Below are 72089 nucleotides of genomic sequence, written 5' to 3'. Positions count from 1 at the left end.
GAGACCAATGCAGAAGGTGGGTGATTTCTGCATTTCCACCTGAGGTACCTGGTTCATCTCATTGGGACTGGTTAGACAGTGGGTATAGCCAATGAAGGGCAAGCAGAAGCAGGGTGGGGCGTTGCCTCATCCGGGAAGTGCAAAGGGCCGGGACCTCCCTCCCTAGCCAAGGGAAGCCATGAGGGACTGTGCTATCTGGCCCAGATGCTTTTCCCATGGTTTTTGCAACCTGCAGACCAGGAGATCCCCTCGTGTGCCTATACCACCAGGGTCCTAGATTTCAAGCACAAAATTGGGCAGCTATTTGAGTAGACACTGAGCTAGCTGCAGCAGTTTTTTTTTTGTACCCCAGTGATGCCTGGAACCCTGGTGAGACAGAACTGTTCACTCCACTGGAAAGAGGGCTGAAGCCAGGGAGCCAAGTGGTCTCACTTACAGGTCCCACTCCCATGGAGCCCAGCAAGCTAAGAACCACTAGCTTGACATTTTTGCTGCCAGCACAGCAGTCTGAAGTCGACCTGGGATGATCAAGCTTGGTGGTGGGAGGTGTGTCCACCATTACTGAGGCTTGAGTAGGCAGTTTTCCCCTGACAGTGTTGAGGAAGCTGGGAAGTTTGGATTGGGCAGATCTCACTGCAGTGCGACAAAGTGGCTGTGGCCAGACTGCCTCCCTAGATTCCTCCTCACTGGCAGGGCATCTCTGAAAGAAAGGCAGTAGCACCAGTCAGGGGTTTATAGATAAAACTCCCATCCCCCTGGGACAGGGCACCTGGGGGAAAGGGCAGCTGTGGGCACAGCTTCAGCAGGCTTAAACATTCCTGCCTGCTGGCTCTGAAGAGAGCAGCAAATCTCCCAGCACAGCACTAGAGCTCTGCTAAGGGACAGACTGCCTCCTCAAGTGGGTCCTGATCCCCATGCCTCCTGACTGGGAGAACTCCCAACAGGGGTTGACAGACACCTCATACAGGAGAGCTCTGGCTGGCATCAGGTGGGTGCCCCTCTGGGACAAAGCTTCCAGAGGAAGGAGCAGGCAGCAATCTTTGCTATTCTGGGGCCTCCACTGGTAATACCCAGGTAAACGGGGTCTAGAGTGGAGCTCCAGCAAACTCCAGCAGACCTGCAGAAGAGGGGCCTGACAGAAGAAAAACTAACAAACAGAAAGCAGTAACATCAACATCAACAAAAAGGACACCCACACAAAATCCCTATCCAAAGGTCACCAGCATCAAAGACCAAAGGTAGATAAATTCATGAAGATGAGGCAAAACCAGCACAAAAATGCTGAAAATTCAAAAACCAGAATGCCTTTTCTCCTCCAAATGATCACAACTCCTCTCCAGCAAGAGCCCAAAACTGGACAGAGAATGAGTTTGACAAATTGACAGAAGTAGGCTTCAGAAGGTGGGTAATTACGAATCCTCTGAGCTAACGAAGCATATTCTAACCCAATGCAAGGAAGCTAAGAACCTTGATAAAAGGTTACAGGAACTGCTAACTAGAATAACCAGTTTAGAGAAAAACATAAATGACCTAATGGAGCTGAAAAACACAGCACAAGAACTTCGTGAAGCATACACAAGTATCAATGGCCAAATTGATCAAGTGGAAGAAAGGATATCAGAGATTGAAGATCAGCTTAATGAAATAAGGCACAAAGACAAGATTAGAGAAAAAAGAATGAAAAGGAACAAACAAAGCCGCCAAGAATATGGGACTATGTGAAAAGACCAAACCTATGATTGACTGGCGTCCCTGAAAGTGATGGGGAGAATGGAACCAAGTTGGAAACACACTTCAGGATAGTATTCAGGAGAACTTCCCCAACCTAGCAAGACAAGCCAACATTCAAATTCAGGAAATATAGAGAACACCACTAAGATACTCCTCGAGAAGAGCAACCCGAAGACACATAATTTTCAGATTCTCCAAGGTTGAAATGAAGGAAAAAATGTTAAAGGCAGCCAGAGAGAAAGGTCAGGTTACCTACAAAGGGAAGCTCATCAGACCAACAGCAGATCTCTCCGCAGAACCCCTACAAGCCAGAAGCCCCTACAAGCCCACTCGGAGGGCGGGGGGGCAATATTCAAAATTCTTAAAGAAAAGAATTTTCAACCCAGAATTTCATATCCAGCCGAACTAAGCTTCATAAGCGAAGGAGAAATAAAATCCTTTCCAGACAAGCAAATGCTGAGGGATTTTGTTACCACTAGGCCTGCCTTACAAGAGCTCCTGAAGGAAACACTAAATATGGAAAGGAAAAACTGGTACCAGCCACTGTAAAAACATACCAAATTGTAAAGACCATCAACACTATGAATCAACTGCATCAACTAATGTGCAAAATAAACAACTAGCATCATGATGACAGGATCAAATTCACACATAACAATATTAGCCTTAAATGTAAATGGGCTGAATGCCCCAATTACAAGACACAGACTGGCAAATTAGAAAAAGAGTCAAGACCCATAGGTGTGCTGTATTCAGGAGATCCATCCCTTGTGCAAAGACACACGTAGGCTCAAAATAAAGGAATGGAGGAATATTTACCAAGCAAATGAAAAGCAAAAAAAAAAAAAGCAGGGGCTGCAATCCTAGTCTAATAACACAGGCTTTAAACCAACAAAGATCCAAAAAACAAAGAAGGGCATTACATAATGGTAAAGGGATCAATGCACAAGTAGAGCTAACTATCCTAAATATACATATGCACCCAATAAAGGAGCACCCAGATTCATAAAGCAAGATCTTAGAGACCTGTAAAGAGACTTAGACTCCCACACAATAATAGTGAAAGACTTTAACACCCCACTGTCAATACTAGATGGATCAATGAGATAGAAAATTAACAAGGATATTCAGGACTTGAACTCAGCTCTGGACCAAGTGGACCTAATAGACATCTATAGAACTCTCCACCCCAAATCAACAGAATACACATTCCTCTCAGTACCACACAGCACTTATTCTAAAAATCAACCACATAACTGGAAGTAAAACACTCCTCAGCAAATGCAAAAGAATGGAAATCATAACAAACTGTCTCTCAGACCACAGTGCAATCAAATTAGAACTCAGGATTAAGAAACTCACTCAAAACCACACAACTACATGGAAACTGAACAACCTGCTCCTGAATGACTACTAGGTAAATAACGAAATTAAGGCAGAAATAAGTAAGTTATTTGAAACCAATGAGAACAAAGAGCACACCAGAATCTCTGGGACATGGCTAAAGCAGTGTTAAGAGGGAAATTTATAGCACTAAATGCCCACATCAGAAAGTGGGAAAAATCTAACATCAAAACCGTAACATCACAATTAAAAGAACTAGAGAAGCAAGAGCAAACAAATTCAAAAGCTAGCAGAAGACAAGAAATAACTAGGATCAGAGGAGAACTGAAGGAGATAGAGACATAAAAACCCTCCAAAAAAAATCAGTGAATCCAGGAGCTAGTTTTTTCAAAAGACTGACAAAATAAATAGACCACTAGCCAGACTAATAAAGAAGAAAAGAGAGAAGAATCAAATAGACACAATAAAAAATGATAAAGGGGATATCACCATTGATCCCACAGAAATACAAACTACCATCAGAGAATACTATAAACATCTCTACACACACACACACACACACACACACACACAAAACCCCTAGAAAATCTAGAAGAAATGGGTACATTCCTAGACACATACACCCTCCCAAGTCTAAACCAGGAAGCAGTTGAATCCCTGAATAGACCAATAACAACTTCTGAAATTGAGGCAGTCATAGCCTACCAACCAAAAAAAAGCCCAGGACCAGATGGAGTCACAGCTGAATTCTACCAGAATTACAAAGAAGAGCTGGTACCATTACTTCTGGAAGGATTCCAAACAAAAGAAAAGAGGGACTCCTCCCTAATTCATTTTATGTGGCCAGCATCATCCTGATACCAAAACCTGCCAGAGACACAACAAAAAAAGAAAATTTCAGGCCAATATCCCTAATGAACATCGATGTGAAAATCCTCAATAAAATACTGGCAAACCAAATCCAGCAGCACATCAAAAAGCTGATCCACCATGATCAAGTTGGCTTCATCCCTGTGATGCAAGGCTGGTTCAACATATGCAAATCAATAAATGTAATCCATCACATAAACAAAACAAATGACAAAAACTGCATGATTATCTCAATAGATGCAGAAAAGAACTTCAATAAAATTCAACATCTCTTAATGATAAAAGCTCTCAATAAACTAGGTATTCAGGGAAAGTATCTCAAATTAATAAAAGCAGTTTATGACAAATCCTTAGCCAATATCATACTGAATGGGCAAAAGCTGGAAGCATTCCCTTTGAAAACCAGCACAAGACAAGGATGCCCTCTCTCACCACTCCTATTCAACATAGTATTGGAATTTCTTGCTAGAGCAATCAGGCAAGAGAAAGAAATAAAGGGTATTCAAATAGTAAGAGAGGAAGTCAAATCGTCTCTGTTTGCAGACGACATGATTGTATATTTAGAAAACTCCATCGTCTCAGTCCCAAAACTCCTTAAGCTGATAAGCAACTTCAGCAAAGTCTCAGGATACAAAATCAATGTGCAAAAATCACAAGCATTCCTATACACCAATAATAGAGAGCCAAATCATGAGTGAACTCCCATTCACAACTGCTACAAAGAGAATAAAATACCTAGGAATACAACTTACAAGGGATGAGAAGGACCTTTTCAAGGAGAACTATAAACCACTGCTCAAGAAAATAAGAGAGGACACAAACAAAGGGAAAAAGAAATTTCATGCTCATGGATAGAAAGAATCAATATCATGAAAATGGCCATATTGCCCAAAGTAATTTATAGATTCAATGCTATTCCCATCAAAATACCACTGATTTTCTTCACAGAATTAGAAAAAGCTACTTTAAATTTCATATGGAACCCAAAACAAGCCTGTATAGCCAAGACAATCCTAAGGAAAAAGAACAAAGCTGGAGGCATCACACGACCTGACTTCAAACTATACTATAAGGCTACAGTAACCAAAACAGCATGATACTGGTACCAAAACAGATACATAGACCAATGGAACAGAACAGAGGCCTCAGAAATAACACCACACATCTACAACCATCTGATCTTTGACAAACCTGATGAAAACAAGCAATGAGGAAAGGATTCCCTTTTAATAAATAGTGCTGGGAAAACTGGCTAGCCATATGCAAAAAACTGAAACTGGACCCCTTCCTTACACCTTATACAAAAATTAACTGAAGATGGATTAAAGACTTAAATGTAAGACCTAAAACCATAAAAACTCTGGAAGAAAACCTAGGCAATATGCTTCAGGACATAGGCATGGGAAAAGACTTCATGTCTAAAACACCAAAAGCAATGGCAACAAAAGCTAAAATTGGCAAATGGGATCTAATGAAACTAAAGAGCTTCTGCACAGCAAAAGAAACTACCATCAGAGTGAACAGGCAACCTACAGAATGGGAGAAAATTTTTGCAATCTATCCATCTGACAAAGGTCTAAGATCCAGAATCTTCAAGGAACTTAAACAAATTTACAAGAAAAAAACAAACAACCCCATCAAAAAGTGGGTGAAGGACATGAACAAACACTTCTCAAAAGAAGATATCTATGCAGCCACCAAACATATGAAAAAAAGCTCATCATCACTGGTCATGAGAGAAATGCAAATCAAAACCACAATGAGATACCATCTCACACCAGTTAGAATGGTGATCATTAAAAAGTCAGGAAACAACAGATGCTGGAGAGGATGTGGAGAAATAGGAATGCTTTTATACTGTTCGTGGGAGTGTAAATTAGTTCAGCCATTGTGGAAGACAGTGTGGCAATTCCTCAAGGATCTAGAACCAGAAATACCATTTGACCCAGCAATCCCATTACTGGGTATATATCCAAAGGATTATAAATCATTCTACTATAAAGACACATGCACATGTATGTTTATTGCAGCACTGTTTACAACAGCAAAGACTTGGAACCAACCCAAATGCCCATCAATGATAGACTGGATGAAGAAAATGTGGCACATGTATGCCACAGAGTACTATGCAGCCATAACAAAGAATGAGTTCATGTCCTTTGCAGGGACATGGATGAAGCTGGAAAACATCGTTCTCAGCAAACTAACAAAGGGACAGAAAACCAAACACCACATGTTCTCACTCTTAAGTGGGAGTTGAACAATGAGAACACATGGACACAGGGAAGGGAATATCACATACCAGTGCCTGTTGGGGGTAGGGGGCTAGGGGAGGGAGAGCATTATGACAAATACCTAATGCATGCGGGGCTTAATACCTAGATGACGGTTGATGGGTGCAACAAACCACCATGGCACATGTATACCTATGTAACAAACCTGCACATTCTGCACATGTATCCCAGAACTTAAAGTAAAAAAAAAAGAAAAGAAAAGAAAGAATCGCTTGAATCCAGGAGGCAGAGGCTGCAGTGAGCCGAGATTGCACCACTGTACTCCAGCCTGGGTGACAGAGCAAGACTCCGTCTCAAAAAAATAGAATGTGAGTTTCTATCAGCAGAAGCAGAGGAAGTGGAGGAGTTGCAGTCATGCGTGGGGCTTTATTTTGGAGTGGCAGTCACTGTAATTAGCATCAACTCACTATAGATACATGGCCCAAATGTATGAAGAGAGCCTGGATTCTATATGTAGCCCCCCTATACGGGAGGTGTCGATTTCCGAGGTGTCAGTTACCCACTGTCAATCAACCACAGTTCAAAAATAGGTAAGTACAGTACAATAAGATATATTGAGAGGAAGAGTGAAACCACATTCACGTGACTTTTATTACAATATATTCTCATAATTGCTCTCTTTTATTACTATTTATTGTTGTTAATCTCTTACTATGCCTAATTATGAATTAAACTTTATCATGGGTATGTATGTATAAGAAAAAACCAAAGTATATAATATGTGTGTATATATGTGTGTATGTGTGTATATATGTATATATATGTATGGTTTGGTACTATCCGTGGTTTCAGACATCCACTGGGGGTCTTGGTACCTATCCCCCTACAGATAAGGGGACTACTGTACACAGGTAAGTTGGTGAATAAAGTTCATCTCCGGAACCCCATGTTATTTAAAATCCTTAAAGGTCATTCATCAAATGCCACTAAAATCAGGCCTCCACTCCCTTCCTCCCCCTCTCATTGATGAAAAACCAAGTGGAACCCTGTTTCTTCTCTTCCCCCAGCATTTTGCTCTCCACCCTGCCTGTCAGAATCCTGATCACTCCCATTATCTTCACCTCCGTTCAAGAGGGAAGAAGAACTTAAACTGCTCCCCAAAGAATCAACTCCAATGCCACTAAGACTTCAGTGAGCGTCAGAGTCACCCGGAGGTCTTGCTAAAACACCGGTTCTTGGGTCCCATCCCCACAGAGTCTGAGTAAGTAGGTACAGGGTGAGTGCAGCCCATGCACAAATAATGCTGGTGCTGTTGGTCTAGGGACCACACTTTGAGTAGCACTGATACCATCCACGCCTCAAAACCCATGTTTGCATAGTTATCTCGAAACATCAGTGGTTTTAGCCCAGGGGTGATTTTGCCCCCTAGGAGATACTTGGCAATGTCTGGAGACATTTTTGATTGCCACTAATTGGAGAGGTGGGAGTGAGTCCTACTGGGACGTAGGAAGCAGAAGCTAGGGATGCTGCTAAATATCTTATAATGCACAACACAGCCCCCAAAAGAAAAAATTATCTGACTCAAGATATCAATAGTGCAGAAACCTTACTTTAGTTCCTAGGGTCACGAGATGGTAACCCATGGGCCAAAGATGAACTTTGCAAGTGGTAACGTTTGTCCTCTACCTCGTTCTAATAGGCCAAACCAAAGAGCAGATTGTAGCACAATCAGCTTAACATCTGTCTGTTGTCTTATACAATGCTTAGTTATTGTATTATAAGTGTGGCCCCTGGAGGCATCTGAGTTTGCAACCTTCCGATCTCATCTAACCTCTTTATTTTATAGATGAGGAAGGAGCTATGATATGGGCCAAAAGATTTGCCTAAGGTTTAATAGGGAAACCAGATCTAGAATCTAAGCCTGTGACAGTGATCACAATGTCAGTTTGAATCAATATACACACACAGGTACCCTCTAGTACAGTCAGGTGTAGCTATATAATTCATTCATTTATTTATTCTTTCAGCATTAATTCCCCTGTATACAGTGTTCTTATTTGCATACACAAGATCACATAGTTATACACATAAATCAAAGGTTCTCATGTATTACCTAACAATAGCATTGGACACACGACATATTTGGCCCGTGATTTATTTAGCATCCCCTCCAAATGTTTAAAGATAGAGATGTTCCAGCAACAAGTTCTATTTTTGAAATACCAAATTGAAGCCTGGAACTTGTTATGAGACCGGATGGCTCTTTCAGCTAGCGATGCAGAGTGAAAACAGCTGGCCCTTTAAATTATGTGCACTGTGGCCAAACCATTTCTCTACCCTTCAAAGATGCTTTGCACTGTCTGGGATATTTTTTATCCTCATCACTTTAGCATTTAAAAACTTGTTTTTTAAAAAAGTAGGGGCCGGGCGCGGTGGCTCAAGCCTGTAATCCCAGCACTTTGGGAGGCTGAGACGGGCGGATCACGAGGTCAGGAGATGGAGACCTGGCTAACACAGTGAAACCCCGTCTCTACTAAAAAATACAGAAAACTAGCCGGGCGAGGTGGCGGGCGCCTGTAGTCCCAGCTACTCAGGAGGCTGAGGCAGGAGAATGGCGTAAACCCGGAGGCGGAGCTTGCAGTGAGCTGAGATCCGGCCACTGCACTCCAGCCTGGGCGACAGAGCGAGACTCTGTCTCAAAAAATAAATAAATAAATAAATAAAAATAAAAATAAAATAAAAATTAAAAAGTAGGAAGGATAGCATTAGGAGAAACACCTAACGTAGGTGACAGGTTGATGGGTGCAGCAAACCACCATGGCACGTGTATACCTATGTAACAAAACTGCACGTTCTGCATATGTACCCCAGAACTTAAAGTATAATTAAAAAAAGAAAGAAAGAAAAACAATAAGACCACAAAACAAAAAACAATCAAAATATTAAAGAGCAAAGAAAAAAATACTAAATTACACTTGAGTACTGCGTCTAGATCAGGGACTGCCCGACTATGGCCGCAGGCCATGTTCAGCCCACTGCCCATTTTTATAAATAAAGTTTTATTGGAACACAGCCATGCCCATGCATGTACATATTTTCCACAGTTACTTTCATAGAATTGAGTAGTGTGACAGAGACCTGACTGGCAAAGCCTGAAGTATTTACTGTCTGGTCCTTTGCAGGGAAATTTTGCTGACCCTGCTCTTGATTATGTATTAGGTTGTACCATATGAAATTGCCACCACTTGGCAATTTTGACCTACACTTTCATAAATTCATTCTAAAAAGCAAAGGATAGTGATTCCACTAAAAAAATTGCATTTCTTTTCTTGCAGGTTAAAATTTGTAGTGGCTCTTATGGCTCAAAACAGAATTTCACAGTAGCTACGCTTATCTGTAAAATCACTTTCTCGTATACAAAAAAATAAAAAGATTTTTAAAAACTCCTTTCCTTTTCACAGGAAATGGACAAAGACTAGACTGGCTTACTGGTCCTGAAACAGAAATTTCTATTGAAAGATCTTGCAGCTCTCTGTGGACATAGATCCACCCTGCTCCATCTATAACATCTCTCTCAACTGCAGTTATTCATTCACGAGAACTTTTTATTAGTTCCTTCTGCACATTCCATCTTCTGCAGACACAAATGTTTATGCTTCACTTAAGAGGTGGCATGAATATGTTTGTATAATGTGGGTCATTGCAGGTCATTGCTAATATAATAGAGTAAACCTCTGCTCAGCTGGCCTCAAGTTACACCACACCCATAGCTGTCAATTTCTATCTTCCTCTAGACATACACAACATGGTGAGAGGGAAAAAGCCTAGGGGTGGGACTTAAGCCAACCTACTTTGGATTTCTGGCACTACCTCTTACCAGCCGAGTGAACTTGGGCGAGTTTTGTAGCTTTGATGAGCCTCACTTTCCTTAGCTATAAAATGGGGACGATGCCTACTTTGTGGAGATTTGAGAGGATTAATAATTGTTTGAGCAAAGTGCCTGACAATTAGTAAATTAGTAAATAAATATTAAGTTGAATCATATGGAACTGCCAATAAATGGCAATAACTAGTCATTTTACCTAAAGTTGTTAGCCCTGGGATTGTTACCATGATTGTGTGTGCATAGGCTGAGCCCTGGTACCTAGGGTGCAAAGTTTAAGGGGGGTCTTCATTCTCAGGTGCCAACTCCATACTTGCATGACTCTGAGAGCAAATATTTCCTTAAATTTTGTTTCCAAGGCACCTCTCTTGGTTCTTCTCAGTCCCAGACCTGTTGCCAGGTTCCCCTTATCCAGCTGAGAAATTCCTCCTCTCCTCTCAGGTGCCTGGTGCCTCTGTTTAATCTGAAAACCGTCTCTTGGATGACCCTTTAATAACTACGGGATAAATGACTCATAACACTACACGCTCCTAAAGATGCTTGCTTTAAAAGAGGATTAAAATCTTAATTAAAAAAGCACTAAAGCAGGATTTCAGGCATGACTAGTAGAACAGAATATCGCGGGGGTCAGCAACCTCTGGGGACCCTGAAAACTGTATCAGTGGCAGGCAACGTCTCATGTCACTCTGCATGTGTAAGCACATAAACGTGGAGCCGCGGGGAAACTGATGCACTGGGGACTTGAATTTTGAAGAATGGCTAATTAGTCAGACGAGAAGGGAAGACATTTTCGCATGATTGAAAGCACATCCCAAAGGATTTTCCTCACCGTTTCCTTTTTTTCTTCTTCTTCAAAAATGACTTGGTGTAACTGACTCATGTGGTAGCCAGCCTCCAAGATTGCCCCCGTGGTGGTTAATATCAGGTGTCCACTGGACTGGATTGAGGGATACCTAAATGGCTGGTGAAGCGTTGTTTCCGAGTGTGTTTGTGAAGGTGTTTCCAGAGGAGATTGATGCATGAGTCAGTAGACTGTGAGAGGAAGACCCACCTTCAATGCAAGGTGCGGGGCCCTGCTAGCACAAAGCAGGTGGAAGAAGGGGGATACTCCACTGGCTCTTGCTTCCTCTCTCTCTTCCTTCTGGAGCAGGATGCCATTTTTTCTTCTTGCCCTTGGACATCAGACTCCAGGTTCTTTGCCTTTTGGACTCTGGGACTTGCCCCAGGAGCCTCCTGGGGCCTCTCAGACCTTCAGCCTCAGAGTCGGGGCTACACTGTTGGCTTCCCTGGCTCTGAGGCTTTCAGACTTGGACTGAGCCACACTACTAGGCTTCTCTTGTTCTCCAGCTTGCAGACGGTCTATCATGGAACTTCACCTTTGTGATCATATGAACCAATTCGCCCTAATCAACCCCTTTTCATATATATATAACTTGTTCTGTCCCCCTAGAGAACAATGACTAATACGGCTTCCAAGGATTCTCCCCTCATGGTAGTTGTGCTCATGTGTAGTGCCACATTGAATCAGGGCTGGTCTGTGTGACCAATGGATATGGCGGAGGTGAGGGTATATGACTTCCTAGTCTAACACACAAAGGGAATTGTGCCTATTGCTTTGCTCTCTTAGATTTCTTACTCTTAGGGAAGCCAACCACTATGTCATGAGGACACTTAAGCAGCCCTGTGAAGAGAACCACATAGGAAAGGAATTGAGGCCTCCTACCAGACAGCACCAACTTATAAGCCATGTGAGTGCACTATCTTGGAAGTAGATCTATCAGCCCCAGTCAAGTCTTTAGATGACTATAGCCCCCGCTGACATCTGACAATCACCTGAGAGATCACAAGCCAGAACTAGCCCAATCAAACTGTTCCCCAATTCCCGACCTATAGAAAATGTAAGAGAGAATATGTTTATTGTTACGCTATTGTTTTAAGCAACCTGTTACACAGCAACACAACTAGAATTCGGAAAAAGAAATCTTAAAATCAGCATGAAAAAGACAACACAATAGAGAAATGGGCAAAAGACCTAAAGAGACACTTTACAGAATAATAATAATAACCAAATGGCCAATAAGCTCAATGAAAGTTGCTCAACTTCATTAACTATTAGGGAAATGAATAAAAACATCAATGAGATGCCACTGCACACCCACCTGAATGTCTGTAATAAGAAAGATGAAAAATACCACTTAGAAAAGATGTGGAGAAAATGGAACTCTCACATACCACAGTGGAGTATATCACTTGAGCAAACTACTTTTGAAAACGGTGTGTAGAAAACAGTCTACTAAACCTGCCCCAGTAGTGCCCCTGCACTCTTAGATACGGACCTAACAATATTTGTACATATAGCCATGCCCTGCATTATGATGTTTTGGTCAGTGACAGGACACATATACAACAGTGATCTCATAAGATTATAATACCATATTTTTACTGTACATTTTCTATGTTTAAATATGTTTAGATACACAAGTACTTACCACTGTGTTACAATTGCCTACAGCATTCAGTACAGGAATATGCTGTGCAGGTTTGTAGCCTAGGAGCAACAGGTTCTAGCATATGGCCTAGGTGTATAGTAGGGTGTACCATCTAGGTTTGTGTCAGTCTGCTCTGTGATGTTCTCACAGCGATGAAATTGCCTAACAATGCATTTCTCAGAACATATCCCTATCATTAAGTGACACATGACTGTATATTTTCTAAAAGACATGGATTAGAGTTTTTATAGCAGAACTATTCATAATAGTAAAAAAAACTGGAAACTACCTAATGTCCGTTGCAATAGAATGGATAAATACAGTATTTACACAGTGGAGCACTATACGGAAATAGCATTGAATGAGTTCCAACTCATTTCAACTGTGCAACAGGGATGTGTCTCACAGACATAATGTTGGACTTCTGAGGGGCTGGTGATGATCTTTCTGTATTTTGAAATCTGACTGCTTGTTACATGGGTGTGTTCAGTTTGTGCAAATCTGCTTATGTGTAAAAAAAAAGATTTTGAAAATGTCTACTTTCTGTGATGTGTTGAGAGGGCAAAAAAACATCCCAGGTCAGATCATGACATCTGTAGTTTTAATGTTCAAGTTCAAGATGAAGTCATGTGTGGACGTCTATTCCTCTAACTCAGTAGTAATCAAATTATAGTCTGCAGGCAAAATTCAGCCAGCTGTCTCTTCTTGTAAATAAAGTTTTATTGGGGCACAGCCACACCCATTTGTTTATGCATTATCTATGATTGCTTTCTCCCCTTTCTCCCGACACTAGCAGAGTTCAATAGTGAAATAGTTTGTGTGGTCCCCAAACCCATCTGCTCTGATTGATTGAGAAGCTTCTGATGTTGTTGCATTACTTCTTTGTCCTCTTCACTCCTTGTCCCCTCTTGCCCTAGCTCAGGCCTGTATATCAAGGCCTTTTCCAAATACAGACAAGCTCTGTGACTTTCTGAATAAAGGACAAATTGGGCCAGTGCCATGCTCACCACTGCCCCGCCTTTGTCATATGTCTGATTATTGGGACACAACCCAGGTGCTCCCATGATGTGCACCATGAAATGGAATGATCAGATTGTTCGTTTGGCTCATTTCTAACCTGCTTCTGAAGATAAGATTGAATTTGACAACAACAGCAGCTCAGGTCTTGCAGAACACCTGCACACACTCAAGCTATTTAAGTGGAAAGAGATCTGTAAGTGTAAGTGCATAGTTTTTGGAAAAGAACATCTAGACAGACTCGTTTTGATTATTAACTTCAGCTCTTCTCCAGTACATGATCACAGATGGGCTCTCGATTCCCATGGCTCTGTTTTTAGCTAAGAGTATGTGACACATGCCAGGTGTTTGGCAATTACATCTTGTTGAACGTGGTCACTCATGTGGAAATACAAAATCACTCACTGTTTGAATCAAGAAAATTGTCACTGCCAAACATGTTTCAGATATTTTTTTTCCTGAAGTGTTTTCTCCCTGCCCATTTATAACCAGCTGTCTTTAAGGCATTGTTTTTCCTTAAGAAAGGACTTATTAAAATGAAAGAAAATAACTTTGGCAGGGATTGTTCAATAGTTAAACTCTAAGTTTCAAGTGAAAACTTTGGCTTTGTTTTCTGCATTCTTTCAAGGCTTTGCTCTGTGACCCTGGGCTTGTTTAGCTTATCTGGTCTTTCATCTGTAAAAAAAAAAAAAAAAAGTTTAAGTTTATATTCACTCATTCCTCAAGTGATCTAGTGAATGATTGTTGTCCATGAACTTTTGAGATACCTTGCTGAAAGAGATGATGGAATTTCAAAATTAACCCCCGTGACAAGAAAAGCCAGTACATTTCCACTGCCAGTACTTTGTGATAAAGAGTGATATATGTCCATACATGCTCCCGACTTGCAGAGTATTTTGGAGTGACACAATCATTGTATAATTTTATGCATCTTTAGCTAAAGGGAATGAGAAGGAATCTGGCTAAAGAGAAGAATTTTCTATGGGGAAGGAGAAATTGTACAGAAATTCAAAAGGAAAGACTTTAAAAACTTATTTGTTAATTTTTTTTTTTTTTTTTGCTTGTGTTGGTTGAAATTTCAATTAAGTCACCAGAAACACATATTGAATACATGTTACATTCAAGGCACTATTGTGGATACAAAGACATTTTAGAAATCCTCTTTGTGAAATACAAAAAGTTTTTTGGAGTAAAAAATCACAAGTTCAAATCCTGGCTACACCTTTTACTGGATGTGTTACCTTGGAGAGCTTACTTAATTTATCTGAGCCTTAATGTTCTCATCCAAAACTGGAGGGAATCATTATACACCCATCCCTTACTGTTGGAGTGAGGAGGACGAAATGAAGCAAAGTATATAAAATGCTCAATAGAGTGCCTGGAAAGGAGCCAGTAGTAAATACTAGCCATGTGATTGTGGTTGTCATATTATAAAGTATTTCACAATCGAATCTGCTTTTGTTAAGAAAAACTTTCCAAAACTTAGATCCTAGAAAGATTACAGTGTGCCCTTTCCGTGTCATACTAGAACATTTTCTTCATGCCCACCTAAGGTCCAGCTAATGTAGGCAACTTTGATTTCTTATTTACTTGATTAAACCCAAGACTTTATAAATTAGATGACAACATGTAAAAAATTGATAAACTGAAAGAGATGGGAAGGAGATTTTGTTAGGTAGAGATGAAGATGATTTCTTTCCATTAGAAAAGTATTATGGGTTTTTTTCCCCCATCTGACATTAAGCATTTTTGTCTCTAGCTTGGACATCTTGTTTCAGCATTCTTTCAGAGACTATAAATGCTTAAGGAACAAGCATTCTCCTTTGGACCAGCTATAGCATCCTGCTGGCTCCTTCATTTGTGAGTTAAATAAATCTTCAAAATATGTTCATTTATTGTATGTATAACTATGCTTTTAATTTCTTGAAAATTATAATTTGATAGTTTATAGCCTCATCTTTTCCCTCTCCTCTTTGAACTTATTAGGAGAGAATAATATTTGAATCTTCCAGGATGCTCACTGAAAGAGCTGAAATTGTCTTGGTATTAGAGGGTTAGGATCTTTCATACAAAAGAGCTATAGTTAAGACATAAAAAAAAAAATCATCGTACCTCAGTGCCCAACACACAGTAGATTAAATGTGCTCATCCACAATCAGCACAGACTCCAGTCCTTACACCACATGAACATACCCTTGCAATTTTTTTTTTTTTTTTTTTTTTGAGACGGAGTCTGGCTCTGTCGCCCAGGCTGGAGTGCAGTGGCCGGATCTCGGCTCACTGCAAGCTCCACCTCCCGGGCTTACGCCATTCTCCTGCCTCAGCCTCCCGAGTAGCTGGGACTACAGGCGCCCGCCACCTTGCCCAGCTAGTTTTTTGTATTTTTTAGTAGAGACGGGGTTTCACCGTGTTAGCCAGGATGGTCTCGATCTCCTGACCTCGTGATCCGCCCGTCTCGGCCTCCCAAAGTGCTGGGATTACAGGCTTGAGCCACCGCGCCCGGCCACCCTTACAATTTTGAATCCTGAGTGTGTCTACTGTGGACAGCATATAGTTAGATCTTGTTTTCTTTATCCAGTCTGAAAATCGCTGTCTTTTGATTGGATTGTCTAATCTATTTACATTTACAGTTATTGATACCGTTGGATTTATGTCTGCCATTTTGTTTTGTTTGCTTTCTACATGTCTCAGGTATTTTTTGTTCCTGTCTTCCTTCTTTACAATTCTCTTTTGTAGTAAGTAGATATTTTCTAGTGTATCTTTTTAATTCCTTTAATTACATTTTAACTTTTTAAAGTTTTTTTTTTTTAGTGGTTGCTCTACAGCTTACAATATACATCTTAATTTATTATAATTCACTCCTAATATTTTAACCTAATTCTGGCAAGATATTAAAACTTTATTCCTATATAGCTCCATTCCCTACCCCTATTTTGTGCTATTACTGCTATATATGCCATGTCTGTATATGTTAGAAACCTAAAAATACATTGTTATAATTATTGCTTCACATAATCTTATGTCTTTTAAAGCGGCTGAGAGAAGAAAGGAGAGCAAGTATATATTTACAGAGTTTGTTATATATTAACCTTCGTATTTATTACTTCCGGTTCTCGTCACTTCTTGTGGATTGGAGTTAGCATCTGATGTCATTTTCTTATACCATATCCTCACAATTTAACTTCTTCTTTAGAAGTAGACTTTATAATTTTTATGAGATGTGATGAGAAGTCTTAGACTATTTCTTGTGTGTGTGTGTGGGGGGGTGGTTCTAGAGAAATATCCATGCCTTACCTAATTCAGTTTAAGACTCTTGTCAATAAGTTTTAATCTTACATCCAAAATAAGAACAAGATATTCTTATTTTGGATGTTAGCTCTTCCACATACAGAAGGACAAATACAAATATTTCATTATTAATCCCTCCCTGAATCATTTCTTCCTTAGAAATACTTTTAAAACATGAAGAAATCAGAGGTTTTTTTTTTTTTTTATTGACATTAATTTATTTAACAAACTTCAAGGGTTTTGGTAATCTAATGGAATAGCCTTTGACTCTTTGACCTAAAATGTTTTCCTGGGAAAAGACAACTTTGGGCTGGGCACGGTGGCTCACACCTGTAATCCCAGCACTTTGGGAGGCTGAGGTGGGTGGATCATGAGGTCAGGAGTTCGAGACCAGCCTGGCACACATGGTGAAACCCTGTCTCTACTAAAAAATACAAAAAAATTAGCTGGGCATGGTGGCATGCACCTGTTATCCCAGCTACTTGTGAGGCCGAGGCAGGAAAATCGCTTGAAACCAGGAATTGGAGGTTGCAGTGAGCAGAGATCGTGCCATTGCACTCCAGCCTGGGTGACAGAGTGAGACTCCATCTTGGAAAAAAAAAAAAAGACAACTTTGTTTTTTGGTGGGAGTGGCTTTTGCTTTCGGTTTTCTTTTCTCCTTCAGTTTTTGGGAATTCTGATAAACAACTGCACTGTTCATGACCACACTATGCATTTTATTTTTTAAAAGTCTAGCTCTGGTGACTAATTGCTCAGTTCTCCAAGAGAAGAAGGCCTGAGCTTTCACCTCTAGCAATGTTTACAGTCAGATAATGAGGTGAAGGCAGGGAGAAGAGATCTCTTCTTTGGGTGGCAAAATGGGAAATAATCCTAGTGTTTCTTCTCTTCACAAAGAGACCACACTGAACCAATTGTTTAGTAGTGCTTCCCAAACTTCAAGGCGCATATTAATTACCTGGAGCTTAGTTGAAATGCAGATTCTGATTCCAAAGGTGGAGGGTGCAGCCCAGTGCTCTGCAATTCTAACAAGCTTCTGTGTGCTGCAGATGTTGCCAGTGACTGGGGAACCAGACTTTACGTAGCAAGGGTTAACGCACTCATTCTCAAACTTCCTGTGCATTACAATCGCCCGGGGGATTTTTAAAAATTACTGATTCCTGGGGCCCATGCCCAGAGCTTCTGATTTAATAGACTGTGGTTGTCATAGTAATGTGCAGGCAGGCTGGAGAGTTACTGAGAATTACAAGTTAAAAGTGCAAGAGACTATGATCAAGCCAGGAATATCATAGCTCAGTCTATGCATCACCAGAACCCAGGTTCTGTGTCAGAGTTTGAGTGTCTTCATGGCCAGAATGTCCTGAATATGGCTACCAGATAAATCAGATTTCTCTTTTTTACATTGTAAACCAAAAATAAAATTCTAAGCCCCCAACTAACTGAATGGACCTCCCTTTCGGCCAGGGGAATTCCAAAGTAAACCTGAAAAACTAGTTTCAGGCCATGATGGGAAGTGGGAGGGTCGGATGTGCCACATGATACCCTCCTCCCTTTGGAGTTTAGGCACAACTGACCAGCATTAACATTAAAATGGAGCTCTTAAGACTGACAAAGCAGACTCTTCGTAGCAAATAAGAAACTAAATTCCAACTTGACTCTAGTATAGCATCACATTGACAAATAGCAGGCTGTGAAAGAAATCAAAGTATTTTATCCCAAAATATATTTCTTTGACATATTTTGAAATGGCCCTGCAAAGCTGCCTCTTGTGAGGAAAATATACTTTCTGTAGCGAATCCCCTTCTCTTTCCAGGTCTTTTCCTGATCCAGGAACTTAAATAACTAAGACTATAGCACTTTTTTAGGTTTGGTAAGAGACATTTACCATCTAATTTGTCTGAAGCCTGCTACCTGGAGGCTTCATCTGCATAATAAGAACCTTGGTCTCTACAACCCTTTACCTTAACCCAGATGCTCCTTTCTACTGATACTGGGTCTTTAGATAACAACTTAACTCTTTCAACCAATTTGCAATTAGAAAACCTATGAATCCATCTATGACCTGAAAGCCCCCAGCTTCCAGTTGTCCCGTCTTTCTAGACTGAACTAATGTACACCTTACATATATCAATTGATGTCTTTCTGTAATGTCTGTCCCCCTAAAATGTATAAAATCAAGCTGTAACCCAACTACCTTGGGCACAGGTTCTCAGGACCTCTTGAGACTGTGCCTTGGGCCTTGGTCACTCATATTTGGCTCAGAATAAATCTCTTCAAATTTTACAGAGTTTGACTCTTTTGTCAACATCATTGATCCATATTCAGTACAACTTTAATACAACTAATAAAGGAGGAAATCACTCCTCATATTGTCTTATGCCCAATTTCTGCCTCCAAAGAAAGAAAAAGTAAAAACTAAAAGGCAGAAATGAAATCCACAAGCAGACAGCCCGGCGCCACACCCTGGGCCTGGTAGTTAAAGATCGACTCCTGAACTAATCAGTTATGTTATCTATAGATTACAGACATTGTATAGAAATGCACTGTGAAAATCCCTATCCTGTTTTGTTCTGATCTAATTACCAGTGCATGCACCCCCCCGTCACGTACCCCCGCTTGCTCAATCAATCACGACCCTCTCACACGCACCCCCTTAGAGTTATGAGCCCTTAAAAGGGACAGGAATTGCTTACTCAGAGAGCTCGGCTCTTGAGACAAGAGTCTTGACGATGCCCCCCTTCCTTCTTTAACTCAGTGTCTGAGGAGTTTTGTCTGCGGCTCGTCCTGCTACACTACAATTACATCTCTATATAGTTGTAGCATACCAAGATAGCCATCTGCTAAGGTGCAGGCAATAAAGGAATGCAAGTAGAATATTTAGAAACAATTGAGATACTGACGGACAATGGCCATATCATATACAAATGGACAATGGTCTGATCATATATGACAACAGAATCCTGACCCACAATCTCTGCCAAGAATGGTCAGGACTTGGTCAGGAACTGCCAGCCTCCCTAGTTTTTGCCTCCACTTTCAACTCAGGACCAACCAGAGAAAGGCAAATATGCTCCCCAAATCAATCACGTAAGATGCCCCATTTCTAATTACCCCACCTCCAGCTTCCCCATGCCGGCAACCTCTAATCAGAGCATACTCGGAGCCTTTTTTATCCTACCATAAATCTTTCCTACTCCTCTGCCCACCTTGGAGTCTCTGCAGGTGATGGTGGCTGACTCCCTTGCTCTGAATAAAGAGCTTCTGTTTGTTTTCTTTTGGGTGGCCTTTGTTTATTTCCACACAACAATGAAACCAAGAGTCAGTTTGCTTTTCATTATCACCATCCACCAGAATTTCTGAAAAATTACAGAGATACAATGCTCTGCCTAGGTAAGGGTGGACTGCTCCCATCACCTTGACCCACTTGGTAATGTCACCACTTTGTAACACTTTTTCAGCTAGCTCTTACAACACAGCTTGATATCCAGGCTGCCCTGGAACTCCACACAGTTTTTCTCTTTCTGAATCTGCTGCTCCTTGTGACCCCTATCTCCATACCCAGGGGCTTTCCTCCACTTCTAGAGACCTTCCTTCAGCTTCCGTTCAAACTGTTCAAGGTCACGTTGCTTCTAGGAGGTCACAACCTCTAACTCCTCTCCTTTCCTTGTCCCAGCACTTTCCCCCACCCTGAGCTTGGCTCTGAACCTCAGTTTTTCACTTTGGTTTCTATTGTTCTATTTCCTGCAAATTGGTCCCTAGCCCGTTACAAATTAACATTTATAGAATTGCATAATTAACATGAGATAAATCAAGAGGCTCTTATCTATGAAAAAATGAGCATGTGCATTCTCCATGTGTTATTCAGTCAAAATGCAGTTGATAAAGTGCTTCCCAAAGTAGTTTATCATATTATGACAAGGCACATTAAACCTAGAGGTATAGTCGGTTTAAAAAGAAAAAAAAAAAAAAGCCACTATATTTGTTGGTTAGTTTTGCCTCAGTCCCCCTCTCCTACTCCATCTACCCCAACTCCAAAATGCATCGCAATTCTCTGAATTTCTGGTATGTGTTGAAAACTACTTGCCAGCACATTCTTCTGACCATCTTCATAATGGATGGAAATAGAACAGGGAAGGATTAATAAGAAAAGTGCTAAGAAAAATTATCCAGAACTTGGAAATAAGGCCAGGAGAGTTCAGGATATCCTTTCAATGTCATAATATTATGCTGGTTTATAAGCACACCCCAGGGCCTTCCATAGGAAGATACCTTTGAATAACTTGCTATATACCATTTGTTAAAGATCCCAGACTTTGTGAAGTGACTTGTTAAGTTATATAACGTCTGGTAGAGATGCAAATCATTTTCCCAAGATTATAGTTTTATCGCCCTGTAGGACATTAAGCAGTTTTATATCCAACCTAGCAATCTCATTCAAACACTCTTCTTTTTTAATACCTATAAATTTCCAATGTTCTTTGAAATACCTTTATTGTCTCATTGGTTCCATCATTAATTAATTGAATTAAACCTTTGACCTGAGCCGTGATTTTAACTTTTTGAAAATGATACTTTGGAAAGAGTCATGAACAGTCGACATGGGAGCCAGTCATGGCAGATGTGATGAACGAAAAAGAGAGGCCAGATTTATCAATGTAGCTATTCTAATCCTTTCACAGATTCCTGCTTCTAGTTATTTTTTGTAACACATACTATTAACTTCCCTTTAGGAACCATAGCCTCAGAAAAGCTTTTCCACAACATTAATTACCAGAGGAATCTGGAAAGGTACATAACATCTGTGGCCTCTAACCTGTGTGGTAATGGGCTGGTGGGAGTCTTGGGGATTACAAGAGTAACTGGCACACAATGGAAGCAGCCCTCCCATCCTCATCCCATGGGGAACCCACGGGACAGAGGACTGAACCGGCCCACCATTTCCCAGAGCCAAACTAGGAAAGAAAACTGGTTTTTCCAAAATGATAATCAAGCAGCATTGTTGTATGGGGTAAATACCCGAGATTCATTGTCTCACGGTCATGGAAAACTAGAATACGGATACACAAGGAGTGAGCTTAAGAAAAGAAGTTTAACAGGTGAAAGAAAGAGAAGAGCTCTCTCCTGCAGAGAGAGGGGTCCTGAATGGGTTTCTGCTTCTGAGGTGAAATGTAGTGTTTTGTTTTGTTTTGTTTTTTTGAGATGGAGTCTCACTCTGTCGCCCAGGCTGGAGTGTAGTGGCGCAATCTCCGCTCAGTGCAAGCTCCACCGCCTCCCGGGTTAACGCCATTCTCCTGCCTCAGCCTCCCTAGAAGCTGGGACTACAGGCGCCCGCCACCACGCCTGACTAATTTTTTTGTGAAATGTAGTGTGTTTTATAGATGAACTTGAGAAGGTGGTGTCTGATTTACATAGGGGACGAAAGATTGGTCGGACCAGGTGTGCCATTTGCATAAGACACGAAAAACTGGTTAGGACTAGGTGTGCCATTTGCATAGGGCACGAAAAGCTGGCCACCCACACCCTGATCTTTCTATTACGCAGATGGGTCCTCTACCTGTCTGGCGCCATGTTGCCTGTTCCTTTACTGTACACATGGTGACAAAGAAAAGGGAAGATGGAGCCTCCATGTTGAACATACCTGGCCCCCAGGTAGCCCTTTTCTTTTGGCACCACTGCTGGCATTCACCTGTGCAAGCTTCCACCTTGCTTATCTATGTCTGCAGCTCGATTTTTCAGGCTGCTCTTTGTTCAAAGAGAATAATTTCTTGGGCTGCTTTTTGTTAGAAGGAAAGCCTTGCCGAGGACTCTTTTACCCTATCTGCCTAAATAATTTATTTCTACCTCCTGCATCAATAAGGCAGCTTAACTTGTGCCTAAAAGTCAATCACAAAGACCCATGTTGGAGCAGTAGCTATTTCATAACAACCTGGAAAAGCCCAAACACCCTGCAAGTTCTAATATCAAACCAAGGAGAAACCTTAGCCTCCATGAGGGAGAGAAGTACTTGTCTGTGAAATTTGTTGGCAATAAAATATTTAAACAGCTAGGTCCCTTGATATAGTTCTGACATTGGGGTGTGTATGTGTGTGTTTACAAAGGAATCTTTTTGTTTTTCCTGCTCAAAAAAGGAAGAAAGATCTTTTCTTGTTTTTATTTTAAAAGAAGCCATTAGGTCCTACAAGGTCAGCCGGCCTGCTTGTTTTCTGGTTTCTTATCTCACAAAACTTGTCATTAACTATGTGTTTTCAATCACCTAGTGTGTATTTAAGTGGCTTTTTCTGATTAAAAGGTGTTTCATTTTTTGAAGATATTATAAGGCACGTTCATCTCTTTATTGTAGTATAGGCATTCATGCTGCTGTTTGCACTGTGGTCTACTATTTTATGTGCTATTTTGTATTTATCTGGCTCTGAAGCGTGGAGTCTATCAACAAAATACGTACTGGGTAAGTGTAGTCTGAAATGTTGATCTAAAGCATTCATATCTCAAACCTTATGGAGGTTTATTTAGTTAGGCATAGCTTGAAATACTAAGGTGACTGAGTGAGAACATAAATGAAAATCTTATTTTTAAAAAGTCTCCTTAACTAAAAATACCTAGAGTCGTTCCATATTTTGACAACTCTTTAACAAAGCTGTTTGGCAGTTATTAGCTAGAAATGCAAAGGGGTGAGCCAGTTGCCTCGAATGATGCCCTTTTAATTATTGGATGAACTTTCTTAAATATTGAAAACAACCTAAGGTTGTGTACATTTAGTTTTGCTTCAGTCTAAGAATTTATCTATCCCTGAGTAATCTAGAAAGCAGATCTGAGGGATCGAGCAGGTGCAGGGTTTTGCTATTACAGTTCTGTAAGACCAAACAATACTTCCTTCTGTGCTTTCACCCTGAAAAAGATATCCTGAACAGGGGTCTCCCAATGCTTGAGGTCAGTCTCCAGATCAGAGCTGTGTTCTCTGGACACTCACTTGTTTTCTGAACCAGTGAGAGGTGAACAGTCTCTGTTGTCCCCTTGCTTTTCCTGGCTCCCCTTCCTCCCACATACCTTTGCTATTTGTCCGGAAACACAGGCAGGAATATAAATAACTTAAATATACAGTGTTTTCCTTAAGTGGCTGGTTATTTTGCAATAGATTGTTCGAGAAAATCTCCCCGAAAAATTGCTGCTTCCTTTTGGTGGTGTTAGCTCAGGCTTTCCCCTTGTGTTTTCCAGAAAATTCCATGTTCAAGAAGCTGAACTTTCGTGCTCCACATAAAAGCTTCGGGGTATGCTTAACCTTCTGCCTCTTCTGAACTGCGTCTGACATTCGAATGTTCCCTGTCCTGCTACAGGAAGATCTTCACTTACTGCTTCTAATTGGATTTGTAAGGATGAACTTGTCTATTTTCCCCTTTAGTCCTACCATGAGGCTAAGATGAATGGCCCCTCATAAATTGCTGGCCTGGTCATTTATCTGCAACACCTGCATGTTATTATCCCATAATAACACAGATAATGAAACTGAGTGGTATAAAACCAGCATCCAGTGGGGAGGCTCATTAAAAGAACGGCTTTGTTACATGGCACCCCTGTTAGTGGCAGTCTTTTCTTCTGGCATGGCCCTCCTTTTTCGTAAACCTGGGGCCTTTTAGGCGGGACCTGGCTTTTTTTTTTTTTCCCTGCCCCGAGGTATAGAAGGAGGAGTTGGCCTTCTCCCAGTCTACTCAGTCTCTAGACTGTGCTGTCCAATATGGTGGACATAAGCTGCATGTGGCTTTGAAATACATTTGAAATGTGGCTAGTCCAAATTGAGATGAACAGTAAGTGCAAAATTCATACCAAATTCTAAAGTCTTCATACAGAAAGGTAAAAGAATATCAAATACCTTGATATTTTTCATATTGATTATACTGAAATGATAATATTTTACATATTATCACTTGAACATCGACGGGGTTAGGGGCACCAACTGCTGCACAGTAGAAAATTCAAGTATAACTTTTGATTCCCCAAAAACTTTGCTAATAGCATACTGTTGATCAGAAGCTTTACCAATAACATAAACAGTCAATTAAAACGTATTTTGTGGCCGGGCTCGGTGGCACACGCCTGTAATCCCAGCACTTTGGGAGGCCGAGGAGGGCAGATCACGAGGTCAGGAGATCGAGACCATCCTGGCTAACACGGTGAACCCCGTCTCTACGAAAAATGCAAAAAATTAGCAGGGCGTGGTGGCGGGTGCCTGTAGTCCCAGCTACTCGGAAGGCTGAGGCAGGAGAATGGCGTGAACCCGGAGGCGGAGCTTGCAGTGAGCCAAGATCGTGCCACTGCACTCCAGCCTGGGTGACAGAGTGAGACTCCATCTCAAAAAAAAAAAAAAAAATTTTGTACGTTATATACTGCATTCTTACAATAAAGTAAGCTAGAGAAAGAAAAATGTTATTAAGAAAATCATAAGAGAACATACATTTCCTATTCATTAAGTGGTAATGGATCATCATAAAGGTCTTCATCTTCATCGTCTTCATGTTGAGTAGACTGGGGAAGAGGAGGGGTGGGTCTTGCTGTCTCAGGGGTGGCAAAGGTGGAAGAAAATCTACATATAAGTGGACCCACACAAGTCAAACTTGTGTTGCTTAAGGGTCAACTGCATTAGGTGAAATAAAATACATTATTAAAATTAACTCCACCAATTTTTTTTATTTTTTTTATTTTTTTTTGAGACAGAGTCTCGCTCTGTCACCCAGGCTGGAGTGCAGTGGTGTGATCTGGGCTCACTGCAAGCTCCGCCTCCCGGGTTCATGCCATTCTCCTGCCTCAGCCTCCCGAGAAGCTGGGACTACAGGTGCCCGCCACCACGCCCAGCTAATTTTTTGTATTTTTCGTAGAGACGGGGTTTCACCGTGTTAGCCAGGATGGTCTCGATCTCCTGACCTCGTGATCCACCCGCCTCGGCCTCCCAAAGTGCTAGGATTACAGGCGTGAGCCATTTTTTACTATTTTTTAAAATGTGGTCACTAGAAATTTAAAATTCCATTTGGCTTGTATTTGTGGCTCATATTCTGTTGCCATTGGGTACTGCCATGCTGGACAATCGTCCACCATCTTCACCCAACAGCTGTCCACCTTTGCAGACCACACCATTCTATTGTGTTAGCCTCTTTCCACCTATATGGGCTCCCCAGAAACTCCTTAGTTGTCCTCAAAGTTGGGCTTACCGTTTTCCTCCACCCAACTCCAAACTATCAACCAAGACAACTTTAACATGTATTGAAATCAAACCAATAAGCATTAATGAGTTGCTTACTGGCTCTGGATTTATATTTTTTATGAGTAAAAACTAGATTGCAAAGAACATATAGTTTATTAAGGGAGAAAGGACTACAAGCAAATAATTATAATAAAGTGAGAAAAGTTCTAGAATACACAGTATGTATAAAGTACTACTACTGGACTCAAGAAAAGCAAGATTGATTCTGCCTGTGATTATCAGAGGAAGTGAGATGCTGCAGGTGAGGGAGCTCATGGAGGTGGAAAGTGCCCGTTAGATGACAGAGCTGCAGGAGACCATAGGAGGCAAGGCTGCAGAGGTGTTGTGGGACCATATGATGGCTCTGGTGGGTGCCCAGGGGGCCGGGCTGCATAGGACCAGATGATGCTATGTAGATAAGGATGCACAGATGATGGAGCTGCATGGAGCTGTGGGAGATAAGGCTGCTGTCCTGCCAACCTCAGAAGCATAAGAGGAGAGTTTTGGTGGTAAAGCTGGAGCAGGGTAGGGCGCAGAAGTTGTTACGGGAGGAGGATAGGGTGCTTAGTGGTCTCAGCTGTCAAGCTGCGTTGGTCCCCATCCTGTGCACACACTTCTTTTTGTGCATACCTGCTAGGAACTACCAGAAGGAAGGAGCTGGAGAATGTGCCAATGTGTCACTCAGCTTCTGCAAAGATGTGCAGATCTGCTCTCTAACAGGAGAGCTGCTTTTGCACTGAAAAGTTTAGCAGAAACGATGACCTAGTTCACCTGCCTCAAAGCTGGCTGACTTGCCCAGGCAATAGGCTGGATGTTTATTAAAAGTGAAAACTCACTCTCCAATAAATGCCTTACTTGTCAGAACCTTCTCTCTACCTCTCCATGACACGGAATCCAGGGTAATGAGCAGTTACAGAATGCATGCACTTTTTTGCTCTTGAAACCCAAAGACAGAACGGAGGAGGATCCCCTCCGCCTTAGCGTGTTACAGATCATTTTCTGGTGCAGCCAGGATGGGATATTGGAGAGCAGTCAGTCAGCTCCATAGCTGTGTGCCCGGAACTGACACACACCCCCGTCTCTGCCTTCATGGTCACACATGGAGAGGGCACACATGATGTGGGGTGGAGGGTGCTGGGAGAGAGAAATGCCTTACTCCAAAAAAAGCCAATGTTGAGATTAGGTTTATTTTACTAGAAAAAAAAAAAAAAAATGGAGGGCAGAGTCTGTCTACCAAGCCAGAACCAGAGTGTTGATTCTCTGGAAGATTGTTGGCTTCATGGGATTACCTGCGGAACTAAAAAACAAACAAGCAAAAAGCCACATCCCCAGAGATTATAATTTAATTGGTGTGAAGCTTTTTTGTTTTGTTTTTGAGCGCTCCCTAGGTGCTTCCAATATGCAGCCAAGGTTGAAAAACCACTGGCTAGATTTTGAAAGTCCATCTTTTTGTTTGTTTGAGATGGCGTCTCACTCTGTGGCCTAGGCTGGAATGCATTGGTGTGATCTTGGTTCACTGCAACCTCCGCCTCCTGAGTTCAAGCGATTCTCATGCCTCAGCCTCCCAAGTAGCTGGGACTACAGGCGTGTACCACCACGCCTGGCTAATTTTTGTATTTTTAGTAGAGATGGGGCTTCATTATGTTGGTCAGGCTATGCTCAAACTCCTGAACTCAGGTGAGCCGCCCAGCTTGGCCTCCGAAAGTGCTGGGATTACAGCATGAGCCACTGCTCCCCAGCTTTTTTTTTTTTTTTTTTTTTTTTTTTCAGCTTACTGATTACCACTGACTTTCACTTAAATTGGGAGGAGGTAAAATTGAGGTCATTGATTCAGGGTTTGGGAACTGCATGGGCAAGTACAAAGTAGCTGAGAAAGTCTAGGCTGTGTCCAGGGGTGAGAAATCAGGGCTACAGCCTGAAACCTCACAGCATTAGCCCTGAAAGGGCAAGAAGAAGCAACTGCAGATCTTATCTTTCTCTAAGGCCTGTGATTCTCAAATAGAATCACTTGGAGGGCTTGTTAAGCCACAGATTGTGGGGTCCCATCCACCCCCTCACTTTCCAGATTCAGTGATGGGGTGGAGGCAGAAAATGTGCATTTCTAACATGCTCCCAGGTGATGCCAGTGTTGCTAGCCCCAGAAATACAAGGGAGAACAGAATTACTTAAAATGAAAATGCAGCAAAAAGCCCCAGGCATTTTTCCTGAGCACCTACTATGTACCTGGTACCACAATGTACCTGGGGATACAGAGGAGGAGCCACAGTTCCTGCTGTCCATAGCTTGGCAGTGTCTTGATGCAGAGACCTATAGACAAACATTTCCATTTTGTTAGGTTCTATGGAGGAGACTTCCAGTTTCCTCTCCGAGATGTGGGAGTAGAAATAGCATGGCTCTAGGCCGAGGGCAGTGGCTCACACCTGTAATCCCAGCACTTTGGGAGGCCGAGGCAGACGGATCACCTGAGGTCAGGAGTTCGAGAACAGCTTTGCCAACATGGTAAAACTCTGTGTCTTCTAAAAATTTAAAAATTAGCTGGGCACGGTCGTGCACACCTGTAATCCCGGTTACTTGGGAGGCTGAGGCACGAGAATCACTTGAACCTGGGAGGTGGAGGTTGTAGTGATCTGAGATATCATACCACTACACTCCAGCCTGGGCAACAGAGCAAGACTTCATCTCAAAAAAAAAAAAAAAAAAAAGGAATAGCATGGCTCCCACCCTTATAACATCAAAAAGCCAGATGGTCTGGGCTTAAAATGATTTAAAAAAGAAAAAAAAAAAGCCAGACAAACTGCAAGTTCAAACCTTTCTTGAATCCATCAGAAAGCTGAGGTCACAGGGCAAACAACTAATCCAACATCAAAGGACAGACAGACAGTGGCAGGGGCAGATGAGACCTGAGCCCTTGCTTACCTGAGTCGAATGCAGCTGGACGTGAGTAAGAAGAATTCACTAGAATTTTTTTAGGTTGTTTTAAAAATCATTTTTTGAAGTCTCATGTGGGTTTTGAGCCACAGTTTGAAATTCATTTTGAAACAAGACTCCCAGCTGTGCCACCTCTAGCTTCCCCACAATGACAGCTGGGCCATAGCAGAGGAGTGAGGGAGGAATATGGAAAGAACCCAAAACTTCTATTGTATCAAGATCCTTCAAGCCAGGAATGAAAGTGGATGAGTTTGTACTGTTGGGGAAAGCCCTTGGCGGCTCTGAACCTTAGTGTTTTGGGTACCCAAAGGGCAGCAGGAGGAAACTCAGTCAACAGCACCCACACTAACTGCCGCAAATGGTATTTCTTCCCACAAGAAGTCTGAAGTCCAAGGATTGAGCCAACCACAAGGATCAATAAGAATTCACTTTGCTAGCAATTTCTACCACTGATGGGCTTGTCCCTTTGTAGATCTGGAGACACCCCCAGAGCTCTTCTCCCCGACAGTGTTTCCATTCTAGGGCCATCCTAGGCACAGCCTCCCAATAAACTCACCCTAAGTTTCCTTGTAATAAAATAAGCCAAGTGAAGGCAGGCAAAATCTTTAATTGCCAATAGTTGGGCAACTCCTGTAACCTTTTCTGCACATAAAAGTTATAGCCCTGTAGGTTTGAGATAAAACTGGATTGTTATTGGAAGATCTGAGATCTGGAAATAGTTTTGCTGGACTTTCTGAAGTCTTTAATCCCATAAATATATATCATTTTTCTTTTATGTGGACTTTTGGATAACATAAAAGAATTTAATGGAAAAAATGTTCATCTTCCAGGAAAACATTAATAACTAAGATTTCCTTCTTAATGAGAGGCCAACAGGGGTCAGGCTAACTAGAGAAGAGAAAGATAATTCCTCATATATTTTATGTTCCTTATTCTTTATACCTTATTTTTCATAGCTCTTATGAGCCCTGAACCATATGAGTCTGTGAACCATACTGACTGGGAAAATACTCAACTTGGTCCTTCCCCTCAGAATTGGTGTGGATTATTTTTAATTACTGTGAATCCAGATTTACTTCCAGACCATCCCCTCTTTACCATTGCCCACAAACCAGGAACTCAAGGAGAGATGTAGCTGAATAAGAAATGTTCTTTTATCTTAAACAATTTTATAAGAAAAAAACAAGCAACTCCATCAAAAAGTGGGCAAAGGATATGAACAGATGCTTCTCAAAAGACGACATTTATGGAGCCAACAGACATATGAAAAAATGCTCATCATCACTGGTCATTGGAGAAATGCAAATCAAAACCACAATGAGATACCATTTCATGCCAGTTAGAATACTGATCATTAAAAAGTCAGGAAACAACAGATGCTGGAGAGGATGTGGAGAAATAGGAATGCTTTCACATTGTTGGTGGAAGTGTAAATTAGTTCAACCATTGTGGAAGACAGTGTGGCGATTCCTCAAGGATCTAGAACTAGAAATACCATTTGACCCAGCAATCCCATTACTGGGTATATACCCAAAGGATATGAATCATGCTACTATAAAGATACATGTGTGTGTATGTTTATTGCACCACTATTCACAATAGCAAAGACTTGGAACCAACCCAAATGTCCATCAATAATAGACTGGATAAATAAAATGTAGCACATACACACCATGGAATACTATGCAGCCATAAAAAAGATGAGTTCATGTCCTTTGCAGGGACATGGATGAAGTTGGAAACCATCGTTCTCAGCAAAATATCATAAGGACAGAAAACCAAACACTGCACGTTCTTACTCATAAGTGGGAGTTGAACAGTGAGAACGCATGGACACAGGGAGGGGAACATCATACACCAGGGCCTGCTGGGGGGTGGTGGGCTGGGGGAGGGATAGCATTAGGAGAAATACCTAATGTAAATGAAGAGTTGATGGGTGCAGCAAACCAACATGGCACATGTATACCTATGTAACAAACCTGCACGTTGTGCACATGTACCCTAGAACTTAAAGTATAATTAAAAAGATTAAAAACCACTAGCAAAAAAAAAAAAAAAAAAATGTTGTTTGTTTGGTTATCAACATAAAATAAACTTTCTAGATTTTCCAAAAATTTAATCAGATATCTCAAATTTCCCCGAAGTCCTGTTTGTTGGTGAATCCTTGGTATTTCTTTGAATCGTTCACTTTCAGTAATCCCCTCAAGCTAATTTTATCGTTCAGAGAAGAATCAAATCGAGTTTCCAAATATTCAGAGTTGTGAGTCTAATTTTATCCCCAAACTGAAATATTAGCTAGTTGTCCCATAGATTGCCCCTGGTCTCACCAACCTTGTTTTGGATCTGCTGAGGAAGTCTCACATCTAGAATCTTTAAAATGAAGTTTTGATCCTGATTCCCAGTTCCATATTCTGGTCTCTATATAAATTTCCCACCACATTAATTGATAGTTAATTATAGGACTCTCTTGGAACTGGCCAACTTCTCCCCATCACTAATTGACTCAGGCCCAAATTGGATGTCCTGGACTGGCACTGGACGCAAGATGCCCCTTTGTGTCTACTCTCATCTGAACCCTAGAGCTGAAGCTTGACCATTCTGAATTGGTATGCAAGACTGGAGTCCACTGAAATGGGGCTGGGTGAGAGCATCTGGATTAAAATCCCCCCACATTTTTCCTGGCAGTTGTGTTACCATTTAGGTTGAAGGAGGCAATCTTTGTGAGTGGAAATCCTCCAATACACTCATGATTTCACCAAAGACAAGTGTGACATATACTTCCATTCACTTGAACATTCACATGGATTTTCTAGAAATTTCTAAATACTACCAGAATTAAACACTTCATGTCCTAGGAGAATAAATACAAAATAATCTGGGGTTTCACTTTCCATGATTTCAGTTACTCATGTTCAACCAAGGTTGGAAAATAAGTATGAGTATAGTATAATAAGATATTTTGAGGCTGGGCACAGTGGCTCACGCCTGTAACCCCAGAACTTTGGGAGGCCAAGGTGGGCTGATCATTTGAGATCAGGAGTTGGAGATCAGCCTGGCCAACATAGTGAAAACCCGTCTCGACTAAAAATACATAAACTAGCCAGGAGTGGTGGCCCACACCTGTAGTCCCAGCTACTTGGGAGACCGAAGCAGGAGAATTGTTTGAACCCAGGAGGCAGAGGTTGCACTCAGCCAAGGTCACACCACTGCACCACTGCACTCCAGCCTGGGTGACAGAGTGAGACTCCATCTCAAAAGAAAAAAAAAAAAAAAGATATTTTGAAAGAGAGAGACACCACATTTATTTAACTTTATTACAGTACATTATAATTGTTCTATTTTATTTTTAGGTATTGTTCATCTCTTACCATGCTTAATTTATAAATTACACTTTATCATAGGTATGTATGTGTAGGAAAACACAGTTCATATAGGGTTCGGTGTTATCCAGGGTTTCAGGCATCTACTGGGGGTCTTGCAATGTATCCCCCATGGATAAAGGGGGACTACTCTATATCTACACACACATACTCACACAAATAGGTCACAGAAGAGTTTCACTGCATGGGAAAGGGATTATGCTGGTGAAATACTAAGCCAAGTATCGGTGTCCATTTGCTCATTCTCATTAGGATTAAACTGAAAGCTGTTTATCTGCTGCTAGTTGCACAGGGATATATCTTGGCTTTACTCTCCAAATGGATTCTTGGTACAGTTTCATTGTTAGGGATATGAGATCCAAGACAAAAACAAAAACAAAAAAAAAAAAAACACCATTGTGCTTAAGGAGTATACAAGAATTATGATTCCTAGATCTTTATCTACCTTGATGTTTTGAAAACTTGCTTTAAGAGAAATAACATGGGCCTGGAGTAGAAGGACAGGAAGGAAGGGGAAGCTGAGAGAACAGCCAGGAAGCTGGGACTAACAGCTGTTCTATTTTTCTGAACAGGGGGAATAAAATTAGACAAGAGTTACAAACGCATGAGTGTAAAATAACAGCATGTCTAAGCAGGGCAGGGGTGTGGTGAGTCCTTATTGCTTGTGGGTAAAGGACAATTAAAATTTAGTTTATGAAAAGTTCATCAAGATGAATAAAGTTAAAGTACTCAGTGTGGTATTCATCTGTCTCTAACACAGGCTTTTCCTGCTATAGATGCGTGAAGGGCGTGCTGAGATTCGACTAGCTCACCACCTCAGTGGATTTCTACTATACTTACAGATTAAATACCAATTTCTTTACATTTCTGCCTTTCAACATTAAACCAAGGTGTGCCTAATGACGACAACAGCTTTCAACCAAAGGTCACAAGGACAGCTTCACAGGACTGAGTGACGTATCCACCTGGATTTATCTTTATACAAACGTCTTCATTTATGCCTTCTTTCTCTGTTCTTTCTCCAAACCAACCACTGTAAACTACACAACATGGCTCTCCGCTTATTCATTTCTTAAATTTTTGTTTATTTATTATACAGAGATGGGAGTCTCACTATGTTACCCAGGCTGATCTCAAACTCCTGGCCTCAAGCAATCCTCCTGCCTCAGCCTCCCAAAGTGCTGGGATTACAGGCATGAGCCACCATGCCCAGTCCATGGCTCTCTGTTTATACCTCAGTTTTAAAAATCAGAGTAAATGGTCATTTTGGGCATTTGTTTTTCTGATAAAAGCTTCATAAATGTGCACACTCTTTTGCGTCTGCCTGCTCTCCCCACAGGCCTGTTGCTGCCCAAACCAGTGTGAAGAGTATGACTTAATGGAGAAAACTACTGCTAAAAAGAGTCCATTAGCCGATTGGATGAATTTCTTGGACTGCATTAAAATCAGTTCAATCATTTAACACAATTATTAAGTGCATAATATATAGTGGACCATTTTAGGCATGGAACACAGCACAGCAAATAAAACAGACACAAATCCTTGCCCTTGTGGAATTTAGACCCTAGTGGTGACATAGAAAAAAAAAAAAAATGAATAAGGGAAGAGGGTTGGGAATGCCCAGGGTGGTGGTGGTGGAGCAGCTTTATATCGGTTGATCCAGGGATGTAATGTTTGTGGAGATGTTTGAGCAAAGAAGGAGAAGAAGGGAACCAAGCAGATGTTTGGGAGAGAACATTCCACGAAGGTGAAATAACAAATGTGAAGGTCATGGAGTGAGACTACCCTGCTGATGGCAAGGCTACACTGATACCAGGGTGGCTACAGGGAGCAAGGGAGGAGGGGAAGTATAGCTTGGAATTATAATTAAACATTTTTTAAAAAGCCTTCTTTCTCAGCCTGATTCCTACTAGGATAATATTTCTGATTTTTCCTTCTCATTTTAGACAAGATAAATGATTTGAGGTATGTTATTACCAGAAATCATTAAAAATAATAATAAGGCCATGCTCTCTGATATAGTTTCAATTATTACATTATTATCATATATGAACATATTCAGACTAAAGAAAAGATTATCATAGTCATGATAGTCACCACTATGACCACTAATGATACAGTTACATCACAGTTTACATAATCTCATTTGACCTTGTGATAATGCCTGGATAAGGGCTGCTTTCCCTTTCTGCAGATAAGGAAAATTGTCCAATGCATTATGTGACTTGTCCAAAATTGCTCAGCTAGTAAATGCTGGAGGAGGGGTATGGACTAGAATTCCAGTATTATTTTTGCTAAATTACATGACTTTCAGTGCCAACACCTGCTCAGAACATCTCTACTCTCTATAATTTCCCCCTTTAAGAGAGAAAAGACCTGTAACTAAGAAAGATTGGTTTACCTAATAAGGAAAAAGTAAAATGAGCAATGACATTTATTATAAAATTGTATATCATACTAAAAATGAGATACCTAAAATCTCAATAATAGAAAGCACAACCTAAAAGCTCAATAATAAGAGACAGATAAGTGTGGAATACTTACAGATGTGTGGAACACTATCATTCTATAATAATAGAGTAAGAGCCACTCAGAGATGTCTACAACCTAATTTCCAGATTCTGTGTATATGTTACTTGGCAGGGAAAAGGGGAAGTAAGGTTGCAGATGGAATTCGGTTGCTAATCAGGGAGATTATTGAGTGGACCTATATTAGACCGTTCTCACATTGCTATAAAGAAACACCTGAGCCGGGCGCGGTGGCTCAAGCCTGTAATCCCAGCACTTTGGGAGGCCGAGACGGGCGGATCACGAGGTCAGGAGATCGAGACCATCCTGGCTAATACGGTGAAACCCCGTCTCTACTAAAAAATACAAAAAACTAGCCGGGCGACGAGGCGGGCGCCTGTAGTCCCAGTTACTCAGGAGGCTGAGGCAGGAGAATGGCATAAACCCGGGAGGCGGAGCTTGCAGTGAGCTGAGATCCGGCCACTGCACTCCAGCCTGGGCGGCAGAGCAAGACTCCGTCTCAGAAAAAAAAAAAAAAAAAAGAAACACCTGAGACAAAGTCATTTATTTATTTATTTATTTATCATTATTATTATTATTTTAGATGGAGTCTCGCTCTGTCGCCCAGGCTGGAGTGCAGTGGTGTGATCTTGGCTCACTGCAACCTCCTCCTCCCAGGTTCAAGGGATTCTCCTGCCTCAGTGTCCTGAGTAGCTGGGACTATAGGCACATGCCACCACACCCAGCTAATTTTAGTATTTTTATTAGAGACGGGATTTCACCATGTTGGCCAGGCTGGTCTCAAACTCTTAATCTAAAGTTATCCTCTTGCCTTGGCCTCCCAAAGTGCTGGGATTACAGGTGTGAGCTACCTCAACCGGCCGAGACCAAGTCATTTATAAGAAAAGAGATCTCGCTGGCTTATGGTTCTGCAGGCGCTACAGGAAGCCTGGTGGAGGAGGCCTCAGGAGGCTTTGACTGGTGGTGGAAGGCAAAGTGGGAGCAGGCACTTCACATGACAAGAGCAGGAGAGAAAGATGGGAGAGGTGCCACACACTTTTAAATGACCAGATCTCATGAGAACTCACAAACGCAAGGACAACACCAAGAGAGATGGTGCTAAACCATTCATGAGATATCCACCCCATGACCCAATCACCTCCCACGAGGCCCCACCTCTAACACTGGGGATTACATTTCAATGTGAGATTTGGGCGGGACACACATCCAAACTATATATTTTAAGGCCCAGGGGCCCTTAAAAGTGAAAGAGGAAGATGTGACTATGGGAGAAAGGCACAGAGAGATGCAATGTTGTTGACTTCAAAGATGTATGAAGGGGCCCCGAGTCAAGGAATGCAGGAGGCCTCTAGCAGCTATAAAGGACAAGGGAACGATTCTCCCCTGGGCCACCAGAAAGGAGTACAGCCCTGTTGACACCTTGATTTCAGCTCAGTGAGACCCCATGCCGGAATGCTGACCTCTATAATTGTCAGATAATAAATTTGTGTTGTTTTTCAGCTGCTGTGTTTGTGGTAATTTGTTACAGCAGCAATAGGAAACTAATACAATAAGCCAAAATGAACTACATACTTGAGGCTCGGTCATGTAAATATTTAAATGATACTGTGATATCTACGGAATAACGCGGAAAATATTTAGGTTCTATATTTAAAAAGCAATATACAGACATGTATATACAGTGTGGTTAGAACTAGGTTTGATAAACAAAGAAACAGAAATCTTAGCTGAGTGAATATAAAATCTGGGAGAAAAGCCAGAAAAATGTGAACCGTGAGTAATGTGAGGGGTGGAATGATGCTGATTCATTTTTCTTTTCTTTCAACTTTTATGAATTTTTCAAATTTCCTTTAATGGGCCTGCATAGAGAAAACACTAAAATTAAGTTTCAACTTGATCTGAGAAAGTAAAAATCCTATTTAGAGAGCTGCAGTGATATATACTGCCAGAGAGGACACCATCAGTCATGACTTCTGTGGTAAAATAGCAGTATTCTTCATTTTATCTAGGTAGCCAGATGGAGAAACAGTTACCATTTTAGCAACTGGTACTAACATTCCTATGTTGGGAGAGACCTATCTTAGATGAAAAGCTGAAAAGGAGCTTTGTGAAGTTCACTAGGAGAAGGAAGTCCCCAGGCTCAGTGCTCAGCGCTCAGATTTCACTTTAAGGAAGGGAGAGGGAGGAGGAATGGGACTGAGGCTGCTTAGGGCTGGAGTCAGGAGAGGGCTGGAGTCAGGAGAGGCTGCTTAGGGCTGGAGTCAGGAGAGGCTGCTTAGGGCTGGAGTCAGGAGAGGGTAGAGAAGGAAGTCCCCAGGCTCAGTATACCAGTACTCAGATTTCACTTCAAGGAAGGGAGAGGGAGGAGCAATGGGCCTGAGGCTGCTTAGAGTTGGGAGTCAGGAAAGGGTAGAGAAGTGGCAGCTGGGGCTGGAAGAAAACTTTCGAAGGAAAACACAAACGTATAGCACATTTTCAAAGGAATTCAGTGTGTGGTAGATGCGACGCCTCCCTGTTACTCCCGATCTTCACTCAAACTGTAACTTGTCCATGTTTGATTTGATTTCACAGGGGAAACTGAGAAAGGCGGTGAGATTTGCATCAAGGTCAACCCGGTTGAAAATTGGGCTAGCCGGTGTGGATGGGGAGAGTATGAGATGTAAAATCACGTCTTGTGGTGTGCCTACCATGTGTCTTCAACTTTGCTGGGTGATCACTGCCTGTTCAACATCCCCCATTCCTAGGGTACCTCCTAACCCAAGTGTAATGTGTGGCCCATTGCAAATTAACATGTGTTTGCAAAGCTATTTCACTACCTTGAGTTGCATTTCATACACAAGAAGCCAGCCCTTGGATTCCCTGGGATTTGGGCCAGTTTGTTGCAAAGCAACCACTCAACTCTGCTCCCCTGAGAACTCATGGGGGCTCCTCACTGCTGATGTTCCCCAGGGACTGAGAAGCTACTTGCTCTCCAGTGTGAGATGGTTTTAGAGGTAGGGGCCTAAAGGTATTCAAAGGAGTCATGGTGCTTGCGCTGCCCTTAAAAGCCCAGAAGATGCTGGGAAGTGGTGTTTGTTAGAGGACCCATTGGGGATTCTATATCCTCCATGGGGTCCTTGAGAGTCAAAGGAACTTCACTCCACCAGACATCCCAGAAACAGAGCTCCTGAGGTGACCATGACTGAAAATGAGGAATGTTCCCTAGAGACCCTCTGGGCCAAATCCCGCCATTGCTCACAGGGGCCTCTCCGCAGCTGCAATAGCTTCTTTGGTTTTCTCTAGTTCTGTCTTGAGGGTTCAATGAACCAGAGCTCCCTTGGGGTCAGGTGATATTCCAGAGGCCTAATGTCTGCCTCTGTGGGTGGCAAAACTCACTACCAAAAATGTGGGGGAGTAGTAATGATGTAAGCGTGTGTGTGTGTGTGTGTGTGTTTATGCCTGTGCCTATATCAAGGGGGAGAGGGAAGGAAGCAGAGATTCCAGATTTTGTAGGCTTGAAGGTTATATGATTTTGAGGGTCCTCTTCAAGAAAAAAATACTACATTACAAATTCAAAATTAGGTACAAAAATACAAATATGTATTTTACAATGAGAAAAAAAAACAACAAATTACAACTATTAAAAAAGCTGGCAAATAACCCAAAGCATCACAAAATCTAGAACATAGCATATTAATTCCCTAACACATCTCTATACTATTTTTCCTACATTTTTTAGCTAAATCTTCCTTGATAACCTCTTCAAATGACAGTGATTTTTTTTTTTTGTAACAGGAATAGATTCATTCTTTCCTCTATCTAGCATGACTGATGAAATGTTTTAAAAAATTATCAATAGTTTAGAAGTTGGCTTTCCGGCTGGGCACAGTGGCTCATGCCTGTAATCCCAACACTTTGGGAGGCCAAGGTGGGCGGGTCACCTGAAGTCAGGAGTTCGACACCAGCCTGGCCAACATGGCAAAACCCTGTCTCTACTAAAAATAGAAAAATTAGCTGGGCGTGGTGCTGTGAACCTGTAATCCCAGCTACTCGGGAGGCTGAGGCAGGAGAATCGCTTAAACCCAGGAGGCAGAGGTTGCAGTGAGTGGAGATCACACCATTGCACTCCAGCCTGGGCAACAAAAGTGAAACTCTGTCTCAAAAAAAAAAAAAAAGAAAGAAAGAAAAGAAATTGGTTTTCAACTTCCTAATTCATTTTTGGCCATGTGGTAAATTTGTAGAATTTGTTGTCGAATTTGGAGAACCTATCAAGTTTTTTTCATGTATAAGCTGTCAGATTTCAAGGTATTTTAAATTTCCTTACACGATGACTAATCACAATCTTTGAACTAATGACACTCATTACAGAATTTGTCATTGATGTCCTTGTTTAGTGGTGTATTATGATTTTTATGTTAATCATTGTCAATATTAGTATTTCTTGTCAAATTGGCAAGAAATTTAATCTTCTTCAAATAAATTTATAAATTTATTTATTTTTATAGTTGGATTAGTAAGCAATCCAAGAATCTCTATTCAAAATTTATTTCTTCCTCTCCAAATATGATTGATTTTGTTATGGTCTAAAAGAATCTTTCAATTACAATTTATTTCTCCATGTCAGAATAATTTCTCATGATATCATTAAAAAATAGACATATATTACTGTATATAATTTATAACTGTACTGAGTTTATAATTGGATATGTTGAGTATCACAGTCTATTCCTGATGGGAAAGAACTTCTATTTTGACTTGAGGTCATTGAGAACTAAATCTTCTGCTTACAATTCCATATAGCTCATGCTTGGGAGACGTTTTTCACAAAGTAGCTTTTGGCTGTCTATGTTTCAAATCTTGTTTCTCTTCTACCACCCCATACTGCTAGTGCTGCTAGGCACAATGACACACATTACAATTTATGGCCTCTGGCCCTACGCCTTTTCCTTGTGATTCCAAGTGAGACATCACAGTGGATGGTAGAGGTGTTCCTGAAAGCCATTCCTACATCAGGATGGCTGGTAATAACTTAAATATGAAATACAAATATATCCCAGTAAACCCAAACTGTTCTTAACTCAACTTCACCTTAGGCATATTTCAAAAATGCCATGGCCATCTTCAATGCCACTCAGTACAAGGAAGGGAAGTCATAGTGGGAAGAGACAGTAGTCTTACCTAATTGTGGGTGAGACTGATTAGTTTTGCAAATGTTATAAAAACATATGACCATGTGAACACGTTGCCTTAGAAGGGCCCAGTATACCATGGAGTATTTATGCTTCCTGATCAATCCACTTCAGGGGCAAGAGTTGGTACTGGATGATATACTACTAGAACCTTCTCTATTGCTAACTCCACCTATTTTTTTTTAAGACAGGGTCTCATTTTGTCACCCAGGCTGGAGTGCAGTGGCATGATCCTGGCTCACTGCAGCCTCGACCTCCTGGGCTCAAACGATCCTCCCACTTTAGCCTCCCAAGTAGCTGGGACCACAGGCACATGCCACCATGCCTGACTAGCTCATTTTTATTTCTTGTAGAGACAGGCTCTCTCTATGTTGCCCTGTTGCCCAGGCTAGTCTCAAACTTCTGGGCTCAAGCGACTCTCCTGCCTCAGCCTCCCAAAGTGCTGGGATTACAGGCTTGAGCCACTGCACCCAGCCCAGAAACAACTATTTAGCAGAGTTTTTCTCCCCCTACCAAATAAAGCAAGAGTTTTGCTTTTCGGGTTGACAAAGAACTTATTTGACTACTTCACTAAAGCTAATACTTTGCCAGGAATATAAGAGAAGTTAAGGGAATATAATTATTTCTACACTATTACGATGATAAAAGTTTCAACTTACTATGAGAACAAGAGTTCAAATAAAGTATTTTTTAGAAAGCCACCAGAAGGTGGTTTAAAAAGGCTTTATTCTCTTGAATAACAATGCTTGCCAGTTTGAATAAGATTAGCTTTTCTTTTAAAATATAATCTTAAACGCTTTTATAATTGATTTATTAATCATTTTTATATCTTTCATCAGTGGTCTGAAAAATCTTAATAAAAGACTCTGTTGACGTTAGTAGATCCATCTCAACAACCGTAAAGACTCTTTGTGTAAACACATACTGGGAAAAAAAATCTGAGTCCTGGTTTTTGGCCACTTGTTTCCGGTCCGTGTGTGTGTGTGCGTGTGTGTGTGTGTGTGTGTGCCTTTCTCTTACATACAACCCAACCAGACACTTTCTTTTCAAAATATTATGATCATCACTATGTCTGTTGCACCAGGGGAATTTTCAGTATTCTAAAAATAACTTCAATTCTATGGAGTCAGAGTGTTTTTAGTTACAGATGCCCAAACAGTAGGGTTTCACATCAGATCCATCTTAAAATACCATAAAAGACATAGAGAATAATGGAAGCATGAAAAATGATTTGGAAATTAGGATAAATAAATCTGATTAAAATTAACTTTTATAAAGGCCACAGGATAAAATACTGGTGTTAATGACTAATCTGAGAGGCTTGAGAGAAACCTAATTTTTTTTCTTTTCCTTGTCTTCTATTTGCCTTGCTTCCTGCTGCCTTTTTCTCTGTAATATTTTGGCATCAGCTTGAACTGGTTTGAGCCCCGTGCTTCTATCAGCCTTCATGAAAAATCCTAAGCCTAGGAGTAGGAAGCTAGGTAGGCTTTAGGCAAAAGGCACGACTAAAGCAAGTTTTTCCCTTCTTGTTTTCTTTCTGGGTCACCTGCTTTTGATTTAAAATTTTTGTATAACTGGATTAAAATTTTTCCTCTTTCTCGTACCTATATTGTGATAGATACAAGCAATTTGTTTTATTCCTGTCTTCAACCATGGGAAATGAATTGTTTGAACCTGCTTATAAAAGGATGCTTATAAAAGGCACAATGAAGACTACTTACTGAATTCTAATAACTGCACAATCCTTACGAAAAACTTGGTGGTAAGAATGAATATTCATGAGACCACCTAAGGAATGTAAAATCCATTGCTTACTATGGATATTCAGGGACTCCAGGTTAGGGGGTGCATTGAAACTGAACGTGTTAATTAGTCATTGCTGTTTAACAAACGATTTCCAATTCTCAGGAGCTTATAGTCATGTTTCCACGCACAGGTCTATGGGTCAGCTGTAGTTTGGCTGAAATCATCCAGGATTAGGAGAGCTTGCCTCCAGGCTGCACATTGGTTTTAGGCCCACTTCATGTGTGTCCTCATTCTCTCTGGACCAGCAGCTACTCAGGGTATATTCTCCCCATGGGGAATCACAGGTGCATAAGATGTCATGCCCAATCACACACATGTGCCTCTTCAGCTTTAAAGTTCCAGTCAGCTTTGCAGAGTTTCCACTGGCTAAGCCCAAAGTCAAGGGGTGGGGACACACACTGTACTATTGCAACGCTAGGTGACACGGCAAAGGGAGGGAGAGAAGAATTAATAACAATAATCCATCTGCCACACTGACCAAATGATTGATTTCCTCATTAGTAAAATGAAACAAAACACACACACATACACACACACACACACACACACACACACGCTATCTCCGAGAGCTGTAAGGGTTAAAGAACTTAGAACAGTGCTTGGCACGCACAAAAATTAATATAGTTACTATTATTGCAGTTGTCACCATTGTTGTTGTTTTTATTGTTTTGCTTCTGTCTTTGCCACAGCTGTTTTAAAGCTTAGAGACAAAGTTTCTGCCCTCTTCTAGCAAGCACGTAGGGAAATGGTTTGCACACCAAATTTACCCCCATGCTTTGTCTTACTTTCTAATGTTATTTCTCCTTCTTTGATTCTTTCCTAAATTAATTTTTGCATCCTGTTAATTGAATACACTGATGTAAGCAGTCTGTAAATTTTTCCCTGTATTATTAGTTGTAGTATGGTGAATAAATAAACAAATGAGCACTATTGGCTTGTTGCTTTTCTTTTTTATTTTATTTTTGAGACAGGGTCTTGCTCTGTTACCCGGGCTGGAGTGCAGTGGTACAATCACAGCTCACTGCAGCTTTGACCTCCCTGGCTCAAGCAATCCTACCATCTTAGCCTCCTGTGTAGCTGGGACCACAGGCATGTGCTACCACATCCAGCCAATTTTTAAAAAATTGTTTGTAGAGACGGGGTTTCACCGTATTGCCCAGGCTGGTCTCAAACTCCTGGGCTCAAGTGATTCTCCTGCCTCAGCCTCCCAAAGTGCCGGGATTACAGGCATGAGCCACTGCTTCCGGCCTCTTTTTTTCTCTAAACCTTGACTTCCCATGTGTTTGCCATCTCTGTCAATGCTGCACTAGCCCTTCTTCTGTATCTACACTAGGCAAAATCGACTTTGTTGCTCTTGTTATCACCAAACATCAGGTTATAAGTTTCTTTGTTTATTGCCTACTCCCCCTGCTCTCAACTATATTTTTTACATGTCTCTTTTGTCATTGACAAGTATAAAATAGGCATGCAATAAATATTTGAATGAAGGAATAAATAAATAAATCAGTGTGTTTGTCATTACTTCTACATGCATTCTAGCCTAGATTTTCTGTCATGGTGTAGATAGTAACTACAGGCGTGGATTGGCTGTAGGATCCCCTTTCTTTCCACAGCCTCTAGAGTCTAGTTCTGCTCCTTCCATTGCATTGAAACTGGGTTTGGTAAGGTCATTGAATACTGTCCTATTTGCAATCCAATGGTCTTTTCTCTGACATAACCACTTTGTAAGGTATGCCAGGGTCAATCACTGTTTTCTTCTTAAAATCTTTCCTTCTGTAGCTTTTGCGACTCCAGCTTGTCACCTCTCTGGGCAGTAGTCCTTTACCTGCAGGTTAATTCACATCAGGGACACAAGAAATCAGATTCTCCCTGGGATAGAGCCACATGTCCTCTGATGATTCCTAGGGGCATTGCAAGCCGAACTTATTAAAAATTGAATTTACTTCTTCACCCTTTACCCCCAAACCCTCACTGGCTTCCTTATGCTGGTTAACTGTGACGAGAGCCACTTCATTTTTAAGCTGTCCATCTTTTTATCATTCTTGATTCTTTATCCATGTCCCTCCCCACCCTTCTCTCAACTATAATCAGTCCCTAAAATATTGATTTTGTGTTTGTTTGTTTTCTCAAAGCATCCTCTTTCCTTCTCTCAGAAAATTGTCTTGGTCCAGGACCTCCAGATTCTTGACTTAACTACTTCAAGAACTTTCTAAGACGTCTCTCAGCCTCCAGCCTCTTCCCACTTTCAACTTACTTTTCACCCTACTGCATGATAATTCTTCTAAAATGCAGATTGGTAGCTTTCCTTTGCCTTCATGGTGAAGTCCAAACCTTTTGGCATGGCATGCAAAACACTGCCTTTCTCTCCTCTTCCATTACCTCCAACCTCCCCATGCATATTTTGCTAAACTTGAGCTACTTAGTATTCTTGCAATGACCAGAGCATTCTCTTCTCTTCTCTCCTTTCTTCTCTCCTCTCCTTTCCTTCTCTTCTTCTCTTTCTTTCTCTCAACTTTTTATATAGTAATCCTTAAGAATGCCCACTTCTCTTCCTTTGCCCTCTGGGATAATTTCTGCCCTTTCTCCAAGGCTCACTTCTAGAATTCCCTCCACTGGGAAAGTCCTCTATCCTACTGCCTTTACTTACTTCCTGCTATTCAGTGTTCTTCCTTGGTGTTTCTATCACACCTTATAAGTAACTTCCAGTTCCTTTCAGGTTTAGTAATGATTATTAATTTCTCCACTAGATTGTGAGATTCTTTAGAGTAGAAACTTTTTACATTATATCTATATTCATAGTAAATAAGTCTTAGCACATAGAAAACAGTAAAAAAAAAGTGTGGGATTGAGATAAATTGAATTGAGTTAATTAAAAACAGTATTCATTCCAACTCTCAACTCTGGGGCGTTACGTCAGTTTTTAGTTCATCAGAAACGGTCATTTCTTTGTTTAAATGGAAATTTAACAAAACAGTGTCTAGTTGATGTTGACCTGAATCAGAATATCAAAAGTGTTTTTTTTTTACGGGCATTTTGACTTGTGGTTGTAAGCTGGCAACAAAATTCGTTTCAGTATGTTTAATGACATCTGAGTATGAAAACCACACGGTCATCTGGCATGGGGACAATTGGGGCTAGGGTAGACGCAGTTATACAAATGAGACCCTGATTTGTTCTCTTCTTCTCTCATCTTTTTTACTTCCATTGTCATAGGAGTTCTTTGTTCCTACCAGATTGAAATAGGAATGCTACTTTTTTTTTTTTTTTTTTAAGTGGATGTTGTTAATATAGCTCTGGGGAAAAAACAGTGTCACAAAAAGCACTGGAAATGATCTCACCAACCAACCATCCATATGACCTGTATTCTGGGCTATGTTCCAGTAATGGAAATAAGTTTGCTTTGTTCCGGATGCATTTCCTCACCCAGGATCCTTTGTCAGCTCTCCTTCCCCATACATCCCACAGTGGTTATTACAGACTTATTGTTCTGGTGCCACTGCACCTCCAGAGTCACCCAGTGGCCAAGGGCACTGGCTTCAGGAGAAGTATAAACTCAGGTTTGCACGCAGTTGCTGCTCAACTCTCTAGTTGTCGATGAATGACTGAACCTCGGTCCTCAGTTTTCTCATTTATGAGATGTGGATAATAACACTGACTCCACTGGGGTAGGTGAAGCCAATCATATGAAGTTCTTCATCCAGCCAGTACCCTGCACATAGTAATTCTGTGCCATCTATTTCCATTTTATATATAAAAGTCATATAGTTTCAACCAGATGGTTAGCTCCCCAGATCCACTTACAAAATATTACTTTCAGAAAGTTATTTTTATAGTTGAATATTTCATTTATAAACTGACTTCATCCTGAGGAATTATTCTTGTTATCTGCCACCTAGAACCCCCTTCTTAGTCTCCTAAGGCAGCTGTAACGAAGTACCACAGACTAGGTGGCTTAGAACAACACAAATTTATTCTCTCACAGTTCTCGAGGACAGACATCTGAAGTCAAGGTGTCCTCAGAGCCATGCTCCCTCTAATACTCTGGGTAGAATCCGTTTGTGCCTCTACCTAGCATCTAGCGGTAGCCATTAATTGTTGGCATTTATTGGTTTGCAGCCCTATCACTCCAGTCTCTGCCTCTGCCTTCACATGGCCATCTCCTCCCTGTGTGTCCCTGTCTTCACATGGCATTTTCTTCTTTTTGTGGGGGACACCAATCATACCAGGTTAGGGCTTACTCTAATGACTTCATCTTAATCTGATTACATCTATAGAGACACTATTTCCAAATAAAGTCACTATCACAGGTTATAACTTCAGTGCTTTTAGATTATCTTCTTGAAGACACAATTCAACCCAAAAAACCATTTAATGAAGAACTTTCTATCCCCAGCTATAGGAAGGGGTAATGGGAGATGAGCTTCAGGGACTATTCAGGTATAGAGTCCAGCCCTATCACCCAAGGTCAAGCTCCTTCCTGAGGTGACCCACATTCAATGACAGATTAATGCAGGGATATAGAGGCCTGGCCATCTCTCCAACCTAGAGTAACTTTGAAGGGCCCTTCCAACTCCAAAGCCCTGTGGCGTCAGTGGAGGCTGTTATTGTGCTTGGGTTGAGGTTGACTTCTCTCTCTGCCTAGTCCTGCTTCTGTCCCTAAACATTCACAGGTGTTGATCCCAACAAATGTCCTCATAATAATCTCTAGCTCAAAGTCTACTTCCTGGAGAGACAACCTGTGGTAGTACTTGAAAGGAGAGCGTGCCTCCAGCAACATTTTATTCACTAGGGTTGCTACTTCCTGGACACATAGTAAACAATCAATAAATCCTAACTGGACTTATTGGGTCACATTTATCTGAGTAATTGGGCAGAACTGAGTGTGCAATTTATTTGATAGTTGCCTGAGACATGAATGAATCCCCATGTAGATTGAATCCATGATGCATCACACATTCAAATGGACCACACACCATTTAGCCTAAGCTCCTTGTCACAACCACCAACCAAACATTCTCTGTAGTCTTATGTGGCATGACAGTCAGATGCTCTCCATACCTGATAATAAGATAATCGCTCAGCATGAATTCAATGTAACTCGCCATAGAAATAGCCAACCTAAGGCAATGGTTTGGAAACTGATGACTAAGGAGTTGAGAAATACATGTATTTCAATTCAGGGACCAGGTGCAGGGTCAGGAAAACATGGTGGTCCAAACACATTGAAAGTAACTTGCTCCAGGCAGGTTTTTTTTTTTTTTAATTAATTAATTTATTTTTTATTATACTTTAAGTTCTAGGGTACATGTGCATAACGTGCAGGTTTGTTACATATGTATACTTGTACCATGTTGGTATGCTGTACCCATCAACTCGTCAGCACCCATCAATTCGTCGGGGCCTATCATGGGGAGGGGGGAGGGGGGAGGGATTGCATTGGGAGTTATACCTGATATACAGGCAGGTATTTTTTATAACGGAGCTTAGCAAAAGGGAGCCGAAAGGGAAAGAAAGTCATTATGTCTTTAACACTAACTAGTAGGGGCAGGTATCTTTGGGCCCTTGGCAAACTCATTCCTGTAGAGAAAGTGGAAACATCAATGGCACTGGTTATTAGTTCCAGGTGACTCTCCTTGCTTTTCCTTCTTGCACTTCCAGGGAGTACATTGTGGTAACAGCTGACATGAGGACTGTGATCTACTTGGCAGGAGTAGTTCTCAGTGTTAAATGAAAAAGTTGAGATTCTGCTGTATGTACCAGTCTACTGTATGTTTGGTTCGCTTGGGTCATCCCCGAGAAAGTACTCAATTATGGGTGACCTAACCTAGTTAGACAGTACTTTGGAACATGACTAGGGATATATAATCACTTGATCTAGAAGCCAGCTTGTCTCTTCAGCTGATATCTCTGCCTCCCCACTTGCTGTAACTATATTTTGTTTTTATGGTCTACTGAAAATGAGCCAGAAAACCCAAGTGAACTGATCTTAACTACATTAAGAAATATTTATATGTATCATTTATTCATTGAACAAACAATTGAGAGTCTACTATGTGCCAGGAACTGTCATGTCCAAGGAGGTTGATATGGGTTGAATTGTGTCCCCCCAAAATTTATATGTTGAAGTTCTTACCCCTGCTACCTCAGAATGTGACCTTATTTGGAAACAGGGTCATTGCAGATGTCATTTGTTAAGATGACGTCCTACTGGAGTAGAGTGGGCCCCTAATCCAGTATGACTGGTATCCTTATAACTTGATCTCTGACTTCTGGCCTTCAGAACTGTGAGCTAATAAATTTCTGTTGTTTAAGCCACCCAGATTGTGGTAACTTATTATGTAGCCCTAGCAAACCAATACAGGGATTCAATAGTGTTTACATTTGAAACCACTCCTGCCTTCATAAAGCTTACAGTCTTCATATATGTATGTGTTTGTGTGAGTGTGCCCAAATGTTCCAGGCAAGACCACTTGGAGATAGATGTGGTCAATCTCCTATTCTATGTGAAACCCAGTATCCTTGTGGACATTTCTGCAAGTTCCTGGGAACTCAAGTGCTCTAGGCCACTTCTGGCCCTACATTCTTGCTTCATCACAACTCCTGTCTCCCCATCTATGGCTGATCTCTTATCTCTGCTTTTCTCATCCAACCCAGGCACTGTTTTTTTTGTTTTTTGTTTTTTCCTTCCAGGTCTTCTCACACACGGCTAATGTGTATATAGATGACTTCTCTGAAAGTTTGGAAAGATTAGAAAAAGGGATATTGTGATCATGTAAATTACTTAAAATTGAGGTAAAACATGCCATCTTCCTAAATATTTTAAGAGCTTCCCTGCACTGGGCAGTTTCTCTTGGGGGAATGGTTTCCACAAGCCCGACTTGGCTGCCATTTTGACCTGACATTTTCTCCCTCTTCACCTTCTTCTGTTCTTTTCCAGCCCCGAATTTGCTGGTCAACTTTTATGTTACAAAATTTAGCTTTTTCTTTGTTTTTAAGTATTCTTATAGATAATGACTCATTTTTCTACCATATGAAAATGCTGGTATTTGATCATCTTTGACCTACAAAAATAATAATTTCATTTTAATTAATCCAAGATTTTTCTAAACAATGACAGCTTTCTTTCTGACAGCTGCTAAAATAATAATATATCTGAAGATATATGTATTTTTACTATATTTTCTATGCATGTGCATGGATATATCTTATATCCATGCACATGCATAGAAAATATAGTAAAAAGAAAGAAAGGCCATTAGCCCCAGAGGAATGGAAAAGGGTTTTCTTTCTTTTGCACGTTTCTTTATACTTTTCTATATTTTTCCACATTCTACAATGAACATACATTGCTTTTTATTATCAGAAAAAGTGTTCCTGCTGGGCGTAGTGGTTCACACCTGTAATCCCAGCACTTTGGGAGGCCAAGATGAATGGATCACCTGAGGTCAGGAGTTTGAGAACAGCCTAGCCAATGCTGTGAAACTTGTCTCTACTGAAAACACAAAAATTAGCTGAATGTGGTGGCGGGCACCTGTAATCCCAGCTCCTCAGGAGGCTGAGGCAGGAGAATTGCTTGAACTGGGAAGGTGGAAGTTGCAGTGAGCTGAGATTGCACCACTACACTCCAGCCTGGTGACAGAGTGATACTGTCTCAAGAAAAAAAAAAAAAAGGAAAAGTGTTCCCTTTTAAAGTAGTGCCTGTACAACAATGACACCAATACAACTAAGATATTTGTAAGTTGAGCTCTTCCAGTAGACTTTCCACACTGTTTGATGGATGTAACAGAACTAGAGAAAAGTCAGTGTGGCAGAAATTGTCATAGCAGTGGGAAATCATCATATTTTTAAGAATGAACATTTATTAATATGGACTTTGAATTTTAGTTTTAAAGTTGTCTGATTTAAAATCTTAATTTTTTTCCTGATTATAAGAGCCATACATGTAGTTCTTAAGTTAGTTAAAACTGCACACACGTAAAAGGTCAAAATTGGATGTCCCTCCCCCGATAATTCCCATCCCCATAACTTAAAGTAAAGCCTTCCCCATAATATAAGTTGTGCAATGTATACTACATTACAATCTGGTTTGTTTACTTAAAATATATACCTTGGGTATCTTTCTCTGAAAGTATTTATAGATTTATAAACACATTTTATTTTTCCTTTCTGCCAGCTCTAAAGGAACGCAAAAATATGGTGGGATAAGAAAACGCATCACCAAATGGTCTTTCTCTCTCTGTTTCTTTCTCATCATACAATGTCATCAGCTGTATTGAACACAATTTAATTGGTGTTTTTTCACAATCAGCCTACAAGGCCTCTGACCTATCTCTAGACACTTTGATGTGAACGTGAGTGGAAGAGGAGGATGAAATCTTGGGACATTGAACCCAGTTGCTTGTGCTTCTGACATTTGCATTTTGCCTCATAAACACCTTGTATCACATGAACATATAAAACATGAATTTATGTCTATTTAAATACGGATTCTGTTCAGAGATACAAATATCCAAGTTTAAAAAGATCAAGCAGGTAATTTCAAGCAAGTGCATTTTTATCTTGATGCACCAGATGACTATGGCATTCAAAAAATCTGTTTAGGTTTTAGTGAAAACGTTTAGAGGAAGAAGATACAATTATTTCAAGTTTAAGGTAATTTGACCTTATGAAGACATGGATGGTTTGTGGTCTTATATAAAAATAACTTGAAATTTCCCCTAACTTTTGAACCAGTAATTCTACTGCATAGAAACTGGCCTAGGAAAATGCGTTCAAGCTCATAACAAGCTTTGTACCCAAAGACAAGCATTGCAGCACTATTAATGACAATAAATAAATTAAAAATAGAAATACCCCAATCATCCAATAAAAGAGAGGTGTTCAGTATCATGGACAACCATACCTTAAATCATTACACAGACATTAAAAACAGGTATAAAGACCTGCAATAATTTGGGGAAATGTTTCTCATTAGTAAGTGAGTAAAGCAGGGTAAACAAGAATATGTGGACAGGGTGGTTCCAAGAATGTAAAAAATATATGTGAACCAGAGATGTAAAGGAAATACACCAGTCATTAAAGTGGCTGATTCTGAGTGGTGATTGTTTTCTTCTTTCTACTTTTCTATATGCCCAGACTTTCTGGTGAGCATGTATTTCTTTAATAACAATAAGATTTTTAAAAACATTGTTAAAAACTGTTGGGCACGGTGGCTCACACCTGTAATCCCGGCACTTTTGGAGGCCAAGGTAAGCGCATTATTTGAGGTCAGAAATTCAAGACCAGCCTGGCCAACATGGTAAAATCCCGTCTCTACTAAAAATACAAAAATTAGCTGGGTGTGGTGGCGCACATCTGCAATCCCAGCTACTTGGGAAGCTGAGGCACGAGAATCGCTTCAACCTGGGAGGCGGAGGTTGCAGTGAGCCGAGATCACACCATTGCACTCCAGCCTGGGTGACAGAGTAAGACTGTCTCAAAACAAACAAACAAACACCATTTTTAAAAACCAGAAGACACCCAAGCCTTGAGCACAGAATCCAAGCATCCGATCCCAGCCATCAATTCTTTGTTTCGTGTTTGGGGTACTTCTTAACCTCTATGCTTATTTTCTCATCTTCTTATTAGGGTATGATAGAATCAGTTTGGCTGTTTGGTTTTTAAAATATCCAGGTTCTTTCCTCTTACATCTGGTTTACATCTGGCTTCGGATTATGTCAAAGGTTGAATGAGGTGCTTTCCATGATTGGAAAAATACAAAACGGGTTGACGGTGCTGGTGCTGTAAGCTTAAGAATACAAAGAGATGGTACTGTAGGCATCAACACAATCCATAAACCCGGTAAAGCAAGCAAGAGAGATATCTACAGATATTAATAGATTATATTTGTATTATTTTTCTATCTCAATCATTTGTCTTACCCTTGAGTCTTTTTGAATGGTGGTACTGACTATGAACCAGATCTTTTAAGAAAAAATGTTACAGTATGGTAATTACATGTTAGAGACACAATATTATTTGAATAGGCATCTCATCTCAATATTATCCAGACATATAATATTACCAGGACTCAAAGTATTTGAATGATGCAAATTTTCCTAACATTACTTATCACATTTAGTGTAGGCAAGTTGATTGTGGCCATATTGTCAGTTCCTATAGGTAAGTCAAATTGGACTGTTTTTTTATGTTCTTGGGCTTTTAGGGCAACAGTATTTTCTGAACTCCAAAGTCTGCTCATGTGATAGCTTGAAACTATATTCACAGATTCTTTCATATTGCTTCCTGTAAAAGGTGGAGTCTTATTCCTCTCCCATTGAGTGTGGGCTGTAGTTAGTGACTCACTTCTAATAAATACAAAGTGGCAGAAGCAACTGATGATACGTGACTTCCTAAACTAGGACATAAAAGGCATTGTAGACTCCTCCTTGGTGTCTTTCTTAGATCATTCACTGTCAGAGAAGCCAGCTATCATATAGTGGGAACAGTTAAGTAGTTTCATGGAGAAGCCCCTATGGCAAGGAACAGAGGCCTCCTGCCAGCAATCACATAAGGGAACCATCTTGGAGGCAGATCCTCCAGCCTCAGTCAAACCTTCAGATGGCTGCAGTCCCACTGATGTCCTAACTACAACCTCATGAGAGACCCTGAGTCAGAATTACAAAATTGCTCCCAAATTCCTAACCCACAGAAACTGTGAAATAATAATGCTGATTGTCCTGAACCCACCAAGCTTTAGGGTAATTTGTTAGTCAGCAACAGCTAGCACAGAACTTTATTGCTGGAAAACTGTATTGAAAGGTTTCATATTCTAACCTTTTAGTATCAACCAGATGACAAGAATCTGGACTATATGGTAGGCATACAATGGGGAGGAAAACAGACACAGAATCTGCCTTCAGGTACTTTGCAATCAAACTCCACAAATGAACAAGAGGAGTGCTTGAAATTGAGGAAATTACTTAATCTCGCTTAGTTTTCATTTTTGAAATGGAATAAACTTGGATTTTTGAAGTGGAGAATAATAAGCTTTGATTTTTGAAATGGAGAGCAAATGGAGTCTACTTTAAGAATTGTTATGAGATTGTAAAATAATATTAAATAAAGTAGCTGGCACTGAGAGTTATTACTCCATAAACACTTGCTATTATCATTACAGAGGTGGATTTTCATCATTGGATTTTTTTCTGACCTCAAGTCAGAACCCCTGCCTAATGACAAAAATGTATAAGCATGGCACTTGTGTGAAAGGTGGCATTTTTCACTGACAGTTTTGAAAAATTAGACACTTTACTAGAAACAGCTCTCTATTGTTTTTCTCAAAAGTACCTGCGTGAAAATCTTTTAGGGAAATTAAGGGGCCATGGTTTCAATTTGATTCGGTGCCTATCATAAGTTGCTTGTGAACATGTATTTTCATTACTAATCATTTAGAATAATAAATAAGCTAAGCACCCACACTGATGTGCCAACATAATAAATGCCATCAGCTGTTTTGTTGAAAGGTAGAGTAATATTTCTTATGCTAGATCATGCATGTAATATTTTATTCCAAAGCAATCCTCAGAGCATTTAGATAAATAATTATCCATTATCACATCATTTAATTCAAAACTATGACTTCCTCCTTTCCCTAATTAAAGCATTTGCTTCAACTCCATCTCATCAGTTACGCTGAGTTCTTAAGTCATTGAGAAAAGGGGGCCTGACTCACATTTACTGTGTTTATCTTCTTTTGCTCTAGTATTCCAGGACTGATCAAGAGAAATGGCTCAGAATCTACAACTTGGATAGATGATCAGCAATTTTCAGAGTCCAAATCTAGAAAATTGATGTAAAGGTGAAATACTAGGTGACTATGAGAAAGACAGTTACTTCCAACCAGAGGCTGTTCTACTTCACTGACAGTTTTCTTATATGCATAATTGAGGCCCTGGATGACTGTGTTGTTATGGTAACCATCACTGTATATCACACTAAAATCTGGTGTTTAAATGTACTAGAAGCATGAAGCATACATTTTTCATATTTTTCCAAGTTCATTTTTCATGATTTCATATAGCAGTCCAACATGACACATTTATTTGAGTTTAAAAAATCATAAGTATATATTCTCCCACTTTGAGATTTACTAGCTTCTGTTACTGCAATAGCAATTCACCTTGAAATGGATTTAATACGTTTCAAACAATTAGACTTTCTTTCAAAGAAAGAAGATGGAGAGGGATTGTACTTGGTGGTCTTCGATGGGGCTAATATGCAACCCTCGCTCCCTGATATAATCAGAATTAGCCTTCAGATTCCAAATTATGGTGAGACAATGTGCAGGGATTTCAAATGAGGTGTGACATTTTTGCTTCAATAAGGATAGACAAATGTCAACATTTGCATGCCACTCTGTTTAATTTATATGACAAAGTCAGGGGCTTCTTGACTTGGGGACTGGTTGCTCCTCCCTTCCTCTTTTTATAGCAGCTACTACCGGATGGGTTTGGCACATGGATGAGACACCGTGTTCTCATTATTGGAATTGCTGGGATTCAAATAATGGGGAGAAAGCTGTAGATTATAGTTAAATGCAGAACGCTAATACTGATTTTTAAAAAATCATTCAATAACCTAATTAGGCAACTACCAAGGATGTCCTGAAAATAATTTTGTGTGAAATGTTTATATCAAGAGAAAGATTCATATCCATTTAACTGACACATTTAATTCACATTATTCCTCTTTCTCTAGGAAAAGATTATATAACTGGAAATATCATCACAAATGGAAATAGAACACAGAAAATCCTGATGTTGAATAAATTGCTGATCTAGTGTGAATTTTTGCAAACATTTCTTAGATAAAACTTAGTTTTTTTAATATTAATATTACAATACTCATTGCTGATACTAGAATATAATTTTAAGAATTTGTAAAGCTCAAAGATTTTGAGGTTTAAACCTGTTTTTTTCAATATTGAAGATAACTCACTGATTGCATCCTTTTCTTATTTTCATTTTTTAAATGAAAAGACTATTCCAATCAACTGGACAATCTTGTTAGAATATATCTTGAGAGAAAAAAAGATTTTCTTTTAATAACTGCAAAGCTTTAGGATTAAATTTATGACTTTTGGAAATGGAAACAAAAATAAATATTAAACGAATTGAAATGTCCTTGAGCCAGAAAGTAAGATAGGATGGACAGGTGTATCAGTCTGTTTTCACACTGCTATATACTACCAAGACTGGGTAATACAAAGGAAAGAGTTTTAATTGACTCACAGTTTCACATGGCTGGGGAGGCCTTAGGAAACTCACAATCATGATGGAAGGCGAAGGGGAAGCAAGCACCTTCTTCACAAAGTGGCAGGAAGGAAAAGAGAGAATGAAAGGGTAAGAACCCCTTATAAAACCATCAGATCTCCTGAGAACTCACTCACTATCATGAAAACAACATGAGGAAAACTGCCCTCATGATCCAATCACCTCTCTCCCTTGACATACAGGGATTACAATTCGAGATGAGATTTGGGTGGGGACACAGAGCCAAACCATATCAACAGGTGAACGTCATCTAATTTATTTTGCTTCAACTCAAATACCACAAGCAAAACCCCAGTTATTCAGTGGTCTCACTAAATACATATCCCACACTTGAGGCCATAGGGAACTGAACTAGGCCAAAGCAATTTCCAGTCCATCCACTACTGAGGAAACTGCTGACTTGCAGTGAATTTCTGGAATGGATGTGTGGTGTAGTCAGAGAAAATTGCCCTATGCCTAGAGAACTAGCATCTGACTTTCCTCACTAGGAGTCGCATCCATCACAGCTCCTGATCAAACAGGTTCTGCATTCCTGCTCAGCCTACTAAACCAGGGACTACGTTCTTGGTACAGAGCACCCAACCATGTCCACACTAGACTGCGTATATTAGAACATTTTAATCATAGCCAATAATTCTATTGGACAGCACTGTTTTAGATATAAAACAAGTGATAAAAACTAATCAAGATTAAAGGTATGGCTGTAGACAAATTTCTTGATATAACATACAAGCTGTGTTTCAAATTTTATGTCTTAGAAATGAAATAGAAATATGTTTTGGTGACTAAGAGAAAGTAAATAAGGAAATAAAGCCTGCATCTAAAATAGTAAAAACATAAAATTTAACCAAACTTTAAAACTATATTCAGCAAAAATGTATAGCTCTTCCTCATACCAGATACCGTGCTAGGTATGGATTCAAAAATAAAGAGACATAGATCCTAGCCTCGTAGTGTATTCTAAAGTTCAAAGAAAGTCAGGCGCGGTGACTCACAGCTGTAATTCCGGCACTTTGGGAGGCTGAGGCGGGTGGATCACTTGATGCCAGGAGTTCAAGACCAGCCTGGCCAACATGGCGAAACCCTTGACTCTACTAAAAGTACAAAAATTAGCCAGGTATGGTGATGGGTGCCTGTAATCACAGCTACTCAGGAGGCTGAGGCAGGAGAATCACTTGAGCCTGGGAGGCAGAGGTTGCCGTGAGCCAAGATTGCACCACTCTACTCCAGCCTGGGCAATAGAGCAAGACTCTGTCTCCAAAAAAAAAAGCAAGTGCAGAGTGATACAAACGAGTGATGCAAGCAGTCAATACCAGAGAGACCTTCCCCCAGGTGCACAGAGGTTCTCTGGAACACCTGTGAGAACTCCTTCAGGAAAGGGCATTCATTTCCCCAGCTGGTGGCCTATTGCCACTGATTGCTCACAGCCATTGCCCTTCTTAGCAAGGGAGCCATCCAGCTCAAAGTTATGCCTCATCTCTGGGGGCAGCCCACATCTGGTGATTGGCTGATGTGGGATTATAAAGGCGGGGCCCCCTGTTGGAGGCGAGACAACTCTGAAGAGCCATCGCAGCTCCAGAGCTCGCCAAAGGCTGTGGCCTCTGTTGCAAATGCCTTGCAGTTGAACTCCACCCTAATTCCAGGTGCTAGTCCCAGTGGGCTTCCTGCATGCAAATCCCCATCTCAGAGTGGTATTCACAATGTGGGGGAAATAAAAATGGTCCAGGGTCTAATTACTAGTCTCAGGATCAAAAGTCTGACATGGTCAGCACACTATGGGTGGGACTGTCTTTGAAAGGTGCATTGATATTGGCCAAAATGATACTGATAGGTAAAATAAGGATGTCAGTGTGTTCATTAAGAATGAGAAATGTGAGCATCAGAAAGAGCAATATACTCTCCCTGTAACCCACTATATGTAGAAAACCAAACTGTCATCACCAGCATGGAGTCAGAGTCAAGGCTCTCCCTAGATGACTTAAATGTGTGTTGGAAATAGGCCAAAACAGGAGAGAGGTCTTGATAGTGGCAGTGAAATGACTTTGAGGAGGAAGTAAGTAGGAATTACTGTAACAGCCCAGGCAGCGTATGGCGAGGGGCTGATTAGGGAAACGTCAGTGGAATGGGAAAGATGGAAACAGATGTAAGACTTATCTAGGACTAATTGTGATAATGATGTAGACATAACCTGCTATTCAGAACACCTGAAAAACCAGTACTATTTTTAAACTTCTCATTAAACAGTTCGAATGTATCAAAACTTAATAATTTTAAAAAATTATTACCATATTCATTGTCACTGTCAAATGCTTTATCAGATTTGGGAGTTCCAAATTTTGAGTTCCTCGTGAAATTAAAATTTAGATTTGCAACTTTATTTTATTTTCCTTTTATGAGAATTTGTCAGCGGGAATTGTGAAAAGTGGTTATAATATTCCCTGTTGTAGGTGGAAAATGGAAAAGGAGTTGATCATTATAGATGCAAAGCAAAATTTGGAAAGCAAGAATTAGCAAATGCTTCAATTTATTTTATTTTTTACAGTCGTTTATGACGGCTTCATTCATAATTGCCAAAATTGGTAGCAATCAAGATGTCCTTCAGTGGGTGAATAGATAAATTGATACATCCAGGCAATGAAATATTATTCAGTGCTAGTGAATACCTCAATTCAAAGCATCATATAAATATTAGTGTTAAATTGGGTAGGTAATAATTCAGATATAAAAATGTGATCTCTAAAAGCAAAAGTAGAAAAAAATCAAAATAAAACAGAAAAAAGTGATCTAGGGAAATTAGCTTATTAATAAACATTCATTAAGTGCCTACCAGGGATGTCTAAGACACTGTACCAAGTCAAAAGAGAAAACAAAGGTTAATTATACCTGATTCCCAACTGCCAGGCACTTAACTAACACCCAGGAGTAATGAACTAGGAACCTCCCCTGAGATGGGCAACAAAATGTCCTATGAGTGACTAGCCCTAAACTACCTCTCTTATCTTCATCTTATATTTTTGGGCCTCAGGATAGCATGCTGGATTAGTCATGTTTTCATATTGCAATCTACCCAAATATAAAATGACGGCTTTCTCCTCTTCCCTATGATCTCGCAGAATTACCAGTAGACACAAGACAGCGGGCAGCTATTTAAGCAAAGAGAAAATTCAAGGTAAATAGTGATTACTGTCCAAAAGAGGGAGGTCATAGTAAAATCAGATTTGTGTTATTTACTGTGCCTAATTTTGCAAAGTTTTGGGCTTGGGGTTGCAAAGGAAACAGAGCTTTTAGAGATACAGCAAGTCCACAAGGAAAATCCCGCATTGGCTGAAAAAATATCAGCTGAAGTGCATAGGATAAGGCCCCCTTATCTCTGCAAGAGAGAAAGGGCTTTCTTGGGGGAAAATATCATATGGATGCTGGCTATGTTGGCTTCATGTGACAGTGAGGAGGACAAGTGAAACCAGGTCACACCAAGCCAAGCACATTTCTCAGCATACCTGGGAATCATACTGCAAGTGACATACTGCCAATCTGACTGTTACTCCTCTGTACTGAAGTGAATAAGAGACTTGAACTTGGAACTCCATGGAGCTGCATGTTCTTCGGGGCCCAGGAATTATTTCATTACAGAAAGCCAGCTGGTTGCATATGCTATTTCAGAGAGAAGATGAACTGATAGGGTCACTCCCAGAGAAAGGATGGAGTGAGGCTGTGAATCCCAGAAAATGAGGTCTTTGCAAAAAAAATACCTCCACTTTCTGAGGACAATGCTGAACTCAACAGAATTTTCTGTTTGAAGCAACTGCATCTCTTATCTTTTGGTGTTTTTTTTTTTTTTTTAAATTGTATTATTGCTTATCCCAGACCTTTTCGGTTGAATTCGAAGTTTTCTGGTTTCAGCCGGTTCTGCAGTTAAATTTTGGAATATACTCTCTGCTTCCTTCTCCCATCTCCATCTGCATGTGAAGAATAGTACCCACAGATAACCCAACAGTATTCCAACTAGAAGGCAAGATCATCCAATTCCTTGCTACTCAAAGTGTGGTCTTGGACCAGCGGTATCAGCATCATCTGGAAGTTTGTGGAAAATGCACAGTTTCATGCCATACCCCGTGCCTGCTGAATCAGAATCTGCATTTTAACAAGATCCCCAGGTGATTTACGTGCATGTGGAAGTCTGAAAGCAATGGTCCGACTCAGTGATTCCTCCAGCTGAACATTCACCAGGATCACCTGACGGGGTGACTTGTATACTGTATAGATTAGGGAGGGGGTGCACCTCCGAAGTTTCTCACTGAATAGATCTGAGATGTGGCCCGAGAATTTGCAGTTCCAACATGTTCTCAGGTGATGCTGACGCCACTGGACTGGGGATTCCATTCTGAGAGGCACTCATTTTATTCATTCTCCACTTACTGAGGACCCAAATACTCCGGAGTTCAGATTCCAGCGGTGTGACATCAGGCATTATCCTGACCTCTCTGAGTCCACAGTTCTTTCTGTATCACATACAGATAATACCAGCCTTGCTGGATGTTGTGAGAATTCCAGGAGATTTTGAAAAGCCAAGCACCTCACCCATGCCTGGCCACAGAATGTGCTCTTCAAAGCATGGGCCACAGACTAGCAGCATCAGCATCCTCTGGCAGCTGTGAGCAGCGTGTGATAAATGCTGATTCTTGGGCCTCACCCAAGTCCTGTGGTATCAGAATCTGCCTTTTCACAAGACCCCCAGGTGAGAATGATGTGCATTAAACGCTGAGAAGAGAAGATCTATAAACTCATGGTCCCCATTTCCCAGTTCCAGCTCAGGATACTGACGCTTAGGAAATGGAGGTTTCTCACCTCAGAGCAGAAATTGTAAGCTGGAGCCCCTAAATCCCTCCTCAGTGTGCCCACTTTCTCAAATTCCAGCCATGGAATGAGGACTGGAGCCCCCAGTTCAGACCTGGACACTCACCACGATCGTACAGTGAGGCAATAAAGGTATGAGACGTGCATTCAGATGAGCTTCCCTCCTAGCCCAGAGTACACTAAGACGCAGATTCAGCCAGAGAGGAGGGAAAATATTTCTAGACCTTGGGATTTGCTTATTTGACTTTTTGATCGCAGTTGTTTTTTTGTTTGTTTGTTTTTTGTTTTTGATATTTACAAGGAGGCTCTACTTGAATCCTTGTGGGCAGGAGAGGAGTGAGAAAGAGAAGGGATGGAAGCAGAGGCCCCACAGGATCTCAAGATTCTAACATAGAAAGAACGGAGACTCTCTGGGCTGCCAAGGAGAATGACTTGTTCACAGGGAGAGCTGGTTTCTGTCGGAACAAATGGCGCGGCTGAGTTCCCACCACAGAAGTCAGCCCCCTCAATGTTCTGGTGTGTGATTCTGTGGGAACAAAGTACTGTTTGAGAGGCATTACCATTGGTAGCTATTTTATTGTACAAACCAAATAAAAATGAATCTGTCCTGAACAGTCTAATGAACAAAAACGACACAGAAGTGACTTCAGCAGGGGTGGGGAGGCAGCATTGCTTTTTGCATATTTATGAATAATGACAGCTGAAAAACGATCTGACAGGAAATAGAAATAACATGATTTATTTCATGATGAGTAAAATTCTGGAACATTTTGGAGACTATCACCAGCACCGCACCCCGCCTCCCCAGACAACCCTGCCAATGAAGTGGCCCTTAACTTTACGGTGAATTTTGTCATTGAACTTTCTCTTGGACACCTTTTGCACTGTGATAGAAGGAGTTTGCTCTCATTTTGTTAAACATCTTGGGCCAGGATCACTTTCTTTTCTTGAGGCTGAAGAAGGCTGAACAAACATAAACAAGCCATCACCCCAAATACCCTAGTTACCAGACTTATAGTGGAAATCAATACAGTGGTATTCACTTTATAGCTGGAAGAAGTTCAGGGATGGGAAATAATTTATCCAAGGTCATAGCCAGTCCACGCTTGGACTAGGCTTAAAATTTAGATCCCCTGTCTGCAGCCTCTTGACATATAAAACATAAACATAAAAATGATGACTTCCAAGCAAAAGCCAGCTTTTAAACTTTTGAGTCTTGATGTTGATACTTAGCTATTTTTTTTTCCTTCCCTATTCCTTAAGCACTGACATCTCCTGAATACAGCACGAGGGTGATGTCCGGGAAAGCAGAAGCAACTCTGGGGAAAACAGATTTCAGCCAGCCCTTAATCAAAAGCCCACTTCTGAAAATTTGGCCTCCATTTTGAGACTGAGCAGAGCCCCTTTGGATTAACCCACTGTTCAACTCCTTTAATGAATAAGAACTCTGAGAAATTTGCATCCTACCTCCCCAGTTCCCAAATACACTTCAAAATTCAAAAAGATGGAAAAATCAGGCAGTGGTTGCCTCTAAAGGGGAGTGGGGCTGTGATTTTTTTGCTGGGAAGGAAGGGGCAAGAGGAAACTTTCTGGAGTGAAGGTAACGACTCATTTTCACAGAGGTCTAAGTTAGGTGGTGGGGTATGTATGCATTTGTCAAAACACATTGAATGGTATGTTTAAGATTCGTGTCTTTCATTATATGTTAATTTTCCCTAAAATAAAATCCTGCATAATAAAACAGACACCCTAAGAAAATATTTGGGACAGTAATAAGGTTAATAGCTAAAAGTGCTAAAGTGGAATTTTTATCAGCTCCTGTCATTATCTTCACCAACCACAAAATATAAAAGTTTTTTGACCATCTCTGTAGAGGGAAGTGGGTAGAAGTTCTCAGAAGCCAAAGCCTGTATCTAAAGTAGAGAGTGTGTGTTCTGGGGCCACTGTCTTTCTGCTGGCATTGCCAGGAAACCAGATCTTTGCCCCTGGAGGGAGCAGGCTTCCTTTACCAGTCAATTCTTAGGTAAAAATAGTTGCTGGGGTAGGGACATGTGTGGAGGGAGCGGCGGGGCTGCAGGCTTGAAGGAACTGTGCAGTGAATTCCCTGGAAGGGCCCCACACAGAGTGCTGGGAACTTGGCATCTAAGGTTCTCTGATGTCTTCTCCTGCTCGAGCATAAGATCAAGTAGGCCATTACGGTTTTGGAAAAAATTATAAAAGCATGTGAGTAAAGAAGAAATGTTATTACAATCAAATTGTTTGAGGCCAGGCACAGTGGCTCATGCCTGTAATCCCAGCACTTCGGGAGACCGAGGGGGGCAGATCATTTGAGGCCAGGAGTTCAAGACCAGCCTGGCCAACATGGTGAAACCCCATCTCTACTAAAAATACAAAAATTAGCCAGGCATAGTGGCTCACACCTGGAGTCCTAGCTACTCAGGAGGCCGAGGCAGGAGAATTGCTTGAACCTGGAAGGCAGGGGTTGCAGTGAGCCGAGACGGCGCCACTGCACTCCAGCCTGGGTGACAGAGTGAGACTCTGCCTTAAAAAAATAAATTAATTAATTAAAACAAAAAATGGTTTGAGAGTCTTCTTTACCCTTCTATTTCTACTTTGATGAGATCGGGCACATTCAGGGTGGTATGGCTGTAGTCTGTTTCCACTTTGAATATTATTCCGTTCCCCAATTTACCAACGCCATTTGCTTATTTTGTTATATTTTCATGAAATATTTCAAGCATAGAAAACACACAGAATAACATAATAGAGTGAAACCACCTTTGCAAAAATTATAACGGAGGAAATTATGACAGTGAAAGAGATCAGACCTAACCTACTCCATTTTGCTTCTAACCTTTAAGCTGTCCTCATTCATTCCTGGACATAGGCCGAACTAAATTTGGGAAGGAATTCAGTTCATGGTTTGACTCTGAAACAAAACTGATAATAGCCCTTTCCCAAAAAGACCCCCTTCTTGCCTAGAGACCAGTCTGCCTTTGCAGGACTAACAAATTAGCTACAAGATTAGAAACTATAGTTTAAGGGTCATGCAGCCTCCCCAAATTGCTCCCAGGAATAATATCACTATTATGAAACCTAAGATCAGCGCTTGAGATATTTTGCAGACCCTGCACTCCATGGATCAACTGACACCACCCAGACCAGATATCTGGCTCAACCATTTCTGCTATCCCACCCAGGAACAGAAGACATCAAGAAAACCTTACTTCGACCCCCTGTTATTCCATCTCTCACCCCACCAATCAGCACTCCCCACTTCCCAAGACCCTACCTGACAAATATCTTCACAAACTCTGATCCTGGAATGCTCCAGGAGACTGATTTAAGTAATAATAAAACTCTAGTCTCCTGCACAGCCGGCTCTGTGTGAATTACTCTTTCTCCACTGCAATTCCCCCGTCTTGATAAATTGACTCTGTCTAGGCAGCAGGCAAGGTGAAGGAACCTGCTGGGCAGTTACAAGAGTAGCACATCCCTGATCCAGTCTTGTCAGATCACTTTTTTCCAAGAGTGAAACTGTGTTTGAACTAGTGATTAGTAATTACAGACTAGTAATCAAACAGTTCAAACGAATCAGAGTTGTCCTTCTACTAACATTTATGCTTTTGACATTTTCCCCTCACCTATATGTTATGCATACTTGGAAACAGGCATTTGGACATGGTAATGGTCATTGGATACTACTCCTATGTTTGTAAATAGGTGCATATGAGTGACTCTGTTCTCAGCTTTTTAGCTTTAAATTTTATACAGTCAGATTTTTTTACTTAAGAGAGTTATTACTAAAATAAGTGAGGACCGGGCATGGTGGCACATGCCTATAATCCCAACACTTTGGGAGGCTGAGGCAGGTAGATCACTTGAGCCCAGGAGTACAAGATCAGCCTTGGCAACATGGCATAAACCCTATGTCTACAAAAAATACAAAAATTAGCCATGGGCGGTGGTGTGGTGCCTGTAGTCCCAGCTACTTGGGAGGCTGAGGTGGGAGGCGGAGGTTGCAGTGAGCCAAGTTTGTGCCACTGCACTCCAGCCCGGGCAATAGAGCCAGACCTTGTCTCGAAAATAAAATAAAGTGAGGAATATCTGCTTTCCCACCTCTACAAATTCTACAATTTGGTTACTTTATATTTGTATTCTTTCCAATACTATCAGCAATTTCAAAAATGTTAAAATGGAAATCTTTATAATAAAAGTCAGCAATTCTCAAACATTTTGGCCTCAGGAATCATTTACGGTCTTAAGAATCATGGAGGATGGCAAAGAGTTTGTGTTTATGTGGATTATATCAATTGGTGCTCACTGTATTAGAAATTAAAACTGAGAAAAAAATTTAAATATTTATTATTTAAAAATCATAATAATTAACCTAATGTGTGTCAATATAAAAATGTGTTTTATGAAAATAACTATTTTCTAGATTAAAAAATAAATTTGTTGAGAAGAATGGCATTGTCTTACATTTTGCTGTCTCTTCAGTACCTGCCTAAATAGAAGCAGTTGGATTCTCATATTTGCTTCTGCAGGGGCCAAAGGAAAACTTCCACTTCACCTTCTGATGGTTCACTGAAAATCAACTGACAAAAGGTAGATTAATAGGAGAAAAGGCATACAAATTTATCAATGTGCACATGGAAGTCATACAAAATATGAAAACTCAAAGAAAGGGCCAGATGAGTGATGCTTTAATACCATCTTGAGGTTACAGAAAGAAAGGAGGCTTGGAGCACAGCAAGAGTGGTTGTGGAGGGGAGAGAAAAGGAGAGGCTTGGCTAGCAAAGGCAGTCCTGTTATGCAGATGAAACCTCACATGTAGCAGCTCTCAGAAAAAAATATGTTTCTGTCAGGCCCCCAAAGCTGTCAGACTCCCAGTCTCTCTAGCCAATCCTTCCTAGATCTGGACAAGGGGCATGGGGGTAGAGAAAGCCTGGCTGTGTATTTCACCAATGCAGATTTTTCTCCACAGATGCAAATCTTCCCCCACAAAAAGCAACTTTTTAGCTATCTGCGTGTTTCCAGTCCTCTGAATAGCCACCTTGAAATATATCAAAGAAACATATTTTGGGGACAGGTGTGATAGCTCACACCTGTAATCCCGACATTTTGGGAAGCTGAGGCCAGTGGATCACCAGAGGTTAGGAATTCGAGACCGGCCTGACCAACATGGTGAAACCCCATCTCTACTAAAAACGCAAAAATCAGCCAGGTGCGGTGGTGTGTGCCTGTAGTCCCAGCTACTCGGGAGGCTGAGGCATAAGAATTGCTTGAACCTTGGAAGTAGAGGTTGCAGTGAGTCAAGATGGTGCCACTGCACTCCAGCCCGGGAAACAGAGCGAGACCCTGTTTCAAAAAGAAAGAAAGAGAGAGAGAGAGAAAGGAAGGAAGGAAGGAAGGAAGGAAGGAAGGAAGGAAGGAAGGAAGGAAGAAGGAAGAAGGAAGAAGGGAAGGAAAGAAAAAGAAAGAAAGAAAAGAAAAGAAAAGAAAAGAAAAGAAAGAAAAGAAAGAAAGAAAGGGTATTTTGAGTGAAATATTTTTGTTTCCTTTACTTCTGTATTCAATATATTGTGAAACATTATTTTGGTTGAGAAATATGAATATGGAGAAAATCCAGCCTCAAACAAATACGTATTTAGAAATGAGGACAGTATCTTGATAGCCTTTTTAGATAGCTGTGGATACTCATCTTTGATATTATGCCAAATCGCAAGTGATGGTATCCTAAAGAAAAGATGCATTGTGAGATTTGAAACCATACTGTTGTACTTTTCCTAATCTGTTACATTAAAACCCATTGGCATATCTTGCATTTTGAACGTATCCTTTACCCATGCACAATTTTCTAACATCATGTTGATTGTTAGGGATATATTGATTTGTTGAGCTACGCAGATTTTCTTCATACAATATTTTAACATCACACTCATTAATACTAGGGATCTCATCAGAGAAGTCTTTAAGTGTTGTAAAGCTATCAAGCTCCTGGGGGCAGATTCAAGTTGTCTTAAATTTTAATTGTCATTTGAAAACTCATTGTATTATTTGCATCAAATACTGTCAATCGTTTTCCTTAAAGTGACAGACTTGTATCATTCATTTTGAGAAAATGTCTGCCTCGCCCCCAAATCTGAATAATGATTAGTTGTCAGTTGTCCTTTCAAGTTCAAATAGTGTTACATGAAAACAGCAGCTAGTTTAGTTGGCAACTCATACAGTGGCACCTCACCTCAACCAGTCACTGAGTGCTTGTCCTTGAGACAGTATATGAAGTTTGGTATGCAATTGAAATGATTCAGATGTACTTCTTGTTCCGTCATACAGAATTTAAAAATGTGTGCTCCGAAATTTAGTAAGAGTAATAACTTTGACTGGCATTTGTTTTGTCCTTCAAGTGTATAATGGTGAAGAACACCTTGGCTCATGCTTAGGTGCTAGCAGTTTTACTCTCCATTCCTTGGCAACATTAGTGCAAAATATCAACCCAGTGAAAAAGACAAATACCATCTTCGAGATACTATGAGAATAGTTTCAACTTCATGAAACACCTAAAAAGTTCTCACAGACCCCCAGGTGTCTGAGGACCACTCTTCGAGGTCTACTGATGTAAATCTCTCAACAATAGTTTTTCTTCTTTAGGTAAGTTTAGTGTCATATTTTTACCATGTTTAGCATTATATACGAATTAGCATTCTTTCTTTCTGGAATTATATGTATGTATACACTGTAAGGCGCTGGCAATACAAAATAAAAAACAAAGCAAAAACAAAGCCCTTGCCCTCATGGAATTTCCATTCTACTGGGTGAGATCAACTATCATCCAGTAATCGGATAACTGTAAATGTATAATTGTGATAAGTGCTATGACTGTCTTGATAGAAGCAATTAATCTGTGGGTAGGAGGTTAAGATACAATGCTTCTGAAGACACCATGTTTGCCTTAAAACATCAAGGATTGTTGGGTGTTAGCAGGTGAAGAAGGTGGTGGTAGAGAGTGCTCCAAGTAGAGGGACCAGCCTGTACAAAGATCCTGAGGTCCGAGGGAGCTTGGCATGTTCAAGAATGGGAAACACCTCTGAAAAGGGGAGACGATGGTAGGCAATAATTCCAGAGTGGAAAGTATAGACCAGATTACACAGTTGTCTCTGCTAACATTGTGGCTTTTATGCAGAGGTGCCATCAAAGCATTTCTACAAGGGGTGGATTAATCAGATTGGCAGTATGAAAGGATCACCTGGACAGCAGTGTTGAGAATCAGTAAATGATGTTGTCAGGGGCAGGTGGGCAGGAGAATGCTGGGGACCACTTAGGAGGAGGCTGTGGTAGTAATTTAGAAGAGAGAGCAAAGACAGTGGAAGAATTGTGTTAGGGAGCTGCCATGGTCAGGAAGTGATATGGACTCAACGAAAGGGTGGGTGTGAGTAGGAAAGAAAATGGTTTCACAGATAATACCGTGGTTCTTTGTTTGCCCAGTTGGATAGGTAGTGGTGCCCTGGGGTAGCCATTTCTCATTAAACTCAGACTATCTGGGAATAAGACTAAAAGGAAGGGAAAAGAAGGAAAGGGAAGGGGAGAAGAGGAGAGGAGATGAGATGGAAGGGGAGGGGAAGGAAGGAGAGGGGAGGGAGGAGGGAGAGGAGAGGAGAGGAGAGGAGAGGAGAGGAAAGGAGGATAGGGGAGGGGAGGTTAAGGGAGGAGAAGGGAGAAAGAAAACACATTAACACCCAAGGCCAGGAATTGAGGATAGTATCAAATTATTAGGAGAGGAATTTGAATTTATTAAATTCGTTTTATTAATTGTAGCCTAAAAAGATTTTTTTCAAGGAATTACTTAGACATTCTAAAAACATTAATTTCAGTTTGCGTTTTGTAAAACATGTCTACTCTTAGCAGTGTAACAGTCTGTTTTGGTGTTTGATCTCCTCTATAGAAGATGAGTTGTTCAGGACACATTCAATAAAGGACAGGACTTTCAAACATCCAAAAGATGAGCTGATGCCCCCTCCCCAGGGCAGTCTGCACTTCCTGAGCAGCCCCCTTGTGCCAGGCTCGCTTAGATGTATCCACAGGTGCAATTACGGTGAAGGTTTATGACAGCACAATGTGGTAGGTATTGTCACTGCTACCATTTTACAGATGAGGAGCTCAGAAATGTTGATGTTTGCCAGTGATCACACCACTCTCAAGCATCAATACCAGGATTGAAACCCTTTTCTTTCTTAAAGCAGCTGAATGATATTTCTAATGCAGAGGTCTCAGGTTCAGAGGGGCTCATGGAACTCTTTGAGATCCTACTAAAAACAACTAACCTTCTCCGTAAAGTTCACATTTGCACATGCACAAAATTGACACCCAATTTCTAGAGACTTTATGTTCTCTTGCAACTAATTCAGAGATTGTCCAAGAGCATTTGAAATCCAAGGTTAAGGAAGGTCTATTCTAGGGCCTTTTAGAAGCTATCACTGGCATTGTGTTCAAGTCTGGTCAACGTAAATTTTTAAATACTAATAGAATAAAAGCCAACCACCTTAGATTTACAGATTGCAAGTTGGTTACTCTCCATAGAAGTACCATATAACCCAGCAATTCCACTTCTAGATATATAAACAAAAGAATTAAAAATAGGTATTCAACCAAAAACTTGTACACGCATGTTCATAGCAGTATTATTCATAATAGCCAAAAGGTGAAAACAACCCAAATATCCATTAACTGATGAATGAATAAACACATGTGTGGTATACCCATACAATGGAATATTATTTGGCGATATAAAGGAATGAAGTCCTGAGCTGTGCTACAACATGGATGAACATTAAAAACATGCTGAGTAAAAGAAGCAAGAAATAAAAGGCCATATATCTTTCCATTTATATGGAATGTTCAGAATAAGCAAATCCACAGAGAGACAGAAGGTAGATTAGTAGTTGCTTGGGACTAGGAGAGGAAGGAAAGCGGAGTGACTGTTTAACAGATACAGATTTCTTAGGCCAGGCGTGGTGGCTCACGCCTGTAATCCCAGCACTTTGGGAGGCTGAGGCGGGCAGATCACTTGAGGTCAGGAGTTGGAGACCAGTCTGGCCAACATGGTGAAACCCCATCTCTACTAAAAATAAACAAAATTAGCCAGTCGTGGTGGCATGCGCCTGTAATCTCAGCTACTCAGGAGGCTGAAGCAGGAGAATTGCTTGAACCCAGGAGGCAGAGGTTGCAGTGACTCAAGATCATGCCACTGCACCCCAGCCTGGGCGATAGAGTGAGACTCTGTCTCAAACAAAAAAAAAAAAAAAAAAGAAAGAAAAAGAAAAAAAAGATATGGATTTCTTTTGGGGTGATGAAAATGCTCAGGAATTAGATAGAGGTGATGGTTGCACTAAAAGTCATGAATTGTACGCTTTAAAGTGACTAAAATGGTGAAGTTTATATTATGTGAATTTTATCTTAAGTTTTTTAAAACAAGATTACATGCAAGAAACAAATGCCTGCCTAGCAAGCCTTCTTTGTCCTTCATTCCTTCCTTTGCCTGGGCTGGGCTATTTAGAGAAGCTTGTGTTTATTTATCCTGGCCCAGGCATGACATCCCTGGTGGGCTGGTGTGCACCTATGGGGTGAATCCTGGCAGCCTTCTCCAGGGGTGCCCATTGCAACCTAGGGGCCTAGCAAAGTGCGTGGCCATCCCTATGCAAAAGCCAGGTCCTATGTGCTTGCACGATTGCCCACATTTGCAGCATCTTGTTTGCATTAAAAAAAAGGCAGGCTTTTAAATATGGGCTTTTAAAGCCTTTAAACCTGAAGTATCATTCCTTTTATCTTTTTGATCTCTTCCCTAGATGCTCTTGGTCAACAATTTCTGCCCTGTTGAAGATAGCAGTGGTTCTCAAATAGGTGTGGGTATGGGGGGGGTGTTGTGTCCCCCAGGGGACATTTCACAAAATCTGAAGACAGTTTGGTTGTCACAACTTGGGATATACTTGGGATATACTACTGGTATCTAATGGAGAGAGGCCAGGGACGCTGCTAAACATCCTGCCATGTGCAGTGAAACCACCTTTGCAAAAGTTATAACTGAGAAAACTATGACAGTGAAACAGATCTGACATAACTGACTCCATCTTGCTTTTAACTTTCAAGCTGTTCTTGTTCATTCCTGAACATAGGCCAAACTAACTTTGGGAGGAACTTAGTTTATAGCTTAACTTTGAAACAAAGACGGTAACAGCCTTTTTCCAAAACAAACCTCCTTGCTGCCTGGGGACTAGACTGCCTTAACAGGAGTAACAAATTAGCCACAGGATTAAAAATTATGGTTTTAAGAGTCACTGCTATAAAACCTGAGATCAGTGCTGGAGATATTTTGCAGATCCTGCATTCCAATGCATCAGCTGACGCCACCCAGACTGATAAACTGGCTCATCTGGCCTTGTGACTCCCACTCAGGAACCAACTCAGCACCAAGAGGACAGCTTCAACTCCCTATGATTTCATCTCTGACCCAACCAATCAGCACTCCCCTTTCTAACCCCTTACCCACCAAATTATCCTTAAGAACCCCGATCCCTGAATTTTTGGAAGACTGATTTAACTAATAATAAAACTCCGGTCTCCCGTACCACTCTAGTCTCCCATGCAGCCAGCTCTGCGTGAATTAAACTCTTTGTCTGTTACAGTTTCCCTGTCTTGGTAACTTGGCTGTGCCTAGGCAGTGGGCAAGGAGAACCCATTGGGCGGTTACAGCAGGACACGCCCCCAGGCCCCCAACAAAGAATGATCTGGCCCCAAATGTCAATAGTGCCGAGGTTGAGAAACTCAGGATTATAGTATCATTGATATCATATAATTGAAAAGTCAATTACTATTTATTGTGGGCATTGTCATTGAGATAGGTCGCATTCTCCTGATCTCTGTGAAGTGTGAAGCCACTGCCCTCTGAAACAGCCCTGAGGAGAGGGTTCTGGAACTCTGCAGGGAAATCAAAGACTTCAGCCTTGTAACTTATTTATCCCACAAAGATGATATCCCACGTGGCCCCAGTGTATATACACATCATAGAGCTATAAAATGAAAATTAATTCCTCCCTGTCCAGCACTGTGGTATCCACATGCTAGTCTGCACGGTAGACACAAGCAGGTAAGAAATTAGAACTTTATTCACAACATAAGAAGAACATGATCTACACAGGAAAGAAAGAAAACATTATTCTTACCATTTTTCTCTGTAATAAAACACAGAAAAATAAACTAATAATTATTAATAATTTTATCATTAAGTTAATAATTTTATCATCAGTGCATCTCTTCATATTAAGGCTTATCTACTGATTTTTACTAACCTATTTTAAAAAGGGTGGTCCTTTTGTCTTGCAAGGGAGACACTGGCTGTATAGATGTTTCGTTTTCTTAAATAACATTCTTTTTTTTTTTTTTTTTTTTTTGAGACGGAGTCTATCCCCCAGGCTGGAGTGCAGTGGCACAATCTCGGCTCACTGCAACCTCTACCTCCTAGGTTCAAGCAATTCTCCTGCCTCAGCCTCCTGAGTAGCTGGGACTACAGGCACACGCTGCCATGCCCGGCTAATTTTTGTATTTTTAGTAGAGACGGGGTTTCACCATGTTGGCCAGACTGGTCTCAACTCCTGACCTCAGGTGATCTGCCCGCCTCAGCCTCCCAAAGTTCTGGGATTACAGGTGCGCCCCACCCTTAAATAATATTCTAATAGTGGTAAAACAACTACTTTTAAAACATGCACCGTCTTGAGCGAAAATCAGATCCTCCATTTGAAAAGCCTTGTCACTGTCTTTCTGGAAGACAGCAAACACATGCTGCATAAATCAATAACAGATTCTTAAATATTATCCTGCAGAGAGAATACATGTTCAAAACAGCCTTAATTATACTTACACATTGCCTTAGAAAATACTGTAGGGAAACCGTTGAGTAATTATCCAAGCGGTTTGCTGTTGAAAGTTTCACTCCTCAAAAAACTATGCTTGGCCTCTCCCTAGTTGCAGGAAAA

This window comes from Trachypithecus francoisi, unplaced genomic scaffold, assembly GCF_009764315.1.
Source record: "Trachypithecus francoisi isolate TF-2019V2 unplaced genomic scaffold, Tfra_2.0 Lachesis_group6, whole genome shotgun sequence".
Taxonomy (NCBI): domain Eukaryota; kingdom Metazoa; phylum Chordata; class Mammalia; order Primates; family Cercopithecidae; genus Trachypithecus; species Trachypithecus francoisi.
The sequence above is the reverse complement of the archived record's forward strand: the minus strand, read 5'-3'. Positions refer to the sequence as shown.